We start from the raw sequence: 72,089 nt of genomic DNA on the forward strand, positions 1-72,089 counted from the left end.
GACTTGACAAACCTCTTGGAATTTTAGTTGGATCTGTATTAATGCTAAGTCAATTTGGAGAGAATTGTTATACTTACATTAAATCTGATTCATGAACATGGGTTTGTCCATTGATTTGAGTCCATATCAAATCAAAAGGACTCAAAATATTCAAAACTTTCTCCAAAAGCACTTGCACATCTTTTATTAAATTTATTACTAACTCCTTAATCTGTTTCTATATTGATGTTCACAGAGCTTCATAACCTTTTGACTCTAGTAACTGTAGTCTTTCACACCACCTCCTATCTTCTCTAAGTAATGACCACTAAGTCCCACTGTCACACTCTCTATATGGGCCCTTCTGACCCAAAAGTGGATTACTGCTTTGCTACTGAATCTTCTTAAATTTCTCTCACCTATAAAATGAGGAACTCCAGTGGAACTGGATTCTTAAAAATACCACCTGGGACAGTGCCCAGTAGATGTCTGTTGCTTCAACTGCTTTCTTCCAGACAGCACATGGTTTTGTGTTTTCATGGTATTTTGTACACTGCAGTCATTTTGAATATTCATCGGGTATAAATTATTTTATTTCCTCTCAAAGGGTAAAATGAATATCCCTTGGCTTATATATCCTTTCTGAACGCCACATATAGCAGAGTGGCCACTCAAACGCTAAAAAAAAAAAAAAAAAAAAAAAAAAAAAAACCCCAGATAGGGTATTCACCTAGGATTAAAAATAAAACAGGTATTATGTAGTTAAGTCAAATTAAGCCCACACTCTTAAACCTATCCTGAGAAATCTATTCAGAATAGCATTAGAATACTATACACTATTCAAAGTTAAATACATTCTCCAAATAAATAATCTACATGTAAATACAAAATATGTAGGTACAAAATTCCTTCCCTTCAAGTAACACTTATGTGACTACTGAATACATTTTTAAATATTTACAATATAAAAATATAAAATTTTCTTAACGGCTTTCATCAGAATGATCAAGAGTATTATTCTCATCATCACCTGATCTTTTGGTTTGACTGTACTGCTGTGACTTTAACAGGGACAACAGCTTAGAAAAGAATCTTTCAGATCTTCGATGAGAGCTTGGCTTGGATTTTTCAGCTCTTGAGTTTGCTCTTAATTGGTTATATTATTTGGGGCCTGAATGCATACACTGTTTCCTCAATTATAAGATGAAATTACTAAATTATGACTTACCCTATTATTTCTTAAATAAAATTATCACTAGATGGCAGCAAACATTGTAAGATATCTTTAAAATTAAATATTTTAAAATATACTGTAAAAAAATCACATTTTTTAAAAAAGATACCAATTTTCATCTCTAAAATCAGTGATTTTAAAACCATTCATTATTCAAAAGGAAATGGAGAAATATCCATTTTCACATACAGCTGTGGTCAGAGGGCAATTTTATGTGTCAAAAACATCAACTGTTCATATTTGTTAAATCAAGCACAAGAAACTACTTTCTGGAGAACATGTGCATTTATACTTACTCATAAGAATATTCATTATAGTATCCTTTATACAAGTCAAAAATCTAGTGGAATAACCTGAGTGTATCCAATGACAAGAATTGATTAAAATGCCCTCCACCTAACCTGGCTATACAGTCTCTATAAAACTCATTTACACATTCGTGTAGAAAAAATTCTAATTACACAAGACTCAGTTTGTGTGTTCTGAAACTACACTGATAGAATTTTCTGTGATTTCATGACTTAATATTATGTCGAGCAACAAAATTAAGATGAGGTGGCAAGAATACACAGAAGAACTATACAAAAAAGATGTTCAAGACCAAGATAACACAATGGTGTGATCACTCACCTAGAGCCAAACATCCTGGAATGTGAAGTCAAGTGGGCCTTAGAAAGCAACACTATGAACAAAGCTAGTGGAGGTGATGGAATTCCAGTAGAGCTATTTCAAATCACGATAGATGATGCTGTGAAAGTGTTGCACTCAATATGCCAGCAAATTTGGAAAACTCAGCACTGGCTACAGGACTGGAAAAGGTCAGTTTTCATTCCAATCCCAAAGAAAGGCAATGCCAAAGAATGCTCAAACTACCGCACAACTGCACTCATCTCAGATGCTAGTAGAGTAATGCTCAAAATTCTCCAAGCTAGGCTTCGGCAATATGCGAACCTTGAACTTCCAGATGTTCAAGCTGGTTTTAGAAAAGGCAGAGGAACCAGAGATCAAATTGCCAACATCCGCTAGATCATGGAAAAAGCAAGAGAGTTCCAGAAAAAACATCTACTTCTGCTTTATTGACTATGCCAAAGCCTTTGACTGTGTGGATCACCACAAACCGTGGAAAATTCTGAAAGAAATGGGAATACCAGACCACCTAACCTGCCTCTTGAGAAACCTATATGCAGGTCAGGAAGCAACAGTTAGAACTGGACATGGAACAGACTGGTTCCAAATAGGAAAACGAATATGTCAAGGCTATAGATTGTCACCCTGCTTATTTAACTTACAGGCTATGGTTTTTCCAGTGGTCTTGTATGGATGTGAGAGTTGGACTGTGAAGAAAGCTGAGCACCAAAGAATTGATGCTTTTGAACTGTGATGTTGGAGAAGACTCTTGAGAGTCCCTTGGACTGCAAGGAGATCCAACCAGTCCATTCTAAAGATCAGTCCTGGGTGTTCTTTGGAAGGAATGATGCTGAAGCTGAAACTCCAGTACTTTGGCCACCTCATGCAAAGAGTTGACTCACTGGAAAAGACTGATGCTGGGAGGGACTGGGGGCAACAGGAAAAGGGGACAACAGAGGATGAGATGGCTGGATGGCATCACCAACTCAATGGACGTGAGTTTGAGTGAACTCCGGGAGTTGGTGGACAGGGAGGCCTGGTGTGCTGCAATTCATGGGGTGGCAAAGAGTCGGACACGACTGAGCAACTGAAAGCAACAAAATATGAGTGCAAACACAAGTGGTTCAAAGAAAACTTCATTAAATGCTTTAGAAAGACTGGCTAAACATGAGTCATTTTAAAAATCACAGTTGATAGAGACATTACATAATGAGGAAAGGGTCAATTCTCCATGACACATGACAATGCTTTATGTGTATGTCTCTCACAACACTGTCAAACTACATTAGGCAAAAATGATAAAACTCAAGGAAAAATAAAAATCACAGTTCACAGTGTCATTCATACTTCACAGCCAAAAGATGGCTATTACAAGAAAAATGGAAAATAACAAGTTTATTCAAGATATGGAGAAACTGAAATTCTCATGCATGGCTCATGGAAAATATAAAACAGTACAGCTGTTGTGGAAAGGCTTCAGGGCTCCTCAAAAAGGTAAATATAAAATTACCTTGTGTCTGTGTGCTCAGTTGTGTCTGAATCTGTGACTCCATGGGCTGTAATAGCCCACCAGGGTCCTCTGTCCGTGGAATTTTCCAGACAAGAATACTGGAGTGGGTTGCCATTTCTTACTCCAGGGGATTTCCCAACCCAGAGATAGAACCCATGTCTCTTGTGTCTCCAGGACGGGCAAGTATTATCTTTACCACTACACCACGTGGGAAGTTACAGAATTATCATGTGCGTGCATGTTAGGTCACTTCAGTTGTGTCTGACTCTTTGCAACCCCAGGCTCCTCTGTCCATGAGATTCTCAAGGAAATACTGGACTGAGTTGCCATGCCTTCCTCCAGGGGATCTTCCCAACCCAAGGATTGAACCCACTTCTCTTACAGCTTCTGCACTGGCAGTTGGGTGGGTTCTTTACCACTAGTACCACCTGGGAATTACTATAAAATTCAGCAATTCCACTCCCATATATGTATCTAAAAGAACTGCAAGAAGAGATTTAAGTAGATACATATACACTGATCTTCAAAGCAGCATTATTCACCACAGCCAAAAGGTGGAAACCACCCAAATGGCCACTGACAGATTAAACTGCTAAACAAAATGTGGCATATACGTACAACACAATATTGTCTTTAAAGGAATGAAATTTTGATTCACGCTACAACATGCATCCTGAAAACTGTACGCTAAGTGAAATAAGTCAGCCACATAAGACAACATATTCTGTAACTGTACTTATATAACGTATCTAGAATACACATATTCATAGAAAGATCAAAAGTAGCCAGGGAGGGTCTAGAAGTGGGAGAGGAATGGTCAGTTTTTGTTTACTGGGGACAGGATTTCTTTAGGATGAAGTTCTGGACATGTAGGGCTTCCCTTGTGGCTCAGTAAAGAATCCGCCTGCAATGCCGGAGACCTGGGTTTGACCCCTGGATTGGGAAGATCGCCTGGAGAAGGGAAAGGCAATCCACTCCAGTATTCTGGCCTGGAGAATTCCATGGACTGTATAGTCCATCAGGTCACAAACAGTAGGACACAACTGAGCGACTTTCACTTTCTGGACATGTATAGAGGTAATGGCTGCATTGCACACTGTGAATATACTTAAGGCCACTAAAATGGTTTAAATGGCCAGTTTTCATTATTTTGTGGCTGTTGTTCAGTCCCTGCGTCCTATCCAACTGTGCAACCTCATGGACTGCAGTAAGCCAGGCTCCTCTGTCCTCCACTGTCTCCCAGTTTGCTCAAATTCATGTCCGTTGAATTGTTGATGCTATCTAACCATCTCATCCTGTGTCCCCTTTTCTTGCCCTCTATCTTTCCCAGTATCAGAGTCTTTTCCAGTGAGATGGCTCTACACATCAGGTGGCCAAAATACTGGAGCTTCAGCATCAGTCCTTCCAATGAATATACGGGGTTGATTTCCTTTAGAAGGGCTTCTCTGGCAGCTTAGAAGGTAGAGTCTCTTGCAGTGTGGGAGACCCAGGTTCAATCCCTGTTAGGAAGATTCCCCTGAAGAAGGAAACAGCAACTCCAGTATCCTTGCCTGGAAAATTCCATGGACGAAGGAGCCTGGCAGGGTACCGTCCATGGGGTCACAACTGAACAATGTCACTTCCTTCTTTTCCTTCCCTTTAGGATTGACTGGTTTGATCTCCTTCCAGTCCAAAGAACTCTTCTACAACACCACAATTTGAAAACATCAACTCTTCCACTTAGTAGCCTTTAGAGTCCAACTCTCACATCCGGACAAGACTACTGGAAAAACCATAGCTTTGATTATACGGACCTTTGTTGGCAAAGTGTTAACTTTTTTCATACATCTCAGCCTGCATAACTTTCCAAGGAGAAAGGGTCTTTCAACTTCATGGCTGAAGTGATTCTGCAGTGATTCTGGAGCCCAAGAAAACAAAATCTTTCACTGCTTCAACTTTTTCCCCTTCTATTTTCCTTGAAGTAATGGTACTGGATGCCATTGTCTTAAGTTTTTTAAATGTTGAGCTTTACACCAGCTTTTTCACTCTCCTCTGACACCCTCAAGTGGCTCTTGAGTTCCTAACTTTCTGCCATTAGTGGTATCATCTGTGTATCTGAGGCAACTGGAATGGTTTTGGTCACTGCTTTCTGTGTATCTGTCCATAGGTCTTCAGGCACTCGTCTACCAGATCTAATCCCTTCAATCTATTTGTCATCTCCACTGTATTATCCTAAGGGGTTTGAATTTAGGTCATACTTGAATGGCTTATGTTTTCCCCTACTTTCTTCAATTTAAGCCTGAATTTTGCTAAGGATCTCCTGATCTGAGAGCTCATGATCTGAGCCAGTCAGCTCATTTTTGCTGATAGTACAGAGTTTCTCCATCTTTGGCTGCAAAGAACATAATCAATCTGATTTCGATACTACTATTTGGTGATGTCCACGTGTAGTGTCGTTTTTTGCATTGTTGGAAGAGTGTGTTTGCCATGACCAGTGTTTTCTTGTGTTGTATACTTTAAAATTTGAAAGATGCTGAATTAGCTCTTATCACTGTACTGTCATAAGCTTAAGCTAACAGGATAATGTGGTAGACCTAAACTTTCAGGATATTCATTATTTATTGAACACCTACATGCAATTTGTTTATTTATGTAGGCACTTGAGACTTAGAAGATCCGTGCTTTCATGTGCTTTAGTCTTACATACAACTAACCTAACATACTGTGCTAATATTATATATTGTTAGCTAAAAAACACTTTAGAAAACGCAGAATGAAGGAAAACAGTGGGTTCCATTCAACAGAAAGGTGAAAACAGACCTTATTAAGAGGACACTGTCATGCAGATATCCAAAGCATTCCAAGCAAGGAAAATGGCCTAAATGCTGAGAGAACATTTGCTGTTGTTCAGTCACCAAGTCGTGTCTGAGTCTTTGCGACCCCATGGACTGCAGCACTCCAGACCGCCCTTTCCCTAACTATCTCCCCGAGTTTGCCTAAGTTCATGTCCATTCAATCAGTGACGCCATCCAACAATCATCCTTCGTCACCCTCTTACGAATTTGAGAGGAACATGCCTGGACTGAAAAGGGAGGCCAGGGTACTTCCCTGGCAGTTCAGCGGTTAGGACTCCAAGCTCTCACTACTGAGAGTCCAGGTTCAATCCCTGGCCAGGGAACTAAGACCCTACAAGGCATGTGATGTAGCCGAAAATAATAAAAAGGAGGGCCAGAATGGCTGGAATGCAGTGAGCAAGGGAGAGAGGTACTGGGAGGTCTGGCCAGAGAGAAACTAGGAGCCAAATCACTGAGGAACATTTTAAGGACTGAAGCTTTACTCTAATAGGAATGGGGAGTCATAGCAGGACTTTGAACAGAGATATGACAGAAACTCTGACAGCTGTGCCAAGAACAGACTATAGGGAGGCAGGAGCAGAAAGCATGGAGACCTGTTAGGAACTCCTCCAGTAATACAGGCAAAAAATTAAAGTAGTGGGAGTGGTAATTAGGTTGTCACATTCTAGATATAGTAGACAAAAAGATTTCTTGCTGCACTGGACATAGGGTGTGAGAAGAGTCAATAATTTCAAAGTACTGGCCCTAAGCATTTGAAATGATGCTGATGCTAGATGTTGGGGCTCAGCAGGTGGTGGGGAATGCATGAGGGTAAAAGAATTCAGCCTTGGCATGTTATCTTTGAGATGCCTAGCAGACATTCCAGTAGAGATGTCTAGCTGCCAGTTAAGCCTCCAGCTGGAGAAAAAGGTCTGATTGAAGTCTAGTAAGGTTTAAATCCTCTAAAATCAAACAAATGTTCTCTGAAACTTAGATTTAAAAATAAAGCAGCCTAAAAATCTTTTAGGTTTCTAAATCCTAATTTTAGTCAGATATCATTTGCTTTAAAGACCATCAAAATGGCAAAAACAAAAACAAAAACAACAACCCACTATCCAGGAGGGTGGCTTAAAGATAAAATACCAACAGTCCAATTTCTGTTATATTGCATATATATGGATTATTATTCACACCATACACAATGGTTAACAAATCATAAGTCAAACAAAAAAGACAAACTGCAAAGTCTTATAAAAACTGTGTTTTATTTTCAATACAAGATAAATACCATGCTCGTTACTAGTGCAGTTTAAAGGCCAACAATGGCCATATAGCAAACTGCTGAACAGTCACCTAAATGCTAAAGAAAGAAAAGACAGAAAGTAAACATTAAACACAAAATTGCAATTACAATCATTTTAATAAAATGGAATGAGCTTTTTAATAGAAGCTAATATGGAAGTCTATTTCTCATGGACATCAAAAAGATGTATTTATTTGATCAAATATCACCTTACCTTTTGCACAGAAATTTTATTGTGAAGTCACCATAGAGTCAATAGCTAAAATTTTAAGACTTTCTTTGGCCTTCTGGTATTAGATAAAATTATTTACAAACCGTGGTTCAGTAATTCACGTATACTGGTAATATGATACAATTTTTTGTTAAGGGCTTTCCATTAAAAATTGTAAAACAACTTTGTAAGGCTGTACAAGGCTGTAAACTACTTTGCTAATATATCATGGAATGAAGAGGAAGGAGGAATAATAGACCTTTTTTTTAAGGCTAAAGTCATCAATGTTATAGATGCATTCCTTAGAACACATTATGATTTACCCCAAAGGATCTTTCCCATTAAATACCACCTGAGTACTACAATTTTCAAAGTAAAAAAATAAACATGAATTCACCATTTTAAAATAATTTAACTTACAAATGCTGGGGAGGACTATGCAGTAACAAGGAGACGAAAAGAACACATCTTCAAAATGAAATGTTTCCACTAAATGCAGGGTCTGTCCAATTATGAAACTGATGTAAAACATTTACATCTATGGCGGAGTTTTAGGATACTCCCACATGAAAAATTCTCTTAAGTATTTACTGTCTGCAGATACCGTTTCAAGATTTGTGTGACTTCAATTAAACTCTACTTAATATTTTTAAAAACTCCCATTACAAGAGGCTAATTAATATAGCAGGAAGTCTTTAAAACATTAAAATCTATATAAACCTAACCAAGTGTTTATATGTCCCATAAAAACCATAATAGCTGCACAGAGTGAATACCAACCACCTGAAATTTTAAAGAAATTGGTTAAGACAAACCTAAATCAATCCAAACACAATACAACTGCCTGACTATTGAGTATTTATAAAACTTCATTATTACTTCTTTCCGATTCTAAGAAAGAAGAGTATAAGAACTTCCTCCCAGAAGCCTAGACATTTTAAAACACATTTTCTATTTCAGCTTACAATAAATTATTTTAATCCTGAATCTTTTGAAATCTCTAAATCAAAAATCTCACATTACAAACACAAGGAATGCTATATGTAAGGCCACATCTTAATAAATTTATAATTTTTGGTTTAGTGTTTATTAAAAAATTAGTCTAAGGCTTCTAAGAGTCAAGTTGCTAAAAAAATAAAACATATACACCAGTGTTTAAACTGAAGGTTAATGTAGAAAACAACACCACAAATACTGTAGAACAGAAAAATAGAATGCTTTGCTACAAAAATCCCACTTGATATATTTCAGCACAGAAAATGTCTAATGTGTACAATGGATAAGCGTGCACTTAGAAGTACATACAACTACAGGAAACATTACAGATGGCCATGGGATGCAAATGAACTTAATGGATAAAATTTAAAAGGCAGTTATATGTAGAAGAGCTAGGATCTCAATACTGTGTTCTCAGTAAAGAATTAGAACATAAACTTCCTCTTAAAAAACAAGCTAATGCTTAAAACAAAAAAGTGAGGCCATCTTACAAAATACAGAAAACACAATGATCATTCAGGTATGGAAACCAAAATGTCGAGAGCACTGCAACAGAAAGTCTTGCAGTAGTATCTCATTGTATCAAACAGTATGTATTTAGGTTATTGGCACATTTTAACACATAAAGGAAAGAAAGTCTTTACCATTCCAACAATTTTCCTCTTTCACTATAAAATGTTATACAACATTGATTAAAACCGCCATGTTTATTTTAAGAACGGACCATAAACTAGTAGAAAACAAAGTAATATTCTCCATAGGAGAATGAACTGAAAATAAATACCTTAAGCTACAATCCATACGTTTTTTGTGAACTCCAAATCGTAGTTAACTGCTTAAGAATATTCTCGGTAAATGGGCTAAATTATGATCATTAGCCACTGCAACTTACTCCAAATCTTGCTTATGAAAATCGACAAAACACTCACAAATTTATACTGGAATATCCTTTCCAAAACCTATGTCCTTTAACCAAAAGCACTTTCAATTCAAAGGGTTGCTTCAGAAGCAATACCATTTAGGTGCTATATCACTCATTCATAACTTTACCAGCTGAAAGGAATGTGACTGCATAGCACTAATAAATGCTATGGCTTAAAATTAAACTCAAGTTTTGATTTCATAGCCATTACAATTATTATCAAAAAGAAATAAAAAAGATCTCTGGGACTTTTTTTTGGTGTCTATGTAAAGATTAATCTCTTTGGATTGTTTTTAACGTTAAAAAAGTTTTCAGTAACATCAGCCCATTAAAAAAGCGAGGGGGGAGGGAATGAAGAATAAAACAAAGCTTGCATTTTCACCTTTACTGCTATACATTCATGTATCAGATAAAGACTTTGCAAAAACTGGTCAAATCAAAAAGTTATTCCCTTTTGATGACATTTAAAAATAATAGACTAACAGCAAACAAGTATAGTACACTCACATTGTCTGCAACAAAAGTACGTAATGAGATCAGCCAAGCGGGGAGAATGATATAGAATGAGCAATTTAAAGGGTTCCACTGATTAAAAAAATGAAAACATATACGAAGGATTTAATTAGTATAAAACTTCCAGTTTTCATTTCAAGTTCAAGCACAGTTCCATTTTTAAACTTTTCAGAGAAAATTGTATCCTCATGGACATTTACTTACCTTTTAAACTATTAACTAATTTCCTTGTAATATTTATGTCCATACTTCTTCGCATTACGGCAATGTAATATTAAAAAAGCTAAGAAATAATAAAAACTAACAACACCTATACACAAAGCAAGAAAACTGATTTTGATACAACTCTCAAATGTTAAAAAGCCAACTACATTTTCAGCAAGATAGAACACTTAAAAAATCATTTCTGAGAGCAAATAGTTCTGATGAACACCAGTGATTCCATGCATAAACACCCTAATCACAAAATGTTTTAAAATAAAACTGGCAATATTTGGAACAGCTAATTCTATAAGAGCTAGTATGATAGTGGATAACATGAAAGTGAAGAACTGCAGTTCTCTGGAGGGCTTCTAAGGCTGCACGTTACATAATATCCAGGGTGCTTAAATTAGCATTGTCCTAAAATTTAGCTATACTTTAAAACTGTGTATTATCAGAAGATCTCTCAAAGATAATTAGATTTTAAAAACATTAAAAACAAGCTGAAAGGTTTTAACTCAAATTTTTGAAGCAGTGATTCAGAATGACCTTCCTAAATTGACACTCTGCCTATGCTGATTAAGAACACATGCTAGCCAGGTGCTTTAAATGTGGGCTCATATGCAAGGCAGGTTTGGAAAAAACCTTTGATTAACTAGGTAATTTTAGCATGAATTAAACAGACTGCATGAATACACAGAACTCCTTAAACTGTGGAGACAGGTACACCTATAATCTCCTATTACACATACAGGAGAATACAACCCAATGTTAATAAGCCTCACACCCTTTAGAAGTGTATTTTCTGTAACTGGAAAATAAAACTAAGGCTTTCTTTACTCACATTTGTCTGCTGCACGGCTGCCTATATTTACATCGCCCATGGCTTCAAAAATAAACCATAAGCACTATCAATATAAAATAGCAAATAACCGCTGCATCAAATCAGAATTGTCAAAATATTTCTTCAATGCTAGCAGTTTACAATTAAGCGTTTCAATACATGTGTCTTGTAATTAAGCTGCATGACTGTAGCAAATCACTGTGGGTTTTTACTAAAACATTAAAATCACAAAATCTTTGTTGACCCCTAACACAATGACTGGATTGCTATGTCGTGAAATTTCAGTTTTTTACAAGTTTACATACCATTCAGCAAAGTCACAAGCTTAACTAGGTAAAAACAGCTAGAAAAGCAGAATATAGAAATATTAAATATCCAGGTAATCACCTATTCTAATATCAAAATCAAGGGCAAGAGACACTTAATTAGTATGTTTAATTCACTGAACGCAAGATTAGGTTGATGCATATCCAAAAACGCTATTGCAATGTTTTTTTTTTTTAACGACAGTATAAATGTCATAGTAACATTATCTTTAGATATTGCTGAACACAAGACTTTCCCTGAGGTGTAAACATCAAATAACTTGAACAGCTTTACACATCAGCCCCATTAAACAGTTTATTACAACACTACATCTATTGTAATCAAAGTGGTGCTGTTTACAGACATTATCATATGAACATGTTTTTAACAAGAACAAACTACTATAAAACAAGCATGTACTTGACTTTTTTTTTTTTCCAATTGCTTGCACATTATAATGGCCAAATGTATATAACCAGTAATAAAGTTGCAAAAGCTTTAACTTTTTAAATCACACAGGTTTCCTTCAAATAAAACAGTTAAGCAACATAAAAAATAAAAGTAGAGCTACTGGTTACCATTTATGCAGATTTGCTTTATTCAGATCTATTCCTGTTCATTTTATCCATGAATCCTTACAGGTTCAGTTCAATCACAAGAAGCAAACTGCTGGACAAGCGTCATTTTTCCAGAAGACTGTTTTGTCTTGGAAGGTGTTCCTCTTCCTTCAGCTGTAATGTGTCAAAATTTATGATGTAGATTTTGCTATTCCCCATAATACACAGAAAAACGCTGGCTTAACTATACATACACAGGTCGTGCATCTACTTCACTGTTACGTATTCTAACACAAGATAAGAATTAACTGAAACAGTAGCTGCCTTTGTGATGGAGAATGCTCCCAATTTATATGATGAGTAAAAGAGACATTCTGATTTCCTTCTTCTTAAGTATTATGCCTTATAAATTTAATGACTGAAACAAATGAAAATGTAGCAGCTACTGTTTCTGTGAAAATGGAAACATTTGTAAGTCATTTTCTAAAGTATTCATACTACAAAAATGGAAAATGCCTGATTTTAATGTAAATATTTTTCATTCATCCACATAAATTCTATATAACTCATAAACAAATGAGAACTGAATATAAATGCAATAAATTATTTTACAAATTAGTTGTATTTGACAGTATACAGGAACTTCTGCAAATATAAATCAAACGGACCTCCATGTTACAAAACTTGTAAATATAAGCTCAGTATGCACATGTAAATATAATGACATTCACGTACAAATCTTTAGACATATACAAATTTATAACAGTACTGTCACTCTATTTCACCTATATCAAAATATCTAATGTATATAAACTAAGCCAAAACAAGCTAAATGGGAATCTACAAATTTCACTGAAAACTCACAAAAAGGAAAAAAAAACCCAATAAATGAGATAAACTAAAATTTTAGGAATACATAAAAATGCAAACTTCAGGTAGAGGTTCACAAAGGAAACATATTCAATTAACGTGGTATTAGTGACCACTGAAACACCAGTTATTTGAAATATCAATTCCAAGAGAGCATGTCAATAAGATGATGTAAGAGGCAAAAGGGCACAATGTTTAGTGACAGTCTTCCATAAAATTAAGAAAACTACTTTTTGCTCTACAATTAAGAATAATTAGTATTCTGTCACAACTAACTATAAATTTTCTTTCATGTCCTTTCCTCCTCAACTAGGGTGTAAACATCTTAAGAGCATCAACACACATATACACATTGCCTAACAGTAAAAAACTAAATTTTACAACTACAAAAGAGAAAAGCAGATACTATAATCCTGAAACTTTTAAACTATTTTTATTTGCCCTTATTTTTCATATAGATACTTAAGCCTTTTTTAATGCTAACTTTTACTGTACTTTATCTTATGTTGATAAAGCTTTTGGTGGAATTATTTCAGGGAAAAAATCTGGAAGATGGCTGGCTTTCACGTATCTTTACTACTTTTCAATATACTTAACAAACTGGTATTGAAGCATTTAAGAGAGACAAGGCATATATTCTAACCAAAAATATATATATATATATATTAATAGGAAATTCACAATTCTTACTATAAGAGAACGCTATCTCCCTAATTATTGTGTCATACTGAAAGGGTTAATTAAGGAAAAATTAAGTCACAATGAGCACAACAAAAATACCCAACCCTTCCAAAAACCATATGGCATATTCTGCAATTTTATATCATTCCGAATGGAGAAGTTCTATTACTTTATATGTAAAGAATCCTGTTTGTGAAATTACAACATGTATCTTTAGGATGAATACATTTATTGTTTGCTTTAAAGATAAGACTTTTACTACTAATAAATCTCTAATTTTCACCATACAAACATAAAATCTGGGGGATAATCGGACAGTTTTTATTTCTATTTCTGAACACTTTACATGTATCCATTTGGAAATACAAATTTTACAATCTCAAAAAAAGGCAAAATTGAAGGCAATACAACCCATTTCCAATAACCCAATTCCATATTATAGTCTCAAATTTCTAGGCAGAAATCTACATAAACAAAGATATAAAAAAAGAAGCTTAAAAGTAACAAATACATTCAGTGGTCATACTTTCAGAATACCATGCAGTCAAATCTATAACGTCAAAACTACACAATGTCTTGCTTTAGCTATCAGTTATAGAAGGAAGATCTATGTAAACAGATGTAAAAAAAACTGAGACAGATGGAATCTAGGGCCCTTTAATGAGTATATAAACTGATCACTAAGTTAAAATTTCGATACAGAGAAGCACCTGCATTTTGAGATAAGCCCAAGAATGATGGTGTGGGTACCCTATCCCTTCTCCAGGGGACCTTCCCAACCCAGGAATCAAACAGGGGTCTCCTGCGTTACACACAGATTCTTTACCAGCTGAGTTACCAGGGAATCCCGAGATAATTTAAGATCAAGCCAGTATTAACAACTCAAATAATGAATGCTTCTGTTAGAAATTTACCCAAGAAAATTTACTGGTATCAGTTACTTCATCTTTCAAGTAAAAGATTCAAATATATATTAGATATGGATCTTTTACAGGTTTTCACATTAATATACTGAATTTGAAGGATTCTAATTTATTAACTCAGTGTAACAAAGTTCACTTTTAATCTGAAAATTTGTTGATGAGAGAAATGGAGATGAGGTGGGCAGAAGACAGAGAAATAACTAAATACAACTCTTTAAAATCAACATCCCTTCTCACATTGACTAGAACATAGTACACAAAATCTTGTTTATGGTAGATATTTACAAAAAACTCCCTTACTACCAAAACATTTTGTACTTTCATCTTTCCACTTCTAGAGACAGTACTTACCTCATTTTAACTAACGAATTTTATTACACTATGAAATATAACATGACTGCTGCTCCAGGCAGTCCACTAAATGGCACAAATAAACTTCACAAAGAATACTCATCTTTGCTCCAGAATCTGAGAAAATGGCCATTTTAAAATAAGCTGTGATTTAGATTTCACTGTGAGAGTTAAAACATGCTACCACCAAGGCATATTATATTAGTAAATCTGAATAGCATACATGACACCCTTACTCCTTTTTTAGTTATTAGGCTTCTCTTAAACAATGCTAACTGTTCATTCTAATTAAGTATTTATTCAAAAGAATCTAATTCACAAACTAAACCAATGGTAGCAAGTTTTACACTGAAATGAAGGTGAGAGATCAAGGTGACTCACATTGGTACTGATTTTTTTTTTTTAAAAGAAACAGGGAACATTAATTATTTGTAAATAAAACCATATTCTTAAACCACAGTGAGCAAAACACACTACACATACATTCTAGGGATCACTTACTACCTTATTTTCACTGCAATTAACATACCTGTATAGTCACACAGGTTTTGCTAATAATACTAAAAGCAAGGAAAATTAAAAGTGAGAGGTAGCATATCCAGAGAAGCAGTTAGAATATACAGGGAGACCATAAACACAGGTATGGGTAATATTAGTCTGATCTCAGATGACCTAAGAATTGCAGAAATAATTTTTAAATCTCATCACCAGTATCATTCATCAGATAATTAGAAGTATTTAATTTCCACCTAAGACTCAAAGTAACACTAACTCTTAAGGAGATAAAACATCTTAACCTTTAAAAAAGAACATTCAATTCCTTTGGCTTTTTTGGTTTGTTTTTCCCAAATTAATGCAAAGCTAAAAAACTGAGTAAAGAATGCAAAACACCCTAAATCTTGTACAATCACAACAAAATCTAAGATCATAATATTTATGATAGGAGAAGAGAAACCATATAGCAAAGGAAAGTATAATTATTTAACCTATTCCCCATACATGATGCTTAAAAATCTAATCAAAGGAATGGATAATGATTTGAGAATGTGTCAAGTCATGTGTCGGGGAGACGAAAAGCATGAATAGAAAGTATTTCTTAAATATCCTTTCATTAATCTTCAGTATACAAACAAAAGCAAAACCATTAACAGAAATTTGCTAAGCAGCGTTGTTCCCAACAAGTAATAACAGAAACATGAAAGAAAATAACTATGAAAATAAAATTTTTTCTGTAAAAACCATACAATATTAAAAACACTGAACTACTTTTGTTTTGCTCAGAGTGGCCTGAGAATTGAGGCAGAAATTACAGAATATAAAGCACAATATATTTACATGCTGAAATTCACAATATTGATATTCTCATTAAAATATTATATATTTGAACTTAGATATTAAATGCTTTTAGAAAAACTAATACATTTTTTAAATGAGAGAATGCAGTTAACATTACCAACAGTTCAAACACAAAAAAATTAAGATGGGACAGACATTAACAGCTTGCCAACATCATTAAGTTTCCAGTTAAATTAAGAACTTGCCCTTTTAGCCATTCATCACTTTAATAATAGGTCACATTATTGTTTTATTTGTATACAGACTTAACAGTGACATTCACTTCAGCTTCAAAATTACTCTTATTCCATTTAGTCCATTTAAGGTTTACATAAAAGTTCAAAAGGACTCATATTTTAAAACTTCTAAAAAAGGTCAATAGACCTTATTTTGATGGTGATTAAATGTGCAAATAGTTTTTATTTGCTTAAGAAAGTTTTTCACTTGGATATATTTAATCCCAATTCCCTCCCCATCCCATTTATTCCATGTCTACATCAGCAATAAATACTTTTTGGTATATAGCAAAGGTACAATATTCCAGGTTAACAAAATTTTTTGCACTGGAAATGCGTATGTAAAATTTTGCTTGGATGAAGGCACATAACAATATTACAACTCAATTCTGATTATAATGTACAAACAAAACATGGGAATTTTGGTATGGTACACATCAGCGATTAAGAAAAAATGCCAACAATATTTAGTTTGCAAGTTAAGAATTCATAGTTAATGTCTGAATGTAATGAAACTCAAACCATGATATAGTTAGGTGTACCCATTACTGGAATGTAATGTTAGTTAATTCAAGGTATTTAAAATTAACAATGGACTTTTCAGAAAGAGTTTACCTATTTATCTATGCTAGTTTAACTAAAACTATTAAGAAAGCCTATTAATTAACTTTGGATATAAACTGGTTCAGAATGCCCCCAATGGGCATGTCCAGTCCTGGAGAAGACTGAAAAGCTATGCAAGTTCCATTCTCATGACCCCAGTTAACTAGAAGCTTGTTGGTAACTGACAAAGTCTAAGTAAAAATATAACTTGAAGGACCTGTATCTTACTTTAAATGAAATGGCTGATGAACATTAAGCATTTCACTAAAGTGGCCATAATTCACCTAAAGCAACTGATGAGCACTGGGAATTTTTTTTAAGATGGGATTAGGCCCATTCAACTTGGGGAGAGGAAGGGGACTACATCTAAAAAATCTAATGTTTAATTTTACATGACACAATATTCAATTCTTACATCCAAGAACAGTATCAATTCCAAGAAGCTTAGTTTTAAAAGTAAAAAATATTTTGCCTTATATTAAAATGTTTTGAAAATTGTATTAAGTTTATAATACAGTACATGGAGAACTATTTTTAAATTACAGTTTACTATATATTCAAGATGCATATTCAAAATCCAAGGAAAAGTATTAAAATTTGCCTTTTCCCTTCAAAAAGCTCTTAAAACTGTAAATAATATAACTTATCTGTAAACCACAAAAATAAGATTTACATTGCTTGTTTTCTAAGTAGTATTACTTAAAAAAGGATCTCATTTGTTAAAATATATCTACTTAAAGAAACTGCTACTCTGTCACAGAATTACATGCAAGTCTTTGGTTTTGCTCATAACAATTTAAACACTAATAATTACTGAATTTTCAGTATTTCCCAATTTTAGTTATGGAAAAGAATCATGTAAAGAATAGTAACCTATAAGGGATTTGTTTTAGTCTAATTTAATTTGGATATGCCACCAACCTATGAAGAAAAGAATTCTGTTTACAGAATAACTTTTGTGTCACATGCACAAGCCTTACAGTGCCCTCCTCCCACTCTTCACATGAATAATGCTGTTCACAAATATAAAAATAAAATCACACGTGAAAATGAAGTATAAACAGACAACTCTTCCCGCTTTATGAAAAATGTACACAATAGTTTTTAAATACAGAAAAAAAAAGACAATGATTATGGTTTATGAATGAAACATCAAATAAAATTACTTCAAGGTTATTCTAACCTGAGATGTATGATTTGATACAACTTAAAATTCTCTATATGGAATATCTGAATTCATTTTAACTGAGTAACTTTCTTATCTTCTTCGCAAATCAAAGAATACTGTTTCTTTTCTTTTAAAAACAAAGCCCAGATGGCAGGAAAAGTGTCTTTTCTTAAAAAAAGTTTTTCTCAATGCTAACAAACCACCTTCCAACTAGCAACAAGTGTCAGATTGTCTATAAAATTTTTAGGAATAAATAAAGTTAGTTCAAGGAGAGAAACTTTAAATTTATTTTAAGTCCAAGCATATTATAGTAAGAATTAATTCATCCTTTATATTTTAAATCACACGCAAACTATGTATGTGATTAAGAGAATCCCAATTTTTAGATTTTAGAAGTAGACAATGAGTCCTCTTGATTATTTTCTTGCTTTCTTAGGATCATTAACAGTCTGAAACCTAAAAGCTGTTAACTCAAGCAAGCAATATTTAAGGATAAGAGGTCAAAATGTTTACCTGTCATTACTCACCTGTCATTTACCTCAGATGATTCCAGAAGATTAAATTCAGAACAAGTAGTTGGACGATATAAAATGTGGGTATATACTGTATAAACAATAGCCTTGGAGTTATAATTACTATTAATAATAGGTATGCTAAAACCAACAGGAACAAGGAATACCCACCTTCTAACGATGACGATACTCGCGCTCTCGGTCACGCTCTCGATCCCGGTCTCGGTCCCGGTCCCGGTGTCTCTCTCGTTCTCGGCTTCTCTCTCTGTAATAATCATCATGGCGATCTCTACTGCGGGATTTATGACGACGACTCTTTTCTCGTGATCTACTATGATCCCTTTCTCTTGATCGTTCACGTCTTCTAAAAGAAATTACTGGATTAATGCTCTCCATAATTAGCTTTAAAATTTAGTATTTTGATGTTTAAAAATACCCAAGGCAAAAAAAAACTTAAAAATACAGTTTAGACTAAAATATCCTGAACAGACAATAATGATTTATCAACTCAGCAACAAGCATGAACTAGAAATCCCATTTTAAAAAATATTCACCTAAAAATTGGGAACCAGACACACCATGGTAATACATCAGACCATCTATTATAACCAGGAGCCTAAAAGAGACATGCAATATTTACGGAATGAAAAGCAGAAAGGTAAAGTAGAGAAAATCTCATAGAACTTGTGTTTTAACCAAAAGAATATATAGAAGAATATATAGAATATATATATATAGAATACATAGAAATAAAATTCATGAAATCACTCAATACACAATGAGACTTAACTACTTAAAATTATCACCCATTACAGTAAACATGTATGTAGGTATCAATCTTACATTTATAACTAGCCAAAATATGGTTCATCGTTAAGTGCTACCCTGCTAAGAAATATATACATATGTATGCTCGGAGGATGACAGTGCTGAGAAGCACGGTGGGAAGCAAAGAAGAAACTTAGTACACACGACCACTAGAAAAGACTGAGAAATTATTCCCACTGTTATTTAGTAAAGAGAAATGCTGCATGAACTGCCTTTAGAAACAAACAAAAAACAGGTACTTTAACCAGAGCATGTATCTTAGAAATCCTACTAGTCTAAGTTCTGAAATTCACAATTAGGAAATAACTGCCTATTAGTTTAATCTCTATTTTGTATTTCTATACCAGACAGCTCAACTTAGCAAACATTATTAAGTGTTAAGCTTGTGATCAAGGTAGAAGTTATTCTGGACTTAAAAAGTTAAAAGACTATGTAAGATACAGTCTTCAGCTACGAAAATTTGTAAAAAGTTAAAAGACTATGTAAGATACAGTCTTCAGCTATGAAAATTTGTTCAGATCCAAAGATCCTTAAACCGGGTCACAAAAGTAATAATTATAAAGTTGGGGACCATGACAAAGACAAGCTCCTTTTCCTAGCTTAATGAAGATGACTCTACCACCTGTTAAGTACACTAAAGCCCTAAAAATATCATGTCAAGATTAAGCTTTACCTTTCTAAAATATGTAAAATTTCAACATTAGCAGTAATGCCAAAAAAAGAATTGCCTAATTTTTAAAAAGCCCTAAGAAATAGATCATAAACTCTCTTGTTCAAGAAATACTTATTTAGCACCCATTCTCTACATCATTACCAACACAGTAATCAACAAGACAGGTAAATAAGACCCCTCCCATTTTTCAATGTGTTCTAGTGAAAAGAAATAAGAACAATAAGTAACAATACTTAACACAATAAGAAAGAACAGATTGCAGGAAGAATTACTAAAGAAATAAACAGAATAATCAGAATAACCTGGGAGAAGACACCCTCCTAGAAAGACTGAATTGAGAAAAGAACAAGGAACAGCTATGTGAAGAGCCAAAGAAGAGAGCTTCCAGTAGAAGAAATACCAAGTGTTAAAACAGAAACGAGAGTTTGACATGTCAAGAGGAAGAGAAGGGAAAGCAATACTGCTAGAGAGCAGTGAGCAAAAGAGGCACATAGTGAGGCAAACTGTACCATACTGTTTACAGTGCTTACATTGGCATTATTACATGTATTCTGAGAACAAGAATTGTGAGAATAACTGAAAGCCTTTGAGGTGTTTTAAGCAAGCAAACACCTGACATTTATTAAACAACAGCAAAATCACATTAGCTGCTAAATAAACATTAGTAAGTAAAATCAAAGTCCTACAGAGTCCCAAACAATATTTTTCTCCATTTGCAAAGCAGCAATTTTAAACAGACGTGAGACAGGAAAGTTTTACCTTGATCCAGAACCATAAGACTTGGATTCAATTCCATGCAGGCAATCTTGCAAAGAGCTAATAAGAACTTTGCAACGATCATCAGCAGATACTTTGGATTGTTTAATTAAAGAAATTGCAGTTACCAATGTCTCAATAGCACTCCCATAATCACCTGCGAGTGGAAGGAGAGAGGTTTAAGTCAAACAAATCTTGTTTTCAAAAATATCACCTAACCATTTGAGTCAACCATTTTAAAAAAGCAATGCACTTTAAAATGATTATAGACGATATCTTAATTTTTTCAGTTTCATCATTTGGGAAAGGCTTTAATGTACATGAAGTTTGTTATTGTTATAGCTGTATGAAACACATGATCATTTAGTAAATATGGGAATAAATGAGCTGCCCTGAGCCCCCTAAGCCATTAAATGTCAGGGCTAATACTTAAATTTATACCTACAATGTTTAAATGAGCGACTTCACTTTGACTTTTCACTTTCATGCATTGGAGAAGGAAATGGCAACCCACTCCAGTGTTCTTGCCTGGAGAATCCCAGGGATGGGGAGCCTGGCGGGCTGCTGTCTATGGGGTCGCACAGAGTCAGACACGACTGAAGCGACTTAGCAGCAGCAGCAGCAGCAGAAGGGGTATTTCACTACACTGTGACATATAGTTTCCTTCAATGCCTTTTAAATAAAAGATAGATAATGATTGGGAAATATAAAAATAACTATTACATGTAGATGACCCATCTTCAAAGTTGTACTTAATAGGTCATGCCTAGACTTCCCTGGTGGTACAATGGAAAAGAGTCTGCCTGCCAATGCAGGGGACACAGGTTCCATCACTTGTCCAGGAGGATCCTACATGCCTCGGAGCAACTAAACTCATGCGCCACAACTACTGACCCAGGGTGCTGCAACTACCGAAGCCTGTGTGCCGAGTTTGTGCTCTGCAGCAAGAGAAGCCACCACAATGATAAGCCAGTGTACCGCAGCTAGAGAGCAGCCCCTGCTTGCTGTCACCAGGGAAAGCCTGCCCACAGCCAAAACTGAAATCATTTTTCAAAAGTTCTAGGTCATTCCTAATAACATAAATAAGAAATATTAATACAGAAAGAAATATACAAACCAGCACTGGCATCAGACACAGCTCTTGAAATAGCACTGCTTGAGATTGCCCTATTTCTATTCATGATTTCTTCAAACTCAGCTTCACTCAATGGCGTTCTTGCAGTATCCATTTCCCTATAAAATCAAAATAAACCTTAAATCATACTCAAAAGATTTTCTAAATTAGTCATAATAGTGTAATGCAATTCAAATAACTGCTTTTGACAAGTGCCTCAGAACTAAGTTATTTTCTCATATTGAAATATGCTATTTTTCGTACAGAGCAGGTGTATGCAAAATTCCTTTGTACAATCATTATCTTTCAGCTGAAAGAAAGTAGCAACTTAAAAACCCTATCTTTCTGGAGGTCAGAAATGTTATATCTAATACTGTAATAAATTATTTTGTACTTTAAAAAAAAGAAATGCTATATCTACATAACTGCAATAAAATATTTTTTGTCATACAAAAACATGTAAAAAATTGTTCTGATGTCTGTCTATATATGTATGTATATCTAAGCAAAACATGCTGAATGCAAAAACTACAACCCTATACAAGCCAGGGCCAAAATCTAGTTTCATTTATATTTGGATCCTTTAGGCGCAGAGCCCAACTCACAACAGAAGAATAATAAATGTCTAATAAAATTTCAGGAGGGACAAGATCTTAGACCTATCTTGTATGCCCTACTGAATCCCCAGGATATCTGGCAAATAAAAGACCCTCAACATCTACAAATATTTACTGAAAAAAACGTAACAAAATCCCAAGATTTTCTAAAGCTGCTGGACAACTTAAAAAATTGTGACTACGTGTGTAGTACAAAAAAGGTAAACGTTTAACCATCTTAGCTATTAGTTACTAGGTAGGATGCTGAATCGAGGCAAGCAGAAGCAGTTCATTCAGATGAGATGAGAAAGAGCTAATACAACCTTCTGCATGTTTATAAGGTATTATTATTATTCTCAAAACTTTGTAAGCAGTCTAACCAAATTACAAGTTTTCCAACATCCATGTATGATTTCAGATAAATTCTGTGACTCATACCCATCCTATTTCCTTAAAAGTCAGTTTTCTCCCACTTCCAATTAAAAATTACTCAATAATAACCAAATATATATACACAGTATTTTTAGAAAAACTGGTACTACAGAAATTCAATTATGTTAGAAAAAAGGCATGCGATTCAAACTTTACACTTATCAAACCAAGCCACCTAACCCACACCCATACAATGAACACTTAACAGACAGTTGCTCACTGGAATTAAGTTGAATAGAAGAAAAACTGTGCTACCTTCCTAGATGTAACATTTCTCAAAAGAAAACAAAGTATTCCAGGCACTCAAAAAAAGACACAATGTCTATGGATAGATAACTGTCAGAAGACTTTATCTACAACATCAAATTTATTTCCCTGGCCCTGTATACTTGTATGAAATTAGGCAGATGCTCAAATCCATCCCTGCAGGACATTGTTAGACAAACTGAAATACAGAGTAATTCAACAGTAACAGTTAAAGAATATAAAATCAAACTATAAACTCAAAAGAAACTGAAGGGGACAAAGTTTTTAAAGATTAACACAGCTCTCCAGATTACAATTTGAGCATGGATAGCTTTAAAAGTTGGAGAAGGCAACGGCACCCCACTCCAGTACCTTTGCCTGGAAAATCCCATGGATGGAGGAGCCTGGTAGGCTGCAGTCCATGGGGTCACAAAGAGTCAGATACGACTGAGCAATTTCACTTTCACTTTTCACTTTCATGCATTGCAGAAGGAAATGGCAACCCACTCCAGTGTTCTTGCCTGGAGAATCCCAGGGATGGGGGAGCCTGGTGGGCTGCTGTCTATGGGGTCGCACAGTCGAACACGACTGAAGCAACTTAGCAGCAGCAGCAGCTTTAAAAGTACTTTAGTTTCCATGCAGCATTTCTCTAGGGATTGCCATTAACTATTTTAATTCCCATAAAGCCTGTGTTTTACAAGTCTTTGTCTACCCAAAGATGCTTATAAATTATTTAATGTTCCCACTTTAATTAAAAGTTAGTAATTTTGCTACACAGGACTCCTGATAAACATGAGATACTATCTAATAAACTGACCTAATTTCTAAAACAATGAAGAAACTTTAGCTTTCTATGTAGTGTCATCAATGGTAGACGATATTGACGTTAAAATTTTAAAAGTAGCTTGAGGATCCCATTAGCTTGCTTCAGTATCTTTATCAACCTCTTTTAACTTAAAAATGATGGCAATAAAGTGACTTGCCCTAAAATCACAAGCCTACGGAAGTGGTAGAGCTGGATTATTCCCAATGCTGTTCTGTATGTTTCTCACCATATCATACTGCTTCTTGTAAGAGAAAACATACAGAACATTATGTACCTGGGGAAAGCTCCCAATTTTTTAAAACTTCGCAGCCAAGAGTGAAAAATAGCTTTTGCAGATCAAATATACCAAGGCTACTTTCATAGACGCATACTAACTTACCTCCCAGGAGGCCCATAGTCACCCCTATCATATGGCGGAGGCCGGCCATATGGATCTGTTGGTGGTGGGCCTCGGCTATCTGATGTAGGCATGCCGCTGTTAGTTGGTGGAGGAAAGAAAGCTGGGTTCACATGTGGAGCTGGCGGTGGGGCCCCTGGAGGTGGTCCAGGAAGATGCGGAGGAGGAGCGAGTGTAAGGGGTGGCCCAAGAGGGCCAGGTGGGCGAGGTGGAAAGGGGCCTGGAGGTGGAGGTGGTCCCTGTTGTGGAGGTGGTGGACCAGGAGGGGGGCCGTAGCCTGGAACTGGAGGTGGAGGACCAGGAGGAAGCGGACCCAATGGAGGTTGCCCAAAAGGCTGTCCAGGAAAAAGAACTGGTGGTGGAGGGCGATCTCCCCGATTAGGAGGCCCAGCTAGAGGAGGAGGCAGAACCTGACCAGGAGGTGGAGGACCTGGTGGGCCGGGTGGGCCTGGAGGACCTAAGGGTGGACGTGGTGGAGTCTGTCCAGCTACAGAATAAAGGGGGGAGAGAGAGAAAAAGAAAAGAAAAACACTTCAATAAGGTGTTTTAATCTTCATGCCACAATTATACTTTTAAAGTATAACTCATAGACCAAGACTCCTTCTCTTTAAATGAAACCCATATGGTAAATGCTACACTAACAAGTTACAAAGATGAAGTATACCCTTACACATTTAACTAGCTCAATTTAATACTTAAGAAAAACTACTGAGACAAAAACTTTAACAGATTACAGTGCTTAGAGATAGTTTCCATCTTTCAGCATACACACACTTCTTACAGCGAAATCACCCACCTTATAGTCTACTCTGATGTCAAGCTAGAAAGTGAAACAAGGAAAAATGGTCTTGAAAGGATTTTTTAAGAGGTAAGAAAATAAGACGGATGTAAATATTCTATATATAAGTCAAGCAAGTTTGGAGAAAAATAAAGACCTTTTAGGCCAAAAATGGGTAATTCCTCTATGCTGTGCCCCATATGCCATGGAATCCTAGTTTCCAGGAACAAAGGCCGAGTTCCTTTAACAAGATGCTTGATCAAATTTCCTGGATTCCAAAAATAGCATAACAAGGAGAGTAAGTCACATTAATAATGCATTACTTGAAAAAGAGAGAAAAGGAAAAGAGGTATTAGGTAGACACATTTTATCCATGGCAACTTAAGGAAAACTTTACCTGGGAAAGGTGGAGGCGGCCCGCCTGGTCCCGCTGGCCCAGGAAATCTGTCCCCACCAGGAACAGCCCCTGGGAAACGGCCCCGTCCTCTACCACCTTGTGGAAATGCTGCACGTGAACTGCCTCCCGGAGGACCAGCTTTACCTTCCCCAGACATTTGTCCTGATTGTGTAGCTGCAAATATCCAAATACTCATAAATAGCACTTATTAAAACAGTTCTGATATGTAACCACTGTTAGATATTAGAAACAACTCTAAATCAAAGTTTACGTATACTGCTTACTAACTTCCAGATGCCTTGGGCCAGTCCAAACTACAGAAGTACCCACTTAGGAAAACATTCACATCTATTTAAATTCTTTTGACGTCTCAAAAGATCTAAGCTTAAATGTATTTCTGATAAACAAATAATGAGTTACTTTCAAAATATCAGTATTCTGCAGCAGCCAAGACCAAAATTCTCTAACAGAAATCTAAATTTCAGTAAGTATAAATCATTCAAACTCTTTTCATCAGTTAAGTTCTAAGTGCTAGAACATTAAGAAAAACCACCACTCAAATTTCTGTTAATTACATAATCATCCATTTGTCTCTTTAAGTGCTAACATTTTTAAGTATATAATGGCAGATCTTTTCTACAGTCACTTTACCAAGTGGCGACAGGTCTTGGCGCCAAGCAGAAAACCAATGAATACTTTCTGGTTACCCGTAGTTTTTCCCCCACCATAAGAGACATCCATCCACATAACTCTCCTTCAACCTAAGGATTAGAATGAAGTTTCTTCCTTTCTTTAGGATGGGAATGACAGGATAAGAATGGCAGGGCTATAAAACTTGCACACTGTTGTATAATGTTGGGTCTGTAACATTTAGAGAAAAATGGGAATAGGTTTCCAGTACACGGAACCAGTCATAATCAGTAATTTAAATCTAACTCAAAGCATGGACTTTTTAAAATGGATTCTCCAATGAACTAAATATAAAGATGACTTCTCTAATACAACACATAACAAATGCTAACAAGACTGGTTAAAATGCACATCTTTTAATAAAAGCCTCTGAGGGGGTGCTTACTTTTCCTGGACTGCATTTCAAATTGACTCAGGAACTGTTTATTGCATGGAGTTACAACAGGATTCTGACCATGAAGCTCTCTCTTAGGCAACAGATCCATTAACTTTTTTGAGGATGCTTCAGATCCAACACCAACAAGGGCAAACCTAAAAGGTGTTTAAAGGGATGTGGGTAGAAAGTGAGGAGGGATTAACTGTTATTGCGGTTATTAAAAAAGAAATGATCTGAATTTAATTTTACCTACCAAAAAAAACCATTTCTTAGAATACAATGGTCACACTTCCACCTCTTTTTTTACAGTAACACATCATATTATTCAAAAGTGTACAGAATTCAAGGCTTTGTTTGTTTAGCATACTCAGAGTTTTACAATCATAGCCACATCAATTTTAAGAACATTTTCATCACTCAAAAAAAAAAAACCCCAGAACTGTCAGCTGTCACTCCATTTCTTCCCATCCTCCAACCCTAAAGAACAAATCTGTAGATTGCCTATTCTGGACATTTCATTAAATGTGAATAATACGGTGTGTGGTCCTTCAGGGGGACTAGCTTCTTTCATTTAGCATGATGTTTTCAAGGTTTAATGCATGTTAAGGCATGTGTCAGTGATTAATTCCTTCTCATGACCGAATAATATTTCATTATATAGATATACCACATTTCCTCAAAATCCACCAACTGACAGGCATTTGGGGTTGTTTCCACTTTTTAATTATTACGAAAAACATCACCATAAAAATATGCTCAATATCATTAGCTAACAGCAAAATGTAAATCAAAATCGTAATGATACCACTTCACCCACTAATCAAAAAGACAATTAACAAGTGCTAGTGAGGATGTGGGAAAAACTAGAACCCTCATACACTGCCTGATGAAAAAATATATAATAGTACAGACACTTTGACAAATATCCCAGCAGCTTCTTAAACGGTTAAATATAAGAGAGTTAAAATATGACCCAATAAACTTCCTGGGAATTCTCTGGCAGTCTACTGGTTTGGAGTTGGAGCTTTCAGAGCCATGGCCCAGGCTCAATCCCTGGTCAGGGAACTGAAATCCGACAAGCCTTATGGCAGGAAAAAAACAAAACTCCTGAGTGTATACATGTACCTAACAGAACTGACTGAAAATGTTCATACAAACTGGTACATGAATCCAGAGGGTATTATTCTTAAGAACAAAATTAGAAATTTTTATAAATGTTGATAAATTTAACTTCACTAAAAATTTTTCTGTCTGTGGCTTTGGAACAGTTGCAAATCATATGGGAACTACAGTGTAATCTATTGAGATAAAAGAAACAATTTCCTTAAAAAAATGCTCATGCTAAAACTCATATATGAATATTCATAGGGGCCTTATTCATAATAGCAAAAATGGAAACCACCAAATGATGGATGAAATTTTCAGAATTTCTAAATTTCTGAAATTTTAAATGTGGTGTATTCACATAGTGTAATATTTAGTGGAATATTAATTTTTAAAAAATAAGTACTGACACATGTTACAACATGATGAGACCTGAAAATATTATGCTAAGAGCAAGAAGCTAAGCACATGGGACCACATTCTTAATCCACAAAGACAGTTGCTAATAGACACAGGATTTCTTTCGGGGGTGATCGAAACATTCTGGAAATAGACAATAATGGTTATACAACTTTATAAATAAAGTCCACTGATTTGAATGCTTTAAAAGGGTGAATTTTATAGTAGGTGAATTGTATCTCACTAGGAAAAATAAATTTAGAACAGAAAAAATGAATGAGTGTCAATTCATAAAGTTATACAATACTCTAAACTATTCTCAGAAGGCCTCTTAGGAGCCTTTACTCCCTAGTATGGTCCTTTAATTAGATCCTAGTCAACAAAGTCTGCTATTTGATTCAAGATTACCTTGGGTCACAACATTTAGAAACAATTTAATTAATTCACTAATTTAACTGAGCACCACTTCCTATATGCTAGGCCCCATTCTAGGGTTAGGGAATACAATAGTGAAAAAAGCTCTTTTGGAACTTACAATCTAAATCTAGAAGGAGACAAGACGATAAACGAATAACATACAATGTAAGAAAAGTTAGGGAAAAGGAAACAGCGATGGGAGCCGAAGATCCTGCACAGTATGGCCAGAGAAGGGGAACCCAGGCAGAATCCTGATTGAAGTGAAAGATCCCAAAGGTGGATATTTTGGGGAAAAGTAAGTAAAACAGAAGAAACAGTGTAAAGGTCTTAAGTAGCAATGTGTCTGAGGAACAGCAAAGACTGATTAAGGTAGCTGAAGCAGCAGTAGGAGATAAGGTCAGAGATGTCGGGGGTGAACAGGTCTTCGTGCCTTATAGACCACAGTGAAGATTTTACTCTGAATAAAACGGATCATCAATACAACATTCTGAGGAGACAAATACTGATGTCACTGTTTTCAACTTCTGCTATGTCTCTATATAAACTGTAGAGAATGAGAGTGAAGGCAGGCACACCAGATAGGAAGCTACTGTTCAAGGAAGAGATAACAGTGGCTTGGACCAGGCAGTAAAAGTGAAGTTCGTGAAAAGCAGTCAGACTCTGCACATGTTTGAAAATATTCCTAGTTATTGTACACTGGATATAAAATAAGCACATTAAGCATATTTTTTTACTTTATCATTCTGTAGTTAGCCAATTATCTTTTAAAAAATCCAAAATCTATACCAGAGCTTTAAATAAAACATTATTTATGATAGACAAAAACTGAAAACTCAAATAACCAAAAATAAGAACGGTAAAATAAATTACAGTAGCAAAGTATGATGGAAAGAACTAATACATTAGAGAAGATGTATATTTATTGTTCATTTTTTTTACTGTGTATCAAACACACTGTAAAACGTAAATTGCAATCCTATTGTTTTTGCAATAAAAATGAAGCACTAGGAAAATACTTGAAAGTATATTCACTAAAATGACCAAGAGTAATCATCTACAGATGACATTATATTTTTTTACTGTCTTACTTTTGTACATCTGCATTTTATAATTATCCTACCTCATCTGTGTAGTTTAATAGTTAAAAAAATTATTGCAAAACATCCATGCTACATTATTCTTCAGTTGCCCATCTTCCAATACCCCTTAACCATGGGGATAGTAATGCTTCTTCAAACTGTCATTGTTCACCCACAATGGAGACAAAGCAGGAAAATTGGAAGAGAGACCTAATCTCCCAGCTCCACTAGTTTTAGGGAGGTAGATCACACGATACATTAAACAAGTATGAATCTTTGCCCAAGAACCTCCTGTCAGTGTAGAAAAGAAACATCCTACACATGTGTAGATAAGTATTAACTTCAAGGAAAGTCACCCCTAAAATTGTAATTGCTAGCTACTAACTCCCATTGGGTGAAAAAAAAAGAATTAAAACAAAATTCTTACCCCTTTGACTGGCCATTTGCCCGATTTTCAAAAAACTTTATCTCCAAAATATCATTTACTCCCAAAGAATGAACTGCTTCAGTTAAGTCTTCATCTGTTGTCCACTGCAAGATATTTCCCCCTCATTAACCATCAAAACATATCTAAGATTTTTATTGTTTCAATTTAGTTTGTAAGGGTAAACTCAGGACAAGAGAAAATTAATCCTTAGTGCAAACTATGTACAATTACCACCAGTCAGTCTCCAATTTTTAAATACAAAAGCACCTGAAGACATAATTTCGTCCCTTGATAAGAGTTTTGGAAATAGAAGGTACATACCCTCAGAGAGAATACAGAATTAAAAAAAGAAAACCCTTAATGAGCTTTTAGTCTCTTCCAGCTTTCAACTGCTATGACTTTAAATTTTCAGTAAACCAATCTCATCTGCTGCTTTTTTTCTTAAAAGAAATTATTTGGGGAAATAAACTCCACCTTATGTTTCAAAGTATACAAAACAAAATCCTAACATGTATTCAGTGCCTACCATACCCTTTTACCAAATATTTAATTCTCAAAACACAGAAGTCCCATTTTACATATAATTCCTATTTTACACTCTATGCAATAGAAGTTGTCCAAGGTTATAAAACATATGTAGGAGCCAAGACTCAGCCTTACTTAGCAACCACACTCTTCATATCTACAATGCTACTGTCTCCAACATTATAAAAATTGCTCAGATGATGGGAGATTGGCCAGTTTTTTAAATATGTAAACATTTAAAAATAAAATACTATTAAGGAAATGTACAGTAACAACTGATTTCTAGGCAATTTTTAAATTTTCAAGTATGTGTAATAAATGTTTTTAAATAGAGATGCAAAAATTCTACCGGACTATTTTAGTAAATATTTAAGATTCAATGCTAATAAAACACAGATAATAATAATACTAAACATTCAGCTAATGGTACTCCAATCAATAAACCTACAGTCTCATAAACCATATTAAAGTACAGTGTATAATAGCAGTATTTCTGTAAATCACATTTCAAATTTAAGAGCAAAAATGAAATTCAGCATGCGTGTAATTATGATGTGGATAATGAAAACTCTTAAAAACAAGAATCATATTGTGTATCTTTCTCTCCTTCTATATTTCTGAATCCTGGTTTGAGACTTTATGTGAGCATTTTCCTTTGTAAACTGGGACAGCTGAAGTGTAGGAGTAGTAAAAGATAAAATAATTGAACTACATTTAACTGGAATCTCTACCAAAACAAGTTGAATGCCTACAAAATTCAGAACTAGAAAATTCTGGTACTTACTATATTTAAAAGGTACATGTATGTCCCCCTCTTGGTGCGTAAGCAAGCATGCAGAACCAATTTAATAACTTGAAATTCTTATTTTATATACTGGAGAAAAAAGTAACTACTAGAATAGTTTGAAATCAATCACCAAGGATTTAATTCAAATCAAGTCACTTACCCATGTTAGATTCCCAATATACAACGCAATTCTCTTTCCCGTGTATGTATAGACAACATTTGGTGCTGCTCCTTTACCCACATCATCACCAACAGTTGGCGGGAGAGTATCCATGTAGTCTCGATCTTCCGGGGCATCTCCATTATTTGCAGATGGAGAGATGACATCATCATACAAATCTATCTGATCATGCCCACCATATTCAGCTTCCTAAGATACAGAAATAATGTTCTAGATTACACAACAGTCAGACAACTTCTAAAACAGATGTGAATGCAAATTTATTCAACTATTTTCTTTTAAAAATTTGGTAGGTCAAAGATCTCAGTACAAATCTTTCACTTTATGGCACTTCTTGAACAGTGCCTATAATGTGAATTTCTATACAATGAATCCTATTTCCCCACTGATACTTATTATAGGAACTAATGTTCCTCTAGGAACAGAATAACATGTAGACAAAATAAAATAATAAACTTTTCATGGAAGCGAAACACTCTAAAAGTAACAACAGTGACTACAAATTTTTGATACAAAAATATCACAAACAAAAATCAGAGCCATTACGAATCTTTAATATTTTTAACTGCAGAAAAATATAACTATTATTTTATATAGTATTCAGGATCATGCTTCCCAATTCTGTGGAAGCTGTTAGTTTTAGAAAAAGCATAGTAAGCTAGGCCACAGGAAAGGGTTAAAGAAATAAGGCTATGTAATGATTCTATATGTCACAACAAATGAACATGGGAAGAGAAAATACAGGTTAAACTATCCAAATCAGTATCTATATTAACTTTTATTATTCTCAGTCAACAAACGGTTAATGCTTACCTGACTTCTTAGCTATATAGTCAATTAGCAAAACATATCTACATGGTCAAGAGAAAAGGGACATGAACAAGAAGAATCTAGTCAAGTTTTGCCATTAAGTGTCACCAGCAGAATTAAAACAAGGCTACTAGATGCCACTTACATGCCTAAGTAATATGCAAGTAAGAGGAAAATGAAAAATAAGCAAATCTGTGAACAGAAGAAAAATGGAAAAATAGGTTTCAACCTGTATATAAGCACAAGAAAAATGAAATGCAGGTTATTGGCAGAACACTGAGCATCATTTAAATTGCCTTTGGTAATAGTTACTGGGCCACTGGCTTGACTAGCCAGTAGCAGAGGAAAAGCTCTATTTTTATCTTCCTTTCCACCACAAAGTACCTAAATGGATATGAACTATTTCATTCTGAAAAGTGAAAGTGAAGTTGCTCAGTCGTGTCCGACTCTTTGCGACCCCATGGACTGTAGCCTACCAGGCTCCTCTGTCAAGGTAATAAAAGCAGAGAGGCAATTACACTTAGAAAACAAATATAATTCTTATCGTCTCCATTAATACAATTCAGTAAGAATGAATACAAATGGCAGATAAGGAGAAGCTAATAGTTTTAGGGGCTAACCATTTTATGGATAAAGAATGACACTGAAAAGGCATTAGCAATATGACTATGAACAGATCAACAAAATACTGTTATAATAAAAGTCCCAAGGGAACAAGGCTCTTGTTTTGCTATTGAGAAGGAAGCCAGAAAAAAGATTTTTTAAAAAAGAAACAGGAAAAAAAAAAATCTAGAAAGGGAAATACCACTTATCAGTTCAAAACACACAGCATATCAGGTAATCTTCTACATAATGAAGTTATCCAATTTGCTGATTATGTAACACAATCCCTACATAACAATATTGTTATGAGGCTGAATGTATGTAACTTATTTAATAAGGGACAAGATCTTAAGGTAAGTCAGAGAAGAAAGCCCTCTTTAGCAATGGGCAGAAACTAAGACCACAAATCACTGAATAATGCCATAATTGTGTTTCCACAGCAGTACCAAAATAATCTTTGAGAACTGAGTTTTTTGAAACCAAGGAACACGATCAAACTGCAGTGATAGTAAAAATTAGAAAAAAGAAGGGTGAGTTTTGTTCAGAAGTTTCAGTGTAGCTAAAGCTTCAGGTAGCACAGCTGCAGCAGTGATTCCACACACTTAAGATACCAAAGTTTCCCGCAAGGGCTAGCAGGCACTTTGAAATCTTTTGCAATCCAGTTCTGCACATCAAGTACAATTATTGTTACTATTATTCAAAAGGAGTTGTGTTTCCATCCTCCTCTGCAGAGACTATAATCATAATATATGGTTTGAGGGAGAGTAAAACAGAATGCAAGGTTATTAATAGCAGCACTAAAGGTATTTCAATCTATACTTTCATGAAATATGATTTGATTTTTCACTAGTTATAAATCTAGGAAAATGTTCACATAAGTAGACAATAATTTACAGGCATAATAACTGCAGCTACACTAACCTGATGAGTCACAACTTACTATTTCTGTCCATCGATGAATTCCTATGTTGACACTAACCCATTTTCCATACTGATATGATTCTACCAATATTTACGATCAGTCACTTGGTCTGGTACTTTGACTGCTCCCAACAAATTGAAATATAATACTAACTGAGACCATAGTCCTGGGGTTTGATTTCCAAGTAGACTAGTTAGCTTCGCTCAGTTCCAAGGCCACAGCCTGTACTTTTAGCCCCATGGTATGCATTTGGACTTGGTGAAAAAATATTGATGAATTTGAATACATTACCACCATTACTAAGAGGCAACTTAAAACACACACTCCTCTGTAGTTATCAGTAACCTTCCTTTTCAACTTCACCATATCACACCTATCTTCCAGATTAAAAAAATACTTCTATACAGAACACATCCTACTTTCTGTTCCCACTCTAAAAGGGGGGAAAACACGCACGTTCTACAATTATGTAAAATGACTATTACAAGTCAGGGCTTCCCTGGTGGCTCAGTGGTAAAGAACCTGCCTGCAATGCAGGAGACCCAGGTTCGATCCCTGGGTCGGGAAGATCCCCAGAAGGAAACGGCAACCCACTCCAGTATTCTTGCCTGGAGAATACCATGGACAGAGGAGCCTGACAGGCTACAGTCCATGGGCTCCCAAAAGAGTTGGGTATGACTTAGGGACTAAACAACAACAATAATACCACAAATCACATATAAAGAAGGTGAGCTCTGAAAGTCTATTGGACAAACTTTGTCAAAGAAAAACAGTCAACAGTGTCAAGTTCTATATGCAGTCTTTTCAGTTATTACCATTGGAAAATTTTAATGCTACTCAAAAACAAAAAATAATCAATATTACCCCTTTAATTATTTTAGATTACCAAATATTGCCCAATTTGTTCATAGCAACTAATAACCAATAGAACTATACACTATACTTAACTTCCAGTAGGCAACAACTCTTAGGTTTTGTTAAAAAAAAAAAAAAAATCCACTAAGTTATTTCATTCCCTACATTTAATTACGATAATCATTTTAAAGGTAAGGTAGCCTTTTAAGATTCTGCATCTCAAGATCATGTTCCTCATGACATATGAGCAGCTGTGGCCAGGTCAGAGACAACGCTGAAATTAAGACGGATAGTAAAATAACCAAATTTCAAATAGCTCCTCTTAAAAGAAACGTTTCTCAACCTTTTTTTCATTATCACCATACCCTTGCTCTGAAGAGGGACATACTTTTGCTAATCACCTCCCATACAATTTTAATGTCAGATATACTGTACATCACTGGGAAGACTGTGGTAGTTGTCCTATAACCTTCAGTCTTCCTGACAGGCACAACACTACTTTTGGTGTTCCTAAAATTGTATTAATGCCACTCCTGCATGATATGTTACCACCACTAATGTCACAGCAAAGGCCACTTGTTCAAAGTTCCTCTATTGGGGGAAAAAAAAAATTCCATTTAGAGAAATATAAGCAAATACAAGTTTGCACTTATAAAATGTTTTCTATACCATGGAAAAGAATACACTAACACACAAAATCCACAGAACAGATAATTTAATACATACCTATCTTTTTAGAAAATATTTCACTTTCTGATTTTGTTTACATTTCAAGTAGATATTAAAACCAGTTTCCAATCCCTGTTAAAAGCTCAACTAATGGTAGCCAATTTGGTATTAAAAATATGGCACATAAATCACAAAGTGAACAACAGAATGAACTACTTATAAATAGTAAGATAATTAAGAATTCCAGCTCCCCTAAACATTTCTACCCAAGTTTCTGAATCAGTCTCTGCCTACCTCAGTTTCCATCTTACATGCCTTATCTTAGAGGGTTCTCTACTCAATATATATTTGGTAGAAATAAGATTTCATAGATATTTGCCTAATAAAACTTATTTTCCAAAATTAGCTAAACATTGGCTATAGTAGATACACAATAACTAAATGTAAAGTATAATGAGTCATGGTATAAAGCCAGCACACTGATAAGGATGTCCAAGTCTGTAACTTCCGAATGAATTTTTTCCCACTATCTACATACATTTTCATTTTAAAGTCTGACTGTCAGATCACTGAATGAGCACTGCTCCCAGTGACCTACCACCAGGTAGATCAAAAACTAAATTCTACATGAAGGGCTTTGCTCCCCAAACAAGCAAAATACACACTACTTCCGTGCACCCAGTATAAGCTTTCCTGAAGTTCAGAATTTGACTTCCCTCTCCTTTCCTCTGCCAACAAAAAGTTTACACATAAGACAGACATAAAAGAGTGGTTTCTGTAACACATGACCTGTCAGTGTGCCATTTTTTATGTAATCCCACTACAGTGCACTTAGTCTAGACACTATCTATATACTTTGTATCCTTCCTTGAAAGTGAAAGTGAAAGTGAAAATCGCTCCGACTTGTCCACTCTTTGCCACCCCGTGGACTGCAGTCCACCAGGCTCCTCCTTCCATGGGATTCTCCAGGCAAAAATACTGGAGTGGGTTGCCATTTCCTTCTCCAGGAGATTTCCTGACCCAGGGATCGAACTCTGGTCTCCTGCACTGCAGGCAGACACTTTAACCTCTGAGCCACCAGGGAAGCCCTACCTTGCTGGCATATAAAATACTCGAGAAATGCATACTGAACAACTGAGTTTAAAAATTTCAGTTTAGGTCAAAATAAAAGTCTGTAATTATTAAATATGAGACTATTAACTACTACCTTCAAGTACAAATTCCAGTTCAAACTGAACTGATACACACTATCAATTCAGTTGATAGTGGGAGAGACTGAAACCAGCAGCTTTCTTTCCAACTCCAAATCCAAGTAATAGAGAGGTTTGGAAGGAGTTCAAGCTCTTCCACTTGAGCAACTGTTCTCAATTTGGTTCCATCCAAAGATCTTCAATTTAAGAACTAAAGAGCAGCTATAAAGGATAACTGAGGCCCTTGTGCATTCTTCCCTTCTCCAATTTTATTCTTCATTCTAAACTCATCTGGTGAACAACTACAGCTTCAGTAACTTCTTCTCACACCATCTCCAAATTAAAGTTTTTAAAACAATTGAATGTCTCACTTTTTGAAACAGGTTTACACTGCTCTTTACCAAAGTACATACATGAAATAGACATCATACAAGTATAACTGTTTAAAACAGAAAAAATAAAAAACACATATATTACAAAGAACTTCAAAGTATACAATGCAATTAAAACTACAGCTCACATTGAAGACTTTTTAAATGTTTACAGCAGTTTAGAAGCCGAAATAAAACCCGTTATACTTAGCAAGACATTTTACTCAGCTACAACAAAATAAAGTCAGTTTAGCAACCAACAGAAGTAATGTCACCAGCTAATAAGAATGCAAATTAAATCAACAATTTTGTAGTTGCTTCTAACTCTGATAAAATTTCAGGTACATATTTCAATACTAGTAACATTTTAAAAAATTAAGAATGAACCTTAAAAAACCATCAACTACCCTTTTATGGCTATATTGTGAACAGCAATTATCACAGCAAGCAGTAGATTACAAAGGCCAGTGATACACAAAATAACAACAAAAACAAAGCCTCTATTTAATGCCATTAATTGATTAGAAAGTATGAAGATCCTAGAGGCAAAAACCATTCAAATACATGTGCAATATAAATGCTATAGGTAAAATCCACAAAATGTTATTTTTAAAAGAACCCTATTAAGCAGTTCATCAGGGCTACCAAATTTTAATCTCTTCTTACCTCCTGTTCGGTCAGCACTAGCTGGTGCACAGGGATAAGCAAGTATCACTCCATCCAGCTACACAGATGACAAAAATGCCCATCCCAAATGAAGTATGCAAAAGCCTAAAAAGTATCTCATTAAAAGGTTGTGAACAATGCTCAACTTCTAAAATTGTAGTCCAGCACTCCTTTACTGTAACTAGAAAGACAAAAGGAAATATATTTTCTTGGAAGAGGGCTAATGAAGACTCCCTTGAACATTTGTTTTTTTACTTGCAGATATGGACCTCCTGTCGATGGAATGTTACACTCATTTGATAAATAAAAGGAAAAGAAATTTCCCAGAGGTCTTTGTTTACTGACCTTAAAAAAAGCATTAGAACCCGACTGTGTTTAGCACTCGAGGTAACTTTCTAAATTGTCACTGATACAACTCAGGCATAGTAAAAAAAAAAAAGAAAAAAAACCTTAAGCGCAACACAATGAAGATTTTAAAACTTAACATTTGATAACAATGAGTTACGTTTAAATATACTCTTTTTTTAATGGGGTAGAAAACATTTAAAGCTAATTGAACTTTTCTTCTAATTTTAAACTTAAGGGCACCATCATCCCTCAAAACAAAAAAAAAAGGATTTCTAGTTTTCCCTATTTAAAAAAATCCTTAACTCCTAGCACAAATAAAATCCTTAAAGGAGGGGAAAAAACCCACAAAAACACAGTAACCAGAATTTTACTAAGCTTACATGGACCTGGAAAATGTAAGAAAGCTATTAGGAACACTGCAGTTAAACACAATTTGCTTTTTTTAAATGTGTTACTATATAAAAGACAGCAGATGTGACCAGAATGCTTACAGCTTAAACGTCACTGCTCTAGTAACAACCTTTTGCAAGGATGCACAACATCAGACATCATAGCTCCACGGATAGTCCTTCTAGGCAACTGTGGCCTGTGAGATACCGGAAAAACCTTGCATTCTCACTTTCTCCAGCCTTTCCAAACCCCTCGGAGAACAGTCAACATTTTGCTTTCGGAAATCGGGAAACAGCTATAAAACTAACAAACACCATGTGGATTTCGGGTGAGATTCTTTAATCATTACTCTGATCTCTTCTCTTGGTGAGCTACCATCTTTTTTGTTCCATCCAACCCTCGCGCTTCCAAGTCTTCCTTTTGGCCCGGGCCACCTATCTTCACTGGTATTTTCATCACAAAGACCGAGAACGACTGGGCCTCAGAGGCACTGCAAGCCCTCGAACACCGAGGTAGGGCCAGTGCACCGACTTTTTAAACACGATCCATGGGTCCGAAAGTCAAAGGACTTGTTGCAAACGTGCCCGCACCGAAGCCGTCTTCCCAAAGAGTGAGAGAAGGAAAAGGATGGCGCCACGCCGAAACCTGTCGCAAACGCGGGCAGGGGAGCTCAGGAAGCTGGGCGCGCGGGATACAAAGGGCCGTGAACACGGCCTTCCATGAGGCGACCCAGTGACGACAGAGACACAAAATGGAGCGACCGAAGGAATCGGAGCCCGAGCGGCAGGGCCGGGGGCAAGGTGAAGGCCGGCGCGCGCCCCGCCGGGCTTCCTCCTCGACCTAGCCGCGGGGGAGGGAGCGCAGGGGCGGCCCGTCCTCCCCGCCGCGCACACGCCGCCCCGCCGCCCGGGCCTAGCGAGGCGGGAAGCGCCCGCCGGCCTCCGCCAACAATGGGGAGCGAGGCGGCGGCGAGGGAGGAGCCGGCAGCGGCTGCACAGTGGCCGGCGTCCGCGCTCGGATCCCCGCGGAGGGTGGCGGCGCCCGCCGCCCACGAAACGACGCGGTAGAACGAGCGGCGAGGCGGGCGCTGCGCCGGGATCGGGCGGCGCGGCCCACTGGCGCCAAGGGCGCACGGTCTGCAGCCGCGCCGGCTCGTGGCCCGCAGCGGGCCCGAGGTCCGCGTCCCGGCCGCAGCGCCGCCCACCTCGGCGGCGTGAGCCCGGGCCCACACGTACCTGGTTGAACTCTTCGCCCACATCCGCGTAAATGTCTATATGGTCCACACCGTCCGCCATCTTCCCTCGGCCTCGGCCGCCGCCGCCGCCTCTTGCAGGTCCGCCCGCCGCGGCAGCAGCAGCGGATCTAGCGGCGGGGGCGGGGCGCGCTGCGTCACTTCCGAGGCCCGAGGGCCGAGGCGGGGGCAGCCGGGGGCGCGGGTCTCCGCCACCGCCTGCTTAGCTGGCGAAGAAGGGAAACTGCGTCTCCGAAGGCGCCGGCGGTTTCTTTTGTGTGTCTGGATTAGGCTTGGGGGGCGGGGCGGGGGTGGTCCCAGTTGTCTCCAGACAGTTTCCACGTTGTCTTTGGCACTCTTAAGCATTTTGTGATATTTTCATTTCTCAGTTTTTCTTACTTTTCTCACAGCCAGGGCTTTTAGGGAGGTGGAAGTTTTATGTCTAGATGAAACACCAAAAGTGTAGCCCGGCTTTCCATGAGCGCCTCCAGAGGATGTCTTACCTCTGCATCCTCAAAAGACCAGCAGAATTTCGTCTGCCTTGTAAATACTAGTTACCGGTTGATGGTTTTCTTGAGTTATTTGCATGCTACTTATGTCATTTGCATACCGTTTATCTTTCCATCTGTATCTTCTGCATCGTCTTCTTTCATCTCCTCCCCCGCCCCCTTTTCATCGCCCGTCATTTTTAACCTCCTTTGAGCTGCAGTTGGTTGTTCCTGGGATAGTTTAAATGTCTCAAACTTGAATGCGGTCCCCGTTGGGCCCACCCTATAAAGTGGAGGTATCTTCAGACGAGGAAACTCCTCTCTTAGACTCATAGAATGTCAGAGAAGGAGGGGAACTAGAAAAGATGACTTTAGGTCCAAACATCTCATTTTACAGATGATAAAAGGAACTGAGGCCTAAAGAATCTTAAGTGGCTTAATAGGAGTCACGTGGTTAATAAAAAAGCGTTTGCCAGTCAACTGCAGTCCAAAAATGTTAAATGGAAAATTCCAGAAATAGTTCCTAAGTTTTAAGTAGCTATAGTTCTGAGTAGCATCCAAGAAATCTTTAGCCATCCTACAACAACCATCCCTGGAAATGAATCATCTTTTTGTCTAGCACCTTTTATACACTACCTGTTAGTCCAGAAAAAAGATATGGTATATTTAGGTTTGGGTACTACTGCAGTGTCAGGCATCCACTAGGGGTCTTGGAGCATATCCCTTCTGGGGTTCTTTACCACTAGCCACCTGGGAAGCCCCAAGTGGGGACTACTTCACTTTAATTCAAAGGTGTCTCTCCAGTTTGAAACCTCTTCCTATTCTTTCTCATCCTTTTAAAACCCCACCAAGTTAGTGTGTGTTTATAAGATACACCCTGCCCAGAAATTACTGATACAATGGTAAGCAAAAGTGATAACTGTACTTGATATGATGGAAAACCTTGGTTGGTTGAAGTTTTAGAGACAGGTCTGGTGATCTGGATACAAATTTCTAGTCAGTTACTTTCCCAGCTAGATGACCTCAGTCAAGATACCTACCGGCTCTCAGGTTCAATCTCAGGATCTTTAAAATTTGGGTGGTAATGTTTACCACATCAAGGTTGAAGGTTGATAGTGGTTTGATGTATGAAAAAATGCCTATCCACTTTTGCTTCTTGGAAACACTTAGTTTCCTCTTTTTCCAAAAGGCTTTATAGGAAAAAAGAACCACTCCTGATAAAAGGCAAGAGCACTTTTTAGACTGGTAATGTGGTAGGTACAATAATGGCCTGTCATAGAGGTCCACATCCCAGTTCCTAGAATCTGGGACTATGTTACCTTACATTCCAAAACATACTTTGTGGATATGATTAAGTTATGGACCTTGAAACAAGAACCTTGAATTCTGGATTTCCTGGGGGTGGCCCAAAGGAATCGCAAGAGTCCTTACAAGTGAAAGAGCAAGTGAAGAGTCTGAGGAGACCGTCAGGATAAAAGTAGTTTCTGTTCTCTCAGGACACTTAAAAATCATTTCAAGATTCTGACTTCTATTGCTACCTGTGAAACATCAGCTCTTAGTGTGACTGTTATTTTGAAGGTCATTGGAGTTTTTTGCCCCTTTGGCTGCTTTAAAGATTTTCTTTCTGTTAGACTTTGGTTTTCCGCCCTTTTACTATGTATGTCTGGAAGTGTATTTCTTTTTATCTATGACGCCTTGAATTCATTGGGCCTTTCGAATATATTGATTGATGCCTTTCATGAGTTCTGAAAAATTCTCAGATATTACCTATTTTAATATTGTTTATGCCCCACTCACTCTTCTCTCATATAACTCCATTTAAATGTTTGTTAGATCTTTTCTATCCACTATTTCTCCTACCTTCTCTCTTTTATTTTCTACATCTTTATCTCCCTATGCTTCATTTGAATAGCTTTTTCCTTTTCTTCTTGGTTACTAATTCTTTCTCCTATAGTGTTAATTTCATCTACTGAACTGTAATTTAGTTTTTAAATTTTTTTTAAATTTTAGATTCTAGAACTTCTATTTGATTCTTTTTTAAACTTAGGTTCATTTTAATGGCACCATTTTTTTTTTTTTCTTTTTCGCTCAAACTGTTAATCTTAGGTTTTATCTCTTTGTATATAGTGGGCATCATGGGTATATGGTTTTGGTCTCTGATAATTCCATTATCTGGAGTCTTTTTGTATCTGTTATTGCTTCATTGTTCTAGTTATTTATTCTTCACTGTGCTGATTCTCACTCATGTTGTCTTGTTACCTGACTGTAAGCTGGGCATCGTAATTGAAACATTTGAAGAAATAATGTGAGATGCATATGATTTTCTTCCATGATAGGAAGATGATTTTCATTTCCTTTGAGGCATGTTGCAGTACCAACAAACAGGATCAGCCTAACCCAGGTGATTGGGGACCTTGGGGAGACTGCTTTAGTTTGGCTGGCCTTTACTTCCCAGACTACTGCCCTTGTGAAGACCAACCCAAAACGTGGTATACCAAAATCATCACTGGAGAAGGCAATGGCACCCCACTCCGGTACTCTTGCCTGGAAAACCCCATGGATGGAGGAGCCTGGTAGGCTGCAGTCCATGGGGTCGCTAAGAGTCGGACACGACTGAGCGACTTCCCTTTCACTTTTCACTTTGATGCATTGGAGAAGGAAATGGCAGCCCACTCCAGTATTCTTGCCTGGAGAGTCCCAGGGACAGGGGAGCTTGGTGGGAGGCCGTCTATGGGGTCATGCAGAGTTGGACACGACTGAAGCGACTCAGCAGTAGTGTGTGTGTATATATATATATATTTTGGCTACATCAGGTTGGTGCACAAAGGCTTAGTTGCTTCATAGTATGTAGAATCTCAGCTCCTCAACTAGGGATTAAACCCTCGTCCCCTGCACTGCAAGGCAGATCCCCAACCACTGGACACCAGGGAAGTCCCGAAAATCACCCGCTGTTGATGGGTCCAGAATTACACTTTTGACAGATCCAAGACTCCATATTTTGTTCTTCTAGTTGTCAAAAGTGGAGTTCAACCTCTCAGTCATCTCTTTTTGAATCTAAAAATGCCCCCCAGGGGAGAATGAATACACACATATATATATATGGCTGAGTTGCTCCTGCCGTTCACCTGAAACTATCACAACATTGTTAATTGGTTATACTCCAATATAAAATAAAAAGTTTTAAAAAATTAAAAAAAATTTAAAGAAGAAATAAAGAAAAGGGGGAAAAAAAGAGAAACAAAAATTAAATTAAAATGGCCCCTAGGACAAAATCACTGTGAATGTATAGACACTATTCCCTTCTGCTTCTTGGTCAGATAATTCCTAACTCACTTCTTGGTTAGCTTTTTGATTATTTTATTAAAAAAATAATTTTTATACAGTTTTGTTTTCTTAATTTTTATTCTTTTGGCCATGCTGAGTGGCTTGCAGAATCTTAGTTCCCCGACCAGAGATTGAACCCTTATCCTTGGCAGTGAAAGTGTGGCATCCTAACCACTGAACTGCCAGGGAGTTTTCATATCCAGCTTTTAAAGGTTATTTCCCATTTACAGTTATTACAAAGTATTGGCTATATTCCCTGTGCTTTAAAATACATCCTTGAGCCTATCTTACACCTAGTAATTTGCATCTCACATTCCCCCAACATTTTGATGATTTAAAAATGTTGTTCCAGGGTACTTTATTTGGCCACAAAATGACATTGTAGTGAATTACAAAGGAAAAAGCATAATAATAATGACAGCAGTGACAAACTCTGTAGCTTATTGAGTGTCTTCTACATAGCAGTCTCTTTGTTAGGCATCTTACAGTTGTTACTGTACACAGATGAAAGATAGGAGACTTGGGTTCTTATACTGGCTTTCCAACTGATTAGCCAAGTAACCTTAGACAAGTCCTTTCCCTCAAATTCTCCATGAAGGTCCCTCTCAGTTCTAAATTTCTGTTGTTTAAAACTACAGAGAATTCTCTGAAAGTTCAAGGTGCCTTGTGACAATCATATATTAAATATTGTAGAGGAGTTTCCTACTAGCCCACCTGCATTTGTTCCCTATTGCTGCTGTAACAAGTTACCATACGTTGAGTGACTTGAAGCAATACAAGTATATTATCATACAGTTTTGAAGATCAGAAGTCTAAAATGTATCTCATTGGGCTAAAATCAAGGTGTTGGGAGGCCTGCATTCCAGAAGGCTCTAGAGCAGCGTTCCCCAATCTTTTTGGCATCAGGGACCAGTTTTGTTGAAGACAGTGTGTGTGGTAGGGGTGGGATGGGGATAGCTTCAGGATGATTCAAGCACATTACTTTCATTGTGCACTTTATTATCATTACATTGTGAGAATGAAGTAATGCAAGTGAGGGGGAGTGGCTGTAAGTACAGATGAAGCTTCACTTACTCTCCCACTGCTCACCTGCTGCTGTGCAGCCCAGTTTCTAACAGGCAACAAACTGGTACCTGTCTGTTGCCCAGGAGTTGATGTTGCCCAGGAGTTGAGGACCCTGCTCTAGAGGATAATTCATTTTCTTGCTTTATCTGTCTCCTAGAGGCTGCCCACATGCTTTCTTTATGACCCCCTTTCCATTACTCTAATAATATAAATAATATAAAATTAAAATATTTAAGATTAGCAAAGGGATTAGAAGAGAGATCATGTTCTAAGGTTCCCTGTATATCTGCTTTTTCTCTGTATGGAAGAACCTTCTCTCCTTTTCCATGTACATGGTCTTGCAACAATGGCAACCTCAGCTGCAAAATTCAAATAACTACTATTCAAGAAAATGGCCATCTTTCTTAGTTTCAATTATAAAACCTAAGGAGAAAGCAACTGTTTAGCACAGCTGTAATGGAAGTCTACTCCTAGTCCAGCCAAGTTTGTCTAAGGCAGTGGGGTCCCAGAATAACAACTTGGCTTACAATTTCTACTGTGTGAGTTAGGGAAGTGTGGAGACTTGTGAGCAAAAGATGGTTGTTTTGAGCCAAGCAGACACTCCACTTGTTATCTAACACATTCCCCTTATTGAATGACATCACATAGACAAAAGCCTGATGGTTGGGGACGGCAAATCCAGTCCATAAATACTTAGTATGGGCTATCGTTCTTACTTACCCCAAACACGTCAAGGCCATGACCTCTACAGGAACATGATTTTGGTTCTAACATACCACAGGTCATAGTTTAGCCCTGTGGTCCCCAAACTTTTAAAAATACCTACCCCTATTGGTATATTTTAAAACATGCAGCCATAATATATGAAAATATAAATATTATTTTATTGAGAAATGTTATATTGACTTCAGACTTAAATTGAAGAACGTGGGGAAAACCACTGGACCATTCAGGTATGACCTAAATCAAATCCCTAATGATTATACAGTGGAAGTGAGAAATAGATTCAAGGGACTAGATCTGATAGACAGAGTGCCCAGTGAACTGTGGATGGAGGTTCCTGACATTGTACAGGAAACAGGGAGCAAGAAAAAGAAATGCAAAAAGGCAAAATGGCTGTCTGAGGAGGCCTTACAAATAGCTGTGAAAAGAAGAAAAGAGAAAAGCAAGGCAGAAAAGGAAAGACATACTCATTTGAATGCAGAGTTCCAAAGAATAGCAGGGAGAGATAAGAAAGCCTTCCTCAGCGATCAATGCAAAGAAATAGAGGGAAACAATAGAATGGGAAAGACTAGAGATCTCTTCAAGAAAATTAGAGATACCAAGGGAACATTTCATGCAAAGATGAGCTCAATAAAGGACAGAAATGGTAGGGACCTAACAGAAGCAGAAGATATTAAGAGGTGGCAAAAATACACAGAAGAACTGTACAAAAAAGATCTTCATGACCCAGATAATCATGATAGTGTGATCACTCACCTAAAGCCAGACATCCTGGAATGTGAAGTCAAGTGGGCCTTAGGAAGCATCACTACAAACAAAGCTAGTGGAGATGATGGAATTCCATTTGAGCTATTTCAAATTCCAAAAGATGATTCTGTGAAAGTGCTGCACTCAATATGTCAGCAAATTTAGAAAAGTCAGCAGTGGCCACAGGACTGGAAAAGGTCAGTTTTCATTCCAATTCCAAAGAAAGGCAACACCAAAGAATCCTCATATTGCCCCACAATTGCACTCATCTCACACGCTAGTAAAGTAATGCTCAAAATTCTCCAAGCCAGGCTTTAGCAATACATGAACCTTGAAATTCCAGATGTTCAAGCTGGTTTTAGAAAAGGTAGAGTAACCAGAGATCAAATTGCCAACATCTGCTGGATCATCAAAAAAGCAAGAGAGTTCCGGAAAAACATCTATTTCTGCTTTGTTGACTATGCCAAAGTCTTTGATTGTGTGGATCACAATAAACTGGAAAATTCTGAAAGAGATGGGAATACCAGACCACTTGACTTGCCTCTTGAGAAACCTGTGTGCAGGTCAGGAAGCAACAGTTAGAACTGGACATGGAACAACAGACTGGTTCCAAATAGGAAAAGGAGTACATCAATGCTGTATAATGTCACCCTGCTTATTTAACTTATATGCAGAGTACAATGAGAAACACTGGGCTGGAAGAAGCACAAGCTGAAATCAAGATTGCCGGGAGAAATATCAATAACCTCAGATATACAGATGACACCAGATGACACCACCCTTATGGCAGAAAGTGAAGAGGAGCTAAAAAGCCTCTTGATGAAAGTGAAAGAGGAGAGTGAAAAAGTTGGCTTAAAGCTCAACATTCAGAAAACGAAGATCATGGCATCCGGTCCCATCACTTCATGGCAAATAGATGGGGAAACAATGGAAACGGTGAGAGACTTCATTTTGGGGGGCTCTAGAATCACTACAGATGGTGACTGCAGCCATGAAATTAAAAGACACTTGCTCCTTGGAAGAAAAGTTATGATCAACCTAAACAGCATATGAAAAAGCAGAGACATTACTTTACCAGCAAAGGTCCATCTAGTCAAAGGTAATCGTTTTTGCAATAGTCATGTATGGATGTGACAAATGGACTATAAAGAAAGCTGAGCACCAAAGAATTGATGCTTTTGAACTGTGGTGTTAGAGAAGACTCTTGAGAGTCCCTTGGACTGTAAGGAGATCCAAGCAGTCCATCCTAAAGGAGATCAGTCTTGAATATTCATTGGAAGGACTGATGCTGAAGCTGAAACTCCAATAGTCTGGCCACTTGATGCAAAGAACCAACTCATTGGAAAAGACCCTGATGCTGGGAAAGATTGAAGGTAGGAGAAGAAGGGGATGGCAGAGGATGAGATGGTTGGATGGCATCACTGACACGACGGACATGAGTTTGAGTAGGCTCCAGGAGTTGGTGATGTGCAGGGAAGCCTGGCATGCTGCAGTCCATGGGATCTCAAAGAGTCAGACATGACTGAGCAACTGAACTGAACTGAACTGAATGTTTAAGGAAAAAAAAAAAGCTTCTCTCCATGATTTTAAAGTGTATTGTTTGTTGCAATTACTCTTATTTTGTGCTTTGTAAAATGTATTTGTCTTTGTGTTTTTATTTTATTTTTTAATTATAGCTTTTATTAAATATTAAAACTTATTTTAAAAACTAAGACTAATTTGTAGGTAGCCCTAGGAAACTACTTTTTTAAAAATATATATAAATCTATTTATTTTAATTGGAGGCTAATTACTTTACAATATTGTATTGGTTTTGCCATACAGCAACATGAATCCGCCATGGGTGTACACGTGTTCCCCCTCCTGAACCCCCCTCCCTCCTCCCTCCCCATACCATCCCTCTGGGACATCCCAGTGCACCAGCCCAGAGCATCCTGTATCATGCATCAAACCTGGACTGGCGATTCATTTCACATATGATATTATACATGTTTCACTGCCATTCTCCCTGTCTTTGTGTTTTTAATGATTTGTTTCTGGAAATTACTGGAGGTGAAATGGAAATATACAATCCACATGAAGGATTGTACTTCAGCAAAATACAATAATATTAATGTGAATGAAAGTATTTTTCAACATCAAAAATCACTTTTTATGGAGTAATGGGGCTCAAAATTAGTAATATACTGTTTATTTTTTTCCTACAACTTCTATGGCAACTAAACAAATGTATAATGTTAATGTTAATCACTCAGTCTTGTCTAACTCTTTGCGACCCTATGGACTGTAACCCGCCAGGCTCCTCTGTCCATGGAAACACTGCAAGCAAGAATACTGGAGTGGGTTGCCATTCCCTTCTCCAGGTGATCTTCCCAATCCAGGGACTGAACCCAGATCTCCTGCATTGCAGGCAGATTCTTTACTGTCTGAGCCAACAGGGAAGCCCCAAGACTCTGTGTTTTCATTGCTGATGGCCAAAGTTCAATCCCTGGTCCGGGAACTAAGATTCTGCAAGACACAAGACAAAAAAGAGAAAATTGAATAATGAAACGAATAAATTCTATTTGTTTCGTTGTTCAACACATTTTGTTGTTATTGTTGTTTTGCATCTTGAGAGACCTTAGTTCCCAGACCAGGGACTGAATCTGGGCCCTCAGCAGTGAAACCACCAAGTCCTAACCACTGAATCACCAGGGTATTCCCTCAACACATATTTTTAATGCAACTACTGTGTGTGGACCACTGTAGTAGGTAGTAACAAGTGTTACAAATGTAAATAAAATTCCATCATGTTGTAGTAAGAAGTGGCACGGTAGCCTGCAATGTGACAGGTCTTGGTTTGACACCCAGCTCTGTCATTTGGGACCCAACTGTGACATTTTGGGCAAATGTTACTTAACCTCAATGAGACCTGTTGAAAAAAATAAGAATAATATTAGTACTATCTACCTCAATTGGAGTTCTAGGTTGAAGACATGAGAAATGGGAAAGAGCCAACAATTATTAAGCATCTAGTAATATGTGCCCCTGAGATGAATGCTTTATAAGTATCAACTCAAACCAGAAAGTATATGCACAGTGTGGGGTAGGGGAGCTGGTAATCCTTAGAAGCACAGATATTCCTTTGGAATTCTCTGGGAACATGTGCCAGTCAGAACCCAGCAGGAAAGGGATGCCACACTCACTGGGGGAAATAGAGAATTTAATTGAGCAATCATTTATGAGAGCATGGGCAGGGATAAGAGAAACTAATTAAGGATGATGAAGCACTGTAGGGCAAGCCTGAAGGGACAAAAAGAGCAATCAATTGCTAAAACTCAGGGATAAATCTAACTTTTAAGAGAAGACTGCTTGCCTAGGCTGTAGCTTCAGTAGAGGCACACAGCAGAGAAAGCCTAGGAAGCCTGTTATTTCTCCTCTCTTGACCTTGGATCTCCTGGTAGGGCCTTTCATTGAATGAAGCCAACTGGGAGGGTGGAAGATGTACCATAAAGGGGTAGAGAGCAGGGTGCCAAATGGCAGAAAGTGGATCTAGAGAGACCAAGAAGAATGTGTAGCATAGAATGTAAAGAAATGAGGAAGTGTTACCTCTTATGTTCATTCACTTGTGGGATCAAAAAGCTTTAATTCAACTTTTTGGAGACTGGGACTTCAGAAAGGGATCTTTCAAGGCTAATGTTACTTCACATCCTAGCCTAAGAGTAATGAGATTAAAATGTATTGGTCAACAGCTTTCACTGCCTGATTTGTGGGTTCGATCCCTGGTCAGGGAGATAAGATTCCACAAGTCTCAAAGCATAGCCATAAAGAAAAAAAAAAAAAAAAAAAAGGAAAACATGTTAGTCAGATATGGCTAAGCCCTCCACATGACCAATTCAATGATTTAATTCTTCACTAGTGAGCATTTATACCATTTTTTTTTTTAAATGTCTCTTCTTCACTGAAAGTCAAGAAGAAATGTTTCATCTCAGGAGTTAAGAAAGCTATTATGGAGTTTGGGGCTTCAGTCCCACCTCATTTTCATGGATCCTTCCAAAAGAAATCCTGCCACCCACTCCTTTTTCTGTGTGCTGTCTCCCTTCTTCAAGAAGCAATCCCACCAGGGACTTCCCTGGTGGTCTAGGGGTTAAAAATCTGCCTTACAATTCAGGGGACATGGGTTCCACTCCTGGACATGGAACTAGGGTCCCACCGGCAGGGGAGCAGCTAAACCTATGAGAGACAACTAGAGTCTGTGAGCTAGGCAAACCACTTGTATTCTTGCCTGGGAAATCCCACGGACAGAGGAGCCTGGCAGGCTGCAGTGACTTAGCGACTAAACAACAGCAGGGATGGAAATACCTAGAGTGAAGTTACAAACTATCTCTGCACTAGGCTACAACAATGTTAAGACTGACCTTGGAAGCAAGCGGGCCTGAAGAAAAGAACATTGGCATTGTTGATGGTGATGATGATAAACCCTAATGTCATACTTACTATACTGTGAATTTCTTGAGGTCAAGGAACATATTTCACTCATCTTTATATTTTGACAGCATCTGGAAGAATGTCTTAGTTTAAAAGGTATTAAATGAATGCTGGCTGAATTGACTTCTTAGAAAAGAATCAAGAAATTTCAGAGCTAAGAAGGATGTATAAATCCAAGTTCCCCCTTTTTTTAATGGAAGAGAAAATTTAATCCTAAACAGGTTAGTGGTAGAGAGATTATTCAAAGTTTTGAATAAATAAGTAAAAGAAATTAGAACTAAGATATAGGTTTTCACTAGGTATGTTGAAAAAAGGAAAAGAAAAAAAAAAGCAAATTATTGAAAAGCCTGCACTCATTCAGTCTCAAACCTATTACATTTTTCTTTAACTATTTTTCAAATACTTTCCATTCTGCTGTTATTTTTATTATTTTGCCCCAGGCCTTCATCACCAACAAAGATAATCTGATACAATGTGCTAATTTTACAATGGAGGAAGGTGACTTGCTCCAGATCATAATTAGAAGGGATGCATTTTGTTCCCTTTTTAAAAACCATTATCAAGTTTTACAAAGTGGAGCTGGAATCCTAATCTATCAACGCATACTTTGTTGCCTTAGTTTTCCTAACTTCCCCTTTCTAGCTAGGGACTTCATTCTGGCCAACGCAAACTAATCGAAATTCTGCTAGCAGCATGTGAGAAAAGTTTTGGTTTCTTAATAAATAGGATAGATATAACCTTTTTCTTCACTGCCATGCTTTCCTCCTTTTTTCTGCCTTGAATGTAAACTTGGTACCAAATGGAGTCATGGCAACAGTATGGCAACCACGAGGCAGTAAACGTATAGACAAAGCCAGCACAATAATGATGGCAGAATACAGTAGCTTGTGCTAAGGTTCTGTTCTGCATTATGATAAAACTATTGAAAAACTTCAGACAAAGGTAGATACAGATTCTATGTTATATTGCTATATATGCTAAATATGTTACTCAGAAAATTAAAGATATCCAAAATCAGAGTTCAGCAGGTCAGAAGACTGAAATGGGTCTCACTGGGCTAAAATCAAAGTGTTGGCAGGACTGTATTCCTTTTGGAGGCTTCAGGGGAGAATCTGTTTCCATGCCTTTTCGATAAAAGATCAGTCATCAGCTTAAAAATATCTAGCAGAAACCTTTGACTGTGTAATTATGTGCACAATAGCCCCCAAGCCTGTAGCAGAGATATTCCTTTTGAAAACTAAGCAGCCCCAAGTATAGCACATTCTACAAAGACTATTTTAGATGTAACCAGAGACAAGAATAGGCAGAAAGAACCTCCCATAGGGTAAAATTTGGGTCATGGAGAGTAAAGGGCAAGGATTCAGAAGAGAGATCTCCACATCCCCCAGGCAACAATAATAGCAACTGCTATATGGGATAACCTAGGGACTCATTCCAATACCAGGGCAGGAATCTCTGCAATTACTGATCTGTAGGATTTGATGGTTGCAATGAACCAGAGGCTGCTGTGTCTTTCCCTCTTTCCCATTCTTCTCTTTACTCATTCTCTCGCTCTCTCTCTCTCTATATATAATATATATAATATATATATAATCCTAATCTTGTTTTATAATTTATAACAGGATCATTGGAAGCAGGTGACTTTCTTTTAGTTTGGAGGCTACCAGACCATAAGGAATTATGGGTGGATGTTATAAATAGGAATGAGAATTAACCAGAGATTGTGAACTTTGAGCTGGATGCGGAAACTAGATGGGACTTTGGTGGTTTCTGCCCTCAGAGAGGAAATAAATGTATAAGAAGAAAGGTGCATGTGAATATTTGGGTGACTTGAGAGACAGAATGGGCCAAAGACTGTTAGTTGCCCCTCAGTATGCTCCTCAGAGAAGTCTTTCTTAATATTAGAAATCTTTAGTTTGGCACATGACTACCCAGGAAGATGGTATATTTCCTTGCCTGCTTACACCTAATTTATTAAGACCTAGGTAATGCGATCTAACCAGTCCATTCTAAAGGAGATCAGTCCTGGGTGTTCTTTGGAAGGAATGATGCTGAAGCTGAAGCTCCAGTACTTTGGCCACCTCATGCGAAGAGTTGACTCATTGGAAAAGACTCTGATGCTGGGAGGCATTGGGGGCAGGAGGAGAAGGGGACAACAGAGGATGAGGTGGCTGGATGGCATCACCGACTTGATGGATGTGAGTCTGAGTGAACTCCGGGAGTTGGTGATGGACAGGGAGGCCTGGCATGCTGCAATTCATGGGGTTGCAAAGAGAGTCGGACACGACTGAGTGACTGAACTGAACTGAATGGGATCTGAGAGGGAGTGATGTTTGTGACTTCTAGGTTGCACTCTTAAAAGGAGTGGCATATTCTTTTCCTCTTTTCTTTCTTGTTGGTTGAAATGTGATATGATATTACATCTGGGACCATGAAGTCCAAGAGAACACCATAGGGATAGGGAAACAATAAGATAGAAGGAACTTGGGCCCCTGACACTGTGGAGCGATTTATCAGACTCTTACATAAAAGATAAATACTTTTTCTCCTGTGAAGCCACTGTTATTTGAAGTCTTATTTGTATGGCCGAAACCATACTTTAACTTTCATATGCATGTCGAGTTTGAGGTGCCTTTAAAATTTCTTATGAAAAGTGTTATATATATGCAAAGTAGAAAGAATACTAGGTAATGTCATAGATACTTTAACTTCAACAACAACCACTTCATCTATCTGATTTAAGCTAAACTCACACTTCCCCCTCTTTCCACTGGAATATTTTGAAGCCAATTCCAAATATTGTATCATTTCTTCTATAAATACTTTAGCATGTATCTCTAAAGCACGTGGATTTTTAAAAGAGTTTCAAATGCTTTTGAGTAAAAAAATGTAGATATCTAGTAGACAATTGGGCATATCTCTTTAACATTCAAGAGAAAGGTCTGGCCTGAAGGTACTACTTTGAGAGGCATCTTCACAGAGGTTATTTAAGGCCTTGGTGGTAGATGAGATAACTCTTGGAAGGTGACCTCCTGAGTCGAAAGGAGAAAAATTTTATCAGTTTAGAGAAGCAAAGATTTCTTTACTTGGTGTCAGGTAGCATGAACATTGTAGAAGATAGGGTAAAAGCCCGTGAGTAAGATACTTCATAGACTTTGTTTTCACTGCCCCAAATCCATTCCACATCTTGACTTCCTTTGGTGTAGAAAGCTCCAATCTTATTTCCTAGGTACCAGTTGTTTGTTCAGGGGTCCTATATCTTAGTCACAGCTGATGAAATCCAAGGAATATATGCTTCTAAGAAATCCACTCAGTTCTTGAGGAACTGCTTGCATCTGCTGAGTGATGTGATATGATGGAATGTGCTGGAACTGCTGCAGCCATCTTGTCATCATGAGAGCATTCTAGAACTACTGAGGACCTTGTTGCAGAGGCTGAGGATGAAGTCAACACTAAGTGGAGAGACAGAGAGAGGAAAACCCAGCCCTTAATGATATAATTAGTTCAGGCTTCTTAAAACCAACCCTCACTCTGGATCTTTGAGTTAAGATGTACCAAAGGCTTTGGCTTTGTTGTTTAAATGGTTTCAAATTGGATTTTCTGTCACTTGTAATGCAGAGTGTTCCAACTGATAGAGTAAGCCATGAGGTTAAGGTTTTTAAAGACCTGGAGGAATGCCAGTTTTATAATGGGCAGGTAATATGTTTGCATTAGACAAATAACTAGACGATGATGTCCTCCACTCAATGTATTTCCTTGATGTTCAGTGTTAATAAACACAGGTTGCTTTCTGGCAAGTAGGAGGATTTCCTGCAGGCTCTCTCTAGGGGCTTATATCTTCTTCAGGTACTGCCCAGTTGATGCAGGTAAAGCTGGTACTTAAAGGTATGGATGAATAGCAAACATGGAATCAGCTGCTGTGAAAGAAAGTGTTCTGTGTAGTGAAATGCAGTGAGTTGCGTATAAAATCCACTTTGGCTATGGGATAGACCTAGCTCTTCTCTGTAGAAGCACAACATGGCGTATTGCTGTAAGATGTAACTAATACACCCAACCAAGTGGACAAAAGATGAAAAATTATATCTTTTTGAGTCATATCCTTCAAAATAGCAGCCAACACAGCAGTTCTTAGAGGTGGATATTCCTTTGACAAAATGTTAGGGGGAAGGCAGATGGATGGTGTTAATGGAGAGCTAGAGCAAGAGATGAAACGTACCATATTGATGCGAGATGACCTCAACCTTCAAGGTTGTATTGAATTCACGGGCCATCATCATCTGAATGCAGCTTCATTCTGTAGCACTGACACTTTAAGCGAAGAGTGCTCAGTGATGTGAGCAATTACTAAAGTCACCTCTTCGATGGTTTTCCTATATGCAGAAGGGGAACTTCTATCCCTTTTCATGCACCATTGAGGAAAAAATGGCAGCCATGACGACTATTTGCCAGGAAGAGTACTCATACTTTATGACAGCAATTTGTCAGAGAAATTAGCTGAGATCACGCATCTCTTATTAGGTAAATGGAAGACAGCATGTGAATATTTTTTTGAAAAAAAGCAATTCGCATCTATTTAAATTTAGCTCAGAGTACTGCAGTTTGTTAAAACTCCATAGATAAGGGCCTGTACGGGACAGGCTTATTTTCTTTCTTTTTTATAGAATTCTTTTTTTGGGGGGGTGGGGGGATGTGCTGGATCTTCGTTGCTGTGTGGGGGCTTTCTCCAGTTGCAGCGAGTGGGGGCTACTCTTCATTGTGGGGCACAGGCTTCTAGTTGTGGTGACTTCTCTTGTTGTTGAGCTCAGTAGTTGCAGCTCTGGGGTTCTAGAGCTCAGGCTCAGTAGTGTCTTCAGTTGTATGTGCAATCTTACTGGACCAGGGATTGAACCCTCGTCCCCTGTGTTGGTAGGCAGATTCTCATCCACTGTACCACCAGGGAAATCCCAAGCTTATTTTCATTTTTAAGTACCTAGAACCCAGTATTTGGAGAAGCCAACAGAGATTTATTATTTAACTACAAAATATTTATGAATATTCTCATTAGCAAACCAAACATCATGGTCTTTGGACTCTCAATGCTAGGGTAATCTGATTAGTAACCACATTTGCCAACTTTAGAATAGGGAGGGACAGCCCTTTTAGAAGACAGAAAAATATCTCAAGTGATAGAGGGGATGCCTGGAGAGAAGAGTACAGCGCCCCCTGCTGGCAAAGACTAGCAAAGAAAATCAGAGACCAAAAAAATGTAGAAACGTTTCATGGAAATACTGTCAGAAATAATGTAAGACGCAGAGAAAAGGCTTGTGGTTGCCAAGGGGGAGGTGGGAGGAGGAGGGATGGATTGGGAGTTTGGGATTAAGAGATGCAAACTATTTATATAGGGAATGAATGAACAACAAGGTCCTACTCTCTAACACAGGGAACTATATTCAATATCCTGAATAAACCTTAATGCAAGAAAGAGGATAAGTTAATAAATAGGCTTCCACGGACAAGCCAAAAAAAGAAAGAAAGAAAAAGAAATAGTGACGTGTATAAGAACGTGAAGGTTTAAGGTTGACAAGGAAGATTAGGTTTGTTGACACCCTTGGCACAAGAAGCTGAGGGATCGCAGGTGTATCCTGAGACACAGATGCAAAAGTTGACGAAGTCAGTGCAAATGAAGATAGCAGAGAACCAGCGCAAGTGTTAGTCGCGTTAGTTGGTTGTGTCCAACTCTTTGCACCCCCATGGACTGTAGCCCACCGGGCTCCTCTGTCCATGGAATTCTCTAGGCAAGAGCACTGGAGTGGGCAGCCTTTCCTTCCTCCAGGGAATCTTCCCGACCCAGGAACTGATCCTGGGTCTCCCACATTACAGGCAGATTCTTTACCATTTGAGCCACCAGGGAAGACCAGAGGACCAGAGGAGGAGCCAAACAAATCAGTAAAGTCTAATTGGCAGCAGTGGGACAAACCAGTTGCAAGTGTTGTCTTGCGGTGGATAAAGGACTTGGTCAGTGTAGATGTGGCAATCCAGGTCTAAGGGCAAGTTTAGCAAGGCCTTCTCCAGAACTGGAAAGAGTTTTTTTGAGAATGGTAGCCTCTGGACGTTCCTGGCCAAGAACCAAAAGGGCGTATTCATCCAAGATCTACCTTCACTCCCACTCCCACCCTTACCCTTTGTGGGAAGGATCAGGAGGTCACTATTTTAATTTGCTGCCCGATGCTGTTGACACCCAAACCTCTGGGCCATGCTCAGGCATGCTATTTCTCCGTGTGTGTGTGTGTGTGTGTGTGTGTGTGTGTGTGTGTGTGTGTGTGTGTTACAACTGCTTTAGCCCTTACTCTCCCTGTATATGATGCCTGGTTCATTTGTTGTTGTGTCGCTAAGTCATGTGTTTGGTTGCTAAGTCGTGTCCTACTCTTTGTGACCCCATAGACTGTAGCCCATCAGGCTCCTCTGTTCATGAGATTTCCCAGGCAAGAATACTAGAGTGGGTTGCCATTTCCTACTCCAAGCTGGCTCATAGTAGACGTTTAATCCATATTTGTGAGGTAAATGAATAAATCATTAAACGAGACCTGTGGGAGGCCTGGTAAGGTCTCAGAAGAGTAATTTACATATATATTCATTTTCCTCTCACTTTATTTCTATTCTCTCCTCTTCTGTAAGGGTTTGGAAAAGCTTACAAGAATACATATGATCCATTAGAAAATATAAATAATAAATAGGATCATTAGAAACATCTATTAGGCAAAAACAAGTCAGTGGAGTGGAATAAATTATATAAGCAATAGGGTTCCACAGAATTATCTAAGCTGAGCCACAGGTAAGAATTTGAATTTTCTGCTGAAAAAATAAAGGTCAATCATAATTTTTCTTCACTACAAAAGAAAAACATTTTATTTTTTTAAAGATTTTATTGGAACTTAGCTCTGAACTTTTTTTCTGATATGGTGTTTTATACCTGGAACATTAAGTAATGTGGTAAACAGTGTCCTTAATGATGTTCTTACAACAAATTCAATGAAGTGTTTCTAAAGCTGTGTTTTAATGTGTGCCTGCTAAGTTGCTTCAGTCATGTCTGACTCTTTGTGACCCTATGGACTGTAGCCTGCCAGGCTTCTCTGTCCATGGGATTCTCCAGACAAGAATACTGGAGAGGGTTGCCATGCCTTCCTCCAGGGAATTTTCCTGACCCAGGGATTAAACCTGTGACTTTGACTTTTGTGTCTCCCGCATTGGCAGGCAGGTTCTTTACAACTAGTACCACCTGGGAAGCTCTGTTTCTTAACAGAGTGCTTTAAATCTGGTGCATGACCCATAGTGCAACTCACCAAAAGCAGTTTTATGGGAAACCAGGGTAATATGGTTTGAGATAGAAACTTTCTAAACTTTTAGCTGCATCAAATAATACATCCAGAAAATCCAGAGGATTAGAAGTCCTTCAGACACTTTCTCCATGAAGATCACTTCTTTGAACTAGATCTCTTACAATGGTTGAGAGCAGATCATCGGAATTTTTATCATCTCTCAAAGCCTGAAGGGTGATTGTTCTATGTTGTTCATTTAGGATGGTAACACATACAAGAGTTATCCAAAGAGATTTTTTCAAGCTTTTATGAAAATTGAGGCGCCTAACCAAAACATTCTTCAGAATGAATGACTAATTCTCTCTCCCTTTTTTGGGGGTGGGGGTTATATATCACTGCCTAGTGTGTGCAACAGAGAAGGCAATGCAACCCACTCCAGTACTTTTGCCTGGAGAATCCCATGGACTGAGGAGCCTGGTGGGCTGCATTCCACGGGGTCGCTGAGAGTCAGATACGACTGAGCGTCTTCGCTTTCACTTTTTACTTTCATGAATTGAAGAAGGAAATGGCAACCCATGCCAGTGTTCTTGCCTGGAGAATCCCAGGGACAGGGGAGCCTCATGGGCTGCCGTCTATGGGGTTGCACAGAGTCAGACACAACTGAAGCGACTTAGCAGCAGCAGCAGCAGTATGTGCATGCTAAGTTGCTTCAGTCATGTCTCACTCTTTGCAACCCTATGGACCGTAGCCCACCAGGCTTCTCCAGGAAAGAAGGGATTTTCCAGGCCAGAATTCTGGGGTGGGTTGCCATGCCCTCCTGCAGGGGATCTTTCCAACCCAGGGATCAAACGCAAGTCTTCTGTGTTTCCTGCACTGGCATGTGGATTCTTTACCACTAGCACTACCTGGGAAGCCCGTCAGTGCCTAGTAAACTACCCCCAAACGTAGTGGCTTAAAATAACACTGGTGGGCTCCGCTGGTGAGATACAGTGGAAAAGAATCCACCTGCCAATGCAGGGGTCACAGGTTTGACCCCTGCCCTGGGAAGATTCCACATGTTCCAGAGCAGCTAAGCTTGTGTGCCAGAACCACTGAGCCTGTGTGCTACAACTACCGAAGCCCACGCACCTTGAGCCTGTGCTCCACAGCAAGAGAAGCCACTGCCACGAGAAGCCTGCAGATCGCAGCTAGAGTGGCCCCTGCGCCATGCAACTAGAGAAAGCCCACGCACAGCAATGAAGACCCAGTGCATCCAAAAACTAATTAAAAGTAAAACTGGCTATTATTAGTATCTCTCCTAGTTATAGGTGTTGGGTGGGCTTAGCTAGGCAGTTATGCAGTTGCAGACAGTGACAGGCTAGAATCACTTGACCGGTCTGCTCAATTACATGTCTGGTATCAGGTTGAGGAGACTCATCCAGCTTGGGGCTGGAACAGCTGGGCCCCTATGCAACTGTGTAACTGTATCTCTATGTAGTTCTACATATGGTCTCTCCAGCAGCATGGCTTTAGGCTAGCTGGGCTTCTTACATGGTGGCTCAGAATGAAAGAAAGAGGGAGAGGGAGAAGGGCAGAAAGAGAGAGAAAGTCAGGTAGAAATCATGTTTTTTGACCTAGCCTTGGAAACCATGTCCTGTCACTTCTATCACAGTCCATCCACTGAGGCAATGTACAAAGGTCTGTTCAGGTCGAAGATGAAGGGATAAAGACTCCAGGAGGTGTTGATGGGGAAGTGGTAGAGTTTAGAGGACCATTTGGGAACAAAAATGTTATTGCAGCCACATCTGTAAATTACAATCTCCCACACCCTCCTCATTTCAAAGGTTCACCAAAGGAGTAACTATAACCAAGACAGGATCATTCTTAAGAACCTATTTTGGTCTTTCAATAAATAAAAATATTCAAGTCCCTGAAGTTTTGTTTTGTTTTTTTCATCATCATGTATGGATGAGGTAACTTAGCAAGGAAAATTTTCAAAGAGGTTTTACTAATCACTCATCACAGAAATAGGAAAAAGGGCATAATCTACCATGAAAATTCCAACTTTGAGCAATTTTGAAGCCATTCCTAATTCATGTTTCCAGCAGGGAGGAATGTACCCAGGTCATCTACGGGTTTTCTGTCAAAGAACAGTTTAAGAAAGCATGGGAGGGAGGAGAACATAGTCCTGCTTTAGGCTCTTCAATGTAGTTATCTGGTTTGCCAGGAGACAGATCTGTCAGAAAACAGATACTGACTCTTGCTATGGTGTTATAATGCAGCTTTTATGTAAGAACCAACAACTGGGAGTCAATGCTGTGCTCAGGAAGCTTAACCTAGAATCATTCTAGTTCAGGGTTAAATGCAGAGGAAAGATAGGTTAAAAAGCAAACAGGAGAAACCAACTCTAATTCACTTGGGTATCCCTGGTGGTTCAAATGGTAAAAATTTGCATTTACTGTATTTAAGTTTTTAGTTGTGCCCATTTAGTTCCAAGAAGGTGATGCTACTAATAGTCTATTGCTTCTTCCCTAGTGGCTCAGATGGTACAGAATCCTCCTGCAATGCAAGAGACCCGGGTTCGATCCTTGGGTCAGGAAGATCCCCCTGGAGAAGGGAATGGCTCCCCATTCCAGTATTCTTGCCTGGAGAATCCCATGGACAGAGGAGCCTGGCAGGCTACAATCCATAGTGTTTCAAAGAGCCGGACATGATTGAAGCAACTTAGCACACACAAACAGTCTATTATATTATTATTGATTTTTTTTCTATTAGATAATAGTGGCGTATCTATACTTGAAACTTGAATAAAATATTGATCTAGAAATCCTCAGTCTGAAATAAGGAAGAAATAGACATCAGGTTTAAATGGAACGTTTAACAAACAGATGGGTCTATGTTTTAGAGAACATCACTTAGGACAAGCTTTGAATAATTTTGATAGCAGAAGGTCTTCACCTGGTGCTTTATTTAAATTAAGCTTTCTAACCAAATGAAATACATGTGGAGCTCTTCAGTTCCCAGTTGTCAACTGCAAGTTGTGCTTATTTATGCCAACCATAAATAATTATGTCTTTAGGTCTATCTTCATTATTGGTTCTGACAGTAAAAACTCAGGCCTCCCATAACATTTGCTAAATTGAATTTTAGGCAACAAGTTTAAACTTAAGGAGATCTTATCTGGTCCCTCGTGTTCCTTTTATACCCTGTTGCACCACTCCAAGTAATGATCAGAGGAATATTAACTAGAATTCTGAACTCCCAGGACTCCAGATCCCACCAGCCTCTCAGGTGGATGTCCTGAGAAAGTATTTCTCACACAGTTCTCCTTCAAACACCCAGCGCGAAATGCACACAAGTAGTGCAGAGAGGGGTTTCCCATGTGGCGCTAGTGGTAAGCAACTTGTCCACCAGTGCAAGAGACATAAGAGACTTGGGTTTGATCCCTGGGCCAGGAAGATTCCCGGGAGGAGGGCATGGCAACCTACTCCAGTTTTCTTGCCTGGAGAATCCCTTAGAGGAGCCTAGCAGCCTACAGTCCATAGGGTCACATAGAATCAGACAGGACTGAAGCAACTTAGTACAGCAAGGACACAGCACAATGTAGAGAAAGCAGAACACTCTGAAGTGGCCGTGGTAGATACTGTTCATTTTACCCAACAGTTCTTGGGACTAGAACCCCCTGCTCCTGCTGCTGCTGCTGCTCCTGCAGCTAAGTCGCTTCAGTCGTGTCTGACTCTGTGCAACCCCATAGTCGGCAGCCCACCAGGCTCCCCCGTCCCTGGGATTCTCCAGGCAAGAGTACTGGAGTGGGTTGCCATTTTCTTCTCCAATGCACGAAAGTGAAAAGGGAAAGTGAAGTTGCTCAGTTGTGTCCAACTCTTAGCGACGCCATGGACTGCAGCCCACCAGGCTCCTCCATCCATGGGATTTTCCAGGAAAGAGTACTGGAGTGGGGTGCCATTGCCTTCTACGCTAAGCATCCCAGTTCCTCCAAATCCTTGCCATTATTTAACACTATTGATCCTTTTAATTTTAGCCATTCTGATTGGTGTCTGTGGTATTTCATTGTGATTTTAATTTGCATTTCCCAAATGAGTAATGATGTGGAGTATCTTTTCATGTGTTTATTGGATGTTTGGGTATCATATTTTGTGAAATGCTAATTCAAATTTTATGTCCACTTTTAGTTTAGTTATTTACTTTTTTCCCTATTGATTTGTAGAAGTTATTTACATATTCTGAACGTGAATATTTTGACAGAAATATGTATTATGAATATCTTTTCCTAGTGTGACTATATATATATATATAGTGATATATATATATATATATAGTGATATATATATATATCAGTGGCTGATGCCACGTGATTTTTGGCTGATCCCATGTGATCTGTGGCATCCCAGCTTCCTAACCAGGGCCCTAGTAGTGAAAGTGCTGAGTCCTAACCACTGGACTGACAGGGAATTCCTGAAAGAATTTTAATGAAGTCCAAATTACAATGTTTTCTTTTGTAGTAGTGCTTTTTTGATTTAAAAAATCTTTGTTTACAACAATGCAGTGGTATTAATCAATTTTCAACCAGAGAAGTCGAACCAGCAAATTTATATATTAAGAGATTTATTGCAAGAAATTGAGTAATGTGAAATGAGGATCTACCAGGCAGGTTTTAAATCCACTGGGCATGCTATCAGGAAGTGTAGGATGGAACTCTTGGCATGGATTAGAACAGATGTCCACAGGCAGAATTTCTTTTTCATCTGGGAAGCCTCAGCTCTGCTCTTGAGGCCTTCCACTGATTGAATCAGTTCCACCCAGATCATCTAGCTTATCTCCCTGCCAAATTCAGAGTTAAATTGAAGAAAGTAGGGAAAACCACTAGACCATTCAGGTATGACCTAAATCAAATCCCTTATGATTATACAGTGGAAGTGAGAAATAGATTCAAGGGACTAGATCTGATAGAGTGCCTGATGAACTACGGACAGAGGTTCCTGACATTGTACAGGAGACAGAGATCAAGACCATCCCCATGGAAAAGAAATGCAAACAAAATGGCTGTCTAGAGAGGCCTTACAAATAGCTGTGAAAAGAAGAGAAGAGAAAAGCAAAGGAGAAAAGGAAAGATATACCCATTTGAATGCAGAGTTCCAAGGAATAGCAGGGAGAGATAAGAAAGGCTTCCTCAGTGATCAATGCAAAGAAATAGAGGAAAACAACAGAATGGGAAAGACTAGAGATCTCTTCAAGAAAATTAGAGATACCAAGGGAACATTTCATGCAAAGATGGGCTCGATAAAGGACAGAAATGGTCTGGACCTAACAGAAGCAGAAGATATTAAGAAGAGGTGGCAAGAATACACAGAACTGTACAAAAAGATCTTCATGACCAAGATAATCACGATGGTGTGATCACTCACCTAGAGCCAGACATCCTGGAATGTGAAGTCAAGTGGGCCTTAGAAAGCACCACTATTAACAAAGCTAGTGGAGGTGATGGAATTCCAGTGGAGCTATTTCAAATTCTAAAAGATGATGCTGTGAAAGTGCTGCACTCAATATATCAGCAAATTTGGAAAACTCAGCAGTGGCCACAGGACTGGAAAAGGTCAGTTTTCATTCCAGTTCCAAAGAAAGGCAATGCCAAAGAATTCTCAAACTACCACACAATTGAACTCATCTCACATGCTAGTAAAGTAATGCTCAAAATTCTCCAAGCCAGGCTTCAGCAATACGTGAACCATGAACTTCCAGATGTTCAAGCTGGTTTTAGAAAAGGCAGAGGAACCAGAGATCAAATTGCCAACATCCGCTGGATCATCGAGAAAGCAAGAGAGTTCCAGAAAAACATCTATTTCTGCTTTATTGACTATGCCAAAGCCTTTGATTATGTGGATCACAATAAACTGTGGAAAATTCTGAAAGAGATGGGAATACCAGACCTCCTGACCTGCCTCTTGAAAAACCTGTGTGCAGGTCAGGAAGCAACAGTTAGAACTGGACATGGAACAACAGACTGGTTCCAAATAGGAAAAGGAGTGCGTCAAGGCTGTATATTGTCACCCTGCTTACTTAACTTCTATGCAGAGTACATCATGAGAAATGCTGGGCTGAAAGAAACACAAGCTGGAATCAAGATTGCCGGAAGAAATATCAATAAACTCAGATTGCAGATGACACCACCCTTATGGCAGAAAGCAAAGAGGAACTAAAAAGCCTCTTGATGAAAGTGAAAGAGGAGAGTGAAAAAGTTGGCCTAAAGCTCAACATTCAGAAAACGAAGATCATGGCATCCGGTCCCATCACTTCATGGCAAATAAATGGGGAAACAGTGGAAACAGTGTCAGACTTTATTTTGGGGGGCTCCAAAATCACTGCAGATGGTGACTGCAGCCATGAAATTAAAAGATGCTTACTCCTTGGAAGAAAAGTTATGACCAACCTAGATAGCATATTGAAAAGCAGAGACATTACTTTGCCAACAAAGGTCCATCTAGTCAAGGCTATGGTTTTTCCAGTGGTCATGTATGGATGTGAGAGTTGGACTGTGAAGAAAGCTGAGCCCCGAAGAATTGGTGCTTGTGAACTGTGGTGTTGGAGAAGACTCTTGAGAGTCTCTTGGACTGCAAGGAGATCCAACCAGTCCATTGTGAAGATCAGCCCTGGGATTTCTTTGGAAGGAATGATGCTAAAGCTGAAGCTCCAGTACTTTGGCCACCTTGTGCGAAGAGCTGACTCATTGGAAAAGACTCTGATGCTGGGAGGGATTGTGGGCAGGAGGAGAAGGGGACGACAGAGGATGAGATGGCTGGATGGCATCCTGGACTCAATGGACGTGAGTCTGAGTGAACTCCGGGAGTTGGTGATGGACAGGGAGGCCTGGCGTGCTGCGATTCATGGGGTCACAAAGAGTCAGACATGACTGAGCAACTGAACTGAACTGAACTGATGAACTGTAATCATATCTACAAAATGACTTTACTATAACATCTAAGTTAATACTGATTGAATGACCGGGGACCATAGTCTAGTCAAGATGATACTTAAAAAGATCATTATATGCAAAACAGCATGGAGATTTCATGAAAACTAAAAAAGAGAACTATCATATGATCCAACAATTCCACTTCTGGGTATATATCTGGAAAAAACAAAATCAATAATTTGAAAAGATACATGCACCCCAATATTTTTCAGCATTATTTACAACTGCAAAAATATGGAAGCATATTTCCATCAATAGAAGAATGGATAAAGATGTGGTATAGATACACAATGGAATGCAACTCAGCCATAAAAAGGAATGAATTTTTGCCATTTGTAACAACATGGATGGACTTGGAGGGTATTATGCTAAGCAAAATAAGTCAGACAGAGAAAGACAAATTCTGTATGATATCACTTATATGTGGAATCTAAAATATAAAAGAAACTAGTAATTATAACAAAAAAGAATCAGATTCAGATACAGAGAACCAACTACTGGATAATAGTGGGGAGAGGGAAGAAGGGAGGGGTAAGATAGTGGTAGGGGATTAAGAGGTGCAAATTAGTATGTATAAAATAAATAAGCTACAAGAATATATTATAAGCATGGGCTTCCCTGGTGGCTCAGATGGTTAAAAGTCCTCCTGCAATGGAGGAGACTTGGGTTCGATCTCTGGGTTGGGAAGATCCCCTGCAGAAGGGAATGGCTACCCACTCCAGTATTCTTGCCTGGAGAATTCCATGGACAGAGGGGACTGGTGGGCTACACTCCATGGGGGTTGCAAAGAATCAGACATGACTGAGTGACTAACACACACACAAGGAATATAGCCAATATTTTATAATAGCTATAAATGGAGTGAAGGCTTTAATAATTGTGAATCATTATGTTGTACACCTGAAAACTGTATAATATTGTACAACTATACCTCAGTTTTAAAGAGGATAATCATAGTTCAGTTCAATTCATTTGCTCAGTCGTGTCCAACTCTTTGAGACCCCCTGGTCTCAAAGATGCATCTTGGAATAATTTTTGTGCCAAGTGTGCATGATCAAGGCTGAATGGGATGTGGTTATGGGGAAGCAATATGCTTAAGAAAAGATAAGCTCTGGCCCCTACCTCAGAGGACAAGTCACAGATTGATCCAAGCCAATCGTGGTAAATCTATAACCTTTTCAATCATGCAGCAAATATCTGTTGAGTGCTTACTATGTGCCAAACATTCTCAATTCTAAGAATGCTGCTGCTGCTGCTAAGTTGCTTCAGTCGTGACCGACTCTGTGCGACCCCGTAGACGGCAGCCCACCAGGCTCCCCCATCCCTGGGATTCTCCAGGCAAGAACACTGGAGTGGGTTGCCATTTCCTTCTCCAGCGCATGAAAGTGAAAAGTGAAAGTGAAGTCGCTCAATCGAGTCCGACTTGAGCGACCACATGAACTCCAGCCTACCAGGCTCCTCCGTCCATGGGATTTTCCAGGCAAGAGTACTGGAGTGGGGTGCCATTGCCTTCTGAGATTCTAAGAATACAACAATTAATAATACAGATAAAGTCCCTGCTATAGTGGAATTTCCCTTTGCAAGTAATTGGTTAAAGATTAGGTATGTGACCCTACCCTGAGCAATGAAACCTGAAGGGAAGGATGCGGTGAACATCTGAAGAAGGGTTAACTCTTGATAAAAGGGACAGTTACCAAAAAAATAAAAACAACCCTGCCTTTCATATGGGAGCATTTGGTGTTACAGCAGTCATGGTATGACCCTTAGGGTAATACCCAGAGAATGACCGAGAAGCCAACCCAGAGAGGTGACATCTTCTTTGACCTCCTTTTTTTTTTTTTTTTAACCTCCTTTATTAACCAATTCTTGAATAGTCTATCTCCAGGTTTGTTAGGTGACATAATTAGATATTCTTATTGTTTAAGTTAGACTTGGTCTTTCTATTACTTGTAGCCACAGATACATACCTGTTGCAGCATGGCACCATTGCTCTCTAACACATGTGCCATAACTTGCCTCTGTTCCTCTCATCATCCTGTTCCAGTCTTAATTCTTTAATCTTGGACCTTCAGCTACCATTCTAATTTGGTTTGGCCTGTAACAACTAAAGTGATCTCTTCTGCTGAGGTCACTCTACCCTAGTTTCCATATCAAAAATATATCCACCCTGGGACTTCCCTGGTGGTCCAGTGGTTGTAGGGAACACAAGTTTGATCACTTGTCTGAGAAGATCACCCATGCTGCAGGGCAACTAAGCCCATGTGCCGCAACTACTCTAGAGCCTGCATGCTCTATGGGCCTGCATACTCCAGAGCCCATGCTCCACAAGAGACGCCACCACAATGAGAAACCCTCGCAGCCACCCCCTAAAAAAAAGGCCACCTCAATTTTCCTGCCACATCCATCTTATTTTTATAGTTTGGCTTCCATATCCTCAAACCCCACATACCCTAACCTCCAGATGAAGAGGTAGGCACTAAGTTATGGTTACATAGTGTTTGGGCCACAGTTGGTGCATTTTTTTGATGCAAAGCCACATGAAATATAATTCTAAGGTAGAAACTAAGAAACTGAGAGCCTTGCCCAGAAGCTAGACTTCAAAGACCAAAGTGGACAAAGAGCAGAGTTGAGAGAACATGTTGTCCTGGATAGACAGAGACAGCAAATAGCTGTTCAGCATTTCCAGTTACTGTATGGTCTGACCACACTTACTGCAATTGAGTGCTTTAGAAGTCCCCTGTATTCTCATACTAAAACTCTTTCCTTAAGCCACCCTGAAAGGCTTTCTGTTCCTTGCAAAAACATTGCCTACACTATGTGGCTCTTGCAGTCCCCAAGGGACCTTATTCTTTCAAGTATACACTTCCCTCTGTTAGAGAATGTTATCAACTGTTTGGGAGTAAGTCAGGTATCTGTTCAGTACACTTCCAAGTTGAACCAGCAATAACCTCTGGAAATTCAAGCCTAGGATTCCAAAATAGGGAACAAATCTTTCCTCAATCCTGTCACAGACTGGGCTCCTAAATACCTGGAGTTTGCTTTCTTGAGAAGCTGAAAGCAAGCATTTTAACTCCTCTTCTGTCTTAATTTGGGTCATTCTTCCAGAGAGCAGAGCCTGGGACTGTGAGTTGTCTTGAGTTCAAGTGTTTCATTTGGAAGGTGACCTGAGGAAGCAGGAAAGAGAGAGCAAACAGAGAGTGACACAGATGGAAAAAGTTCATAAGTAGTTCATTATTGGGTTGGTTACTAGTGCAGAGGGTCTGGGGCTCCACTCCACTGGAAACTCCGAAAACCCAAGTAGGATGTACCTGAGAATCCACCCGCTTTGTCCACCACTGGTTTAGGTTTGTCCCCAGGGTATTCATTCCTCTATACTTTTGGACCGTCCTGCACTAGTTGAGGAAACTCTTGTGGTTTCAGAAAAACCCCAGAGGCAGAACTGAGAGTTACAGGGGCACTCCAGGTGGGACACAGGCAGTGAGCATGAGAACTGTTCAACTTCAGCTGAACTCAGAGGCGGGCTAAAGGGATGTGCCACAGAAGATGTTCTACGTCTTGTCTTTGGGTTTTATCCTAGTATCCTTAGACTTGACTATGGGTCCCCAAAAACAGGGATCCTAGAAGCATATATGGTAATCCTTTGGGTTAGAACACCTATCTGCTAAGCAGAGCTCCCTGCGGTTCTCCACTTTTGCAGTCTTCAGCTGGCCCATATTTCCCAGTGTCCCTTGCAGCTGGGTGTGGCCCACTGACTGAGCTCCAATCGATGGAATGAGAGCAGAAGTAATGGCCCCTGAAACTCCTCGCATGCATAGTTCTCCACGTCCTTTGCCGTCCTGCCCGCTCGGTGTTGATTCTCAGGTTATGGTAAAACCCACGTGCTGAAGATGGTGGAGCCTCTGCCAGCCTGGGTTATTGCATGACTATGTGTAACACAGCATATCTTCCTCCCTTTCCTCCTGTTTTTGCAGTCCCACCTCACTCACCTGGAACTGCCTTGCTCTGAACGAGAGAAGCAAACTTCTACGGTGTCTGGGTTATTGTCCATTTGGGGCTTAATTTTTTAATAGCAGCTGTTCTACCCTAACTAATTTACCCGCCACAACACCCTGTCGCTACCCAGGCACATAAATATTTCTTCTGCTATCTCTGAACTAAACTATTTATAAAAGACTTGGAAGTTTAGAAAGATTACGATAAAATTAATACATAACAAGAGAGTCTAAAATCAAAGTAAAAGTCTTCTGTCTCCCTTCTCACCCCATTTCCAGCCCCACACCCATTGGATAATCACTTTAAACTATTTGTGCCTTTATTTTCCTGATTGTTACCTCTATACAATCTCCTCTGTTTCTATTTCTATCATCGTTAAAAAATATTTAGTGACATTCCGTTGTGAAAGATGAGTGGTTACCAAAGATTTCTTTTAACCTAGAAAAGTGAGGAGTAGTAAGCAGAAGAAATACAGTGTAGAAAAATCTCCACGTTTGCTTTCTCCTTATATGAAGGAGAAGCTACTTGGTGATGTGTGGAATTTAGCTTCTGCTTCTTATTTGCAAGGTGAGGAGGTTTTTGTGAAATGAAAAAATGCATGTGCAGGTATTCTGCTATGGGTTCATCCCTAGAGATATTTGTGGTGGGCGCCAATTAATCCTACTGTCAAATCTTACAATCAGACTGCTCTGGAAGTTAACCTGTATGAAGTGAACTGCCTCGCACATCTCCTACTAGAAACAAATCTCAGGTTATTCTACCCCAGCCAGCAGTCCTCACTCCTGCCAATAGAGGGCGATAAAAGACACAGTGCATTTATTGGCTTTCAGCCTACCCAAAGTCTTGCTTAGAAACCAGGCCAAAGTCAGATTTGATTGTCAGCCTAGGAAAGTATTGGCCAGAAGCCCAGAAGTATATAAAATCATCCTTCTCGAATCATAAGTCCATCACAAATGACTTGAAAGATCCCCCAGCATATTTCTTAAAATATAATAAAATAATGCAAATTCAATGTTAATTTAGAAATACTCAAACTACATAGTAAATACTTGGCTTAACCTATCAGGTATCAGCCATGAAGACATTATGGTTTTGTGTCTGTTCAGTTCCCCTATGAGGAAAACAGTTCATATTCTTGTTTTCTGAATTATGTCCAAAGCAGTTCTTGTGCTGATTCACATTACTAAGCGAGTGATAGTGGCACTCTAGTGACACTCTTCTTCCTCAGTCTGATTAAGGCTCCTGCTGTGGAACTTTTTAGATTGAAACAGACAACTGACTGCTCAGCAATGGGAATTCTCTAGTGGCATTCAAGAGAGTCATCAGCTGATATTAGCATCTCAATCGTAATCCTTAAATCACAGGACTGGAAAAGGTCAGTTTTCATTCCAATTCCAAAGAAAGGCAATGCCAAAGAATGCTCAAACTACCGCACAATTGCACTCATCTCACATGTAAGTAAAGTAATGCTCAAAATTCTCCAAGCCAGGCTTCAGCAATACGTGAACCGTGAACTCCCTGATGCTCAAGCTGGTTTTAGAAAAGGCAGAGGAACCAGAGATCAAATTGCCAACATCCGCTGGATCATGGAAAAAGCAAGAGAGTTCCAGAAAAACATCTATTTCTGCTTTATTGACTATGCCAAAGCCTTTGACTGTGTGGATCACAATAAACTGTGGAAAATTCTGAAAGAGATGGGAATACCAGACCACCTGACCTGCCTCTTGAGAAATCTGTATGCAGGTCAACAGTTAGAACTGAACATGGAACAACAGACTGGTTCCAAATAGGAAAAGGAGTACGTCAAGGCTGTATATTGTCACCCTGCTTATTTAACTTCTATGCAGAGTACATCATGAGAAACGCTGGACTGGAAGAAACACAAGCTGGAATCAAGATTGCTGGGAGAAATATCAATAAACTCAGATATGCAGATGACACCACCCTCATGGCAGAAAGTGAAGAGGAGCTAAAAAGCCTCTTGATGAAAGTGAAAGAGGAGAGTGCAAAAGTTGGCTTAAAGTTCAACATTCAGAAAACGAAGATCATGGCATCCGGTCCCATCACTTCATGGGAAATAGATGGGGAAACAGTGGAAACAGTGTCAGACTTTATTTTGCGGGGTTCCAAAATCACTGCAGATGGTGACTGCAGCCATGAAATTAAACGACGCTTATTCCTTGGAAGAAAAGTTATGACCAACCTAGATAGCATATTCAAAAGCAGAGACATTACTTTGCCGACTAAGGTCCGTCCAGTCAAGGCTATGGTTTTTCCAGTGGTCACGTATGGATGGAAGAGTTGGACTGTGAAGAAGGCTGAGCGCCGAAGAATTGATGCTTTTGAACTGTGGTGTTGGAGAAGACTCTTGAGAGTCCCTTGGACTGCAAGGAGATCCAACCAGTCCATTCTGAAGGAGATCAACCCTGGGATTTCTTTGGAAGGAATGATGCTAAAGCTGAAACTCCAGTACTTTGGCCACCTCATGTGAAGAGTTGACTCATTGGAAAAGACTGTGATGGTGGGAGGGATTGGGGGCAGGAGGAGAAGGGGACGACCCAGGATGAGATGGCTGGATGGCATCACAGACTCGATGGTCATGAGTCTGAGTGAACTCCGGGAGTTGGTGATGGACAGGGAGGCCTGGCATGCTGTGGTTCATGGGGTCACAAAGAGTCGGACACGACTGAGCGACTGAACTGAACTGAAATCACATAGATAAATCACAGATGGAATCTGCTTTAGATGGCAAGAGTAACACAGGTTAAAAGATAGAGGTCAGGTTTTCAGACCTGGAAAGTATGTCACTTTTCCCACTGCTACTTAATCTTAGAATTTAGGTACATTTTGATTAATTCCAAGTTTAGGTGGGAGGGTATTGGGGGGAGTGGATGTAAGAGGGGAAGGAAGGTAGGGAATATGGCTCTTCTTGAACATCATTTCTTGAATGGTTTGTCAGAAGTAAGCTTGTTAGGATAGAACTTGTGCGTCTCATTTTGAAGCGGTATTAGTTTCAGTTCAGTTCGGTTCAGTCCCTCAATCGTGTCCGACTCTTTGTGACCCCATGAATCGCAGCACGCCAGGCCTCCCTGTCCATCACCAACTCCCAGAGTTCACTCAAACTCATGTCTATCGAGTAGGTGATGCCACCCAGCCATCTCATCCTCTGTCATCCCCTTCTCCTCCTGCCCCTAATCCCTCCCAGCATCAGAGTCTTTTCCAATGAGTCAACTCTTCGCATG

The 72,089-nt window shown here is 38.5% G+C and overlaps 1 protein-coding gene across 10 annotated transcripts; it reads right to left on the reverse strand.

Annotated features, from left to right (window-relative positions):
• Window positions 1-7,409: 7,409 nt before the first annotated feature.
• On the reverse strand, window positions 7,410-39,911 carry CPSF6 (cleavage and polyadenylation specific factor 6). Of its 10 annotated transcripts, none has more exons than XM_060412811.1 (11): window positions 39,783-39,911; window positions 31,703-31,912; window positions 30,231-30,334; window positions 26,814-26,959; window positions 25,739-25,912; window positions 25,499-25,609; window positions 24,546-25,050; window positions 22,070-22,185; window positions 20,956-21,109; window positions 18,867-19,056; window positions 7,410-12,190 (listed from the first exon to the last, which is right to left on the reverse strand). In XM_060412811.1, exons 1-10 carry the CDS (start codon window positions 39,840-39,842, stop codon window positions 18,870-18,872), a joined length of 1,767 nt encoding a protein of 588 aa, XP_060268794.1. In that variant the 5' UTR covers window positions 39,843-39,911; the 3' UTR covers window positions 7,410-12,190; window positions 18,867-18,869. The 10 variants fall into 10 exon arrangements, with proteins under 10 accessions (XP_060268794.1, XP_042102869.1, XP_060268793.1 ...); XM_042246935.2 differs by having other exon boundaries at window positions 7,410-18,786; XM_060412810.1 differs by having other exon boundaries at window positions 18,867-19,059.
• Window positions 39,912-72,089: the final 32,178 nt, after the last annotated feature.

The sequence above is a fragment of the Ovis aries genome, chromosome 3 (genome assembly GCF_016772045.2).
Source record: "Ovis aries strain OAR_USU_Benz2616 breed Rambouillet chromosome 3, ARS-UI_Ramb_v3.0, whole genome shotgun sequence".
In the NCBI taxonomy this organism is placed as follows: Eukaryota; Metazoa; Chordata; class Mammalia; order Artiodactyla; family Bovidae; genus Ovis; species Ovis aries.

Coding starts and splice junctions, on each gene's coding strand:
- CPSF6 (XM_060412810.1), bottom strand. CDS start 39,842: ATGGCGGACGGTGTGGACCATATAGACATTTACGCGGATGTGGGCGAA. Junction 31,913..39,782: donor TGGGCGAAGAGTTCAACCAG/GTACGTGTGGGC, acceptor TCTGTATCTTAG/GAAGCTGAATATGGTGGGCA. Junction 22,186..24,545: donor GACTATGGGCCTCCTGGGAG/GTAAGTTAGTAT, acceptor TTGATTTTATAG/GGAAATGGATACTGCAAGAA.